General features: G+C 55.1%; 1 protein-coding gene across 5 annotated transcripts; it reads right to left on the bottom strand.

The window, feature by feature from the left end:
* Positions 1–11699: 11699 nt before the first annotated feature.
* On the bottom strand, positions 11700–62034 carry ankzf1 (ankyrin repeat and zinc finger peptidyl tRNA hydrolase 1). 5 transcript variants are annotated; one of them, XM_067981195.1, is made up of 15 exons: positions 61890–62034; positions 56356–56465; positions 48420–48516; positions 45634–45854; positions 39846–39958; positions 38971–39124; positions 33004–33226; positions 30659–30757; positions 23174–23338; positions 22174–22320; positions 20096–20564; positions 17592–17703; positions 16448–16615; positions 15020–15087; positions 11700–12201 (listed from the first exon to the last, which is right to left on the bottom strand). In XM_067981195.1, exons 1-15 carry the CDS (start codon positions 61990–61992, stop codon positions 12087–12089), a joined length of 2364 nt encoding a protein of 787 aa, XP_067837296.1. In that variant the 5' UTR covers positions 61993–62034; the 3' UTR covers positions 11700–12086. The 5 variants fall into 5 exon arrangements, with proteins under 5 accessions (XP_067837296.1, XP_067837298.1, XP_067837294.1 ...); XM_067981197.1 differs by lacking the exon at positions 61890–62034 and adding an exon at positions 60475–60684; XM_067981193.1 differs by lacking the exon at positions 61890–62034 and adding an exon at positions 58157–58244.
* Between the last annotated feature and the right edge of the window lie 8586 nt (positions 62035–70620).

The following is a 70620-nucleotide window of genomic DNA, read 5'->3' as shown; positions in this document are numbered from 1 at the left end:
GGGGGAGGGAGATGTGGGGGGAGGGGGGGGGGTGGGAGTGGGAGGGGGGTGGGGGAGGGGGGGAGGGAGGGGGGGGGTGGGAGTGGGAGGGGAGGGGGACATCACATCAGAGCCCGATCACCTGGCCCAGATCTGATCCCACAGGGTCACTGGGCAGTGAGCAGGAGCAGATACCTCCCGAACGCTGGGCGTGCTGCAGTGAATCAGAGCCCCCGTTGTGACCCCCACGCCCGGGGATGACCCCAGTCTGATTCCCCAGGGCACTTGGTTCCTGTGCTGGGGTGTAGGGAGTGGAGACAGCCGTCATAGACCCTGGGGTCCTGGATTATTACTGCCCCTGGAATGATCCCTGTTCGAAGTGTGCTGCTGATGTAATTGTACACCAATCACAGAGAGAAATGGTATCTTGAGCTCTCCCTTGTATTGAACAAGTTTCAGTAAATCAAAGCTACTTTATTAAACCACACAAACCACCAGACTCCCATTTCTCCAGCATCTTTCACAACCTCAGCACTGCCCAAAGTGCTTTATGTAAAATGAAGTTTTTTTATTCGTTCATGGGATGTGGGCGTCGCTGGCGAGGCCGGCATTTATTGCCCTTGAGAAGGTGGTGGTGAGCCGCCTTCTTGAGCCGCTGCAGTCCGTGTAGGAAATGGAATTACTGTTGTAATGTAGGAAATGTGGCAGCCAATTTGGGCACAGCAAGATCCCACAAACAGCAATGTGATAATGACCAAATAATCTGTTTTATTGATGTTGGTTGAGGGATAAATATTAACCCAGAACACTGGGAAGAACTCCCCTGCTCTTCTTCAACGAGTAGCCGTGGGATCTTTCACATCCACCTGAGAAGGCAGATGGGGCCTTGGTTTACCACATTCATAGGAACAGGCCCTGGTTGGGCCAAATGGCCTGTTTCTGTGTTGAAACTTTTCGGAATAGTGGGGGGGGGGGGTGAAGGATAAGTGAGGGTGTTTATAAACACAAACAGGAAGTGAATAATGGAGGGTAGGAGCACTGGAGGGAGGAGGGTGTGACACAGAGTTTAGCCCATTTATTATGAACGGTTTTTGGAGTGAGATTGGGGTCACTGGCAGCGGTGAAACAATCGACAGAGATAAGTGGAGCAAAGGAATCGGATCTAAAGAATGAGCAGAACTCTGGGCCAGTGAGTGAGTGGGCCCCAGGCTCCGGGCCACGCACAATATCCAGGTGTGGTCTCACCAAGGCCCTGTATAACTGCAGTAAGACATCCTTGCTCCTGTACTCAAATCCTCTTGCAATGAAGGCCAACATACCAGTTGCCTTCCGAACTGCTTGCTGCACCTGCATGTTTGCTTTCAGTGACTGGTGTACAAGGACATCCAGGTCCCTTTGTACATCAACATTTCCCAATCTATCACCATTTAAATAATACTCTGCCTTTCTGTTTTTCCTTCCGAAGTGGATAACTTCACATTTATCCACGTTATACTGCATCTGCCATGTATTTTTTTAAATTCGTTCATGGGATGTGGGCGTCACTGGCGAGGCCGGCATTTATTACCCATCCCTAATTGCCCTTGAGAAGGTGGTGGTGAGCCGCCTTCTTGAACCGCTGCAGTCCGTGTGGTGAAGGTTCTCCCACAGTGCTGTTAGGAAGGGAGTTCCAGGATTTTGACCCAGCGACGATGAAGGAACGGCGATATATTTCCAAGTCGGGATGGTGTGTGACTTGGAGGGGAACGTGCAGGTGGTGTTGTTCCCATGTACCTGATGCTCTTGTCCTTCCAGGTGGTAGAGGTCGCGGGTTTGGGAGGTGCTGTCGAAGAAGCCTTGCGAGTTGCTGCAGTGCATCCTGTGGATGGTGCACACTGCAGCCACGGTGCGCCAGTGGTGAATGTTTAGGGTGGTGGATGGGGTTCCAGTCAAGCGGGCTGCTTTGTCCTGGATGGTGTCAAGCTTCTTGAGTGTTGTTGGAGCTGCACTCATCCAGGCAAGTGGAGAGTATGAGAGTATTCCATCACCCTTGTGCCTTGTAAATGGTGGAAAGGTTTTGGGGAGTCAGGAGGTGAGTCACTCGCCGCAGAATACCCAGCCTCTGACCTGCTCTTGTAGCCACAGTATTCATATGGCTGGTCCAGTTAAGTTTCTGGTCAATGGTGACCCCCAGGATGTTGATGGTGGGGGATTTGGCGATGGTAATGCCGTTGAATGTTAAGGGGAAGTGGTGAGACCGTCTCTTGTTAGAGATGGTCATTGCCTGGAGCGAATGTTACTTGCCACTTATGAGCCCAAGCCTGGATGTTGTCCAGGTCTTGCTGCATGCGGGCTCGGATTGCTTCGTTATTTGAGGGGTTGCGAGTGGAACTGAACACTGTGCAATCATCAGCGAACATCCCCATTTCTGACCTTATGATGGAGGGAAGGTCATTGATGAAGCAGCTGAGGATGGTTGGGCCTCGGACACTGCCCTGAGGAACTCCTGCAGCAATGCCCTGGGGCTGAGATGATTGGCCTCCAACAACCATTACCATCTTCCTTTGTGCTTGCTATGACTCCAGCCACTGGAGAGTTTTCCCCCTGATTCCCATTGACTTCAATTTTACTAGGGCCCCTGGGTGCCACACTTGGTCAAATGCTGCCTTGATGTCAAGGGCAGTCACTCTCACTTTACCTCTGGAATTCAGCTCTTTTGTCCATGTTTGCACCAAGGCTGTAATGAGGTCTGGAGCCGAGTGGTCCTGGTGGAACCCAAACTGAGCATCGGTGAGCAGGTTATTGGTGAGTAAGTGCCGCTTGATAGCACTGTCGACGACACCTTCCATCACTTTGCTGAGGATTGAGAGTAGACTGATGGGGCGGTAATTGGCCGGATTGGATTTGTCCTGCTTTTTGTGGACAGGACATACCTGGGCAATTTTCCACATTGTCGGGTGGATGCCAGTGTTGTAACTGTACTGGAACAGCTTGGCTAGAGGCGCAGCTAGTTCTGGAGCACAAGACTTCAGCACTACAGCTGGGATGTTGTCGGGGCCCATAGCCGTTTCTTGATATCAGGCGATGGTTGGGATATCGGGAGGAGGCCGAGATGGATCATCCACTCGGCACTTCTGGCTGAAGATGGTTGCAAACGCTTCAGCCTTGTCTTTTGCACTGAGGGTAGCAAGGGCACAAAATGTACTCTGGGTGGGGTACTTCAATGTCCATCACCAAGAGTGGCTCGGTAGCACCACTACTGACCGAGCTGGCCGAGTCCTGAAGGACATAGCTGCCAGACTGGGCCTGCGGCAGGTGGTGAGCGAACCAACACGAGGGAAAAACTTACTTGACCTCGTCCTCACCAATCTACCTGTCGCAAATGCATCTGTCCATGACAGTATTGGTAGGAGTGACCACCTCACAGTCCTCGGGAGATGAAATTACGTCTTCGCTCTGAGGACACCATCCAACGTGTTGTGCGGCACTACCACCGTGCTAAATGGGATAGATTCAGAACAGATCTAGCAGCTCAAAACTGGGCATCCATGAGGCGCTGTGGGCCATCAGCAGCAGCAGAATTGTATTCCAGCACAATCTGTAACCTCATGGCCCGGCATATTCCTCACTCTAACATTACCAACAAGCCAGGGGATCAACCCTGGTTCAATGAGGAGTGCAGAAGAGCATGCCAGGAGCAGCACCAGGTGTACTGAAAAATGAGGTGCCAACCTGGTGAAGCTACAACTCAGGACTACATGCATGCTAAACAGCGGAAGCAACATGCTATAGACAGAGCTAAGCGATTCCACAACCAACGGATCAGATCAAAGCTCTGCAGTCCTGCCACATCCAGTCGTGAATGGTGGTGGACAATTAAACAACTAACGGGAGGAGGAGGCTCTGCAAACATCCCCATTCTCAATGATGGCGGAGTCCAGCACGTGAGTGCAAAAGACAAGGCTGAAGCGTTTGCAACCATCTTCAGCCAGAAGTGCCGAGTGGATGATCCATCTCGGCCTCCTCCAGATATCCCCACCATCACGGAAGCCAGTCTTCGGCCAATTTGATTCACTCCACGTGATATCAAGAAATGGCTGAGTGCACTGGATACAGCAAAGGCTATGGGCCCCGACAACATCCCAGCTGTCGTGCTGAAGACTTGTGCTCCAGAACTAGCTGCGCCTCTAGCCAAGCTGTTCCAGTACAGTTACAACACTGGCATCTACCCGACAATGTGGAAAATTGCCCAGGTATGTCCTGTCCACAAAAAGCAGGACAAATCCAATCCGGCCAATTACCGCCCCATCAGTCTACACTCAATCATCAGCAAAGTGATGGAAGGTGTCGTCGACAGTGCTATCAAGCGGCACTTACCAATAACCTGCTCACCGATGCTCAGTTTGGATTCCGCCAGGACCACTCGGCTCCAGACCTCATTACAGCCTTGGTCCAAACATGGACACAAGAGCTGAATTCCAGAGGTGAGGTGAGAGTGACTGCCCTTGACATCAAGGCAGCATTTGACCGAGTGTGGCACCAAGGAGCCCTAGTAAAATTGAAGTCAATGGGAATCAGGGGGAAAACTCTCCAGTGGCTGGAGTCATACCTAGCACAAAGGAAGATGGTAGTGGTTGTTGGAGGCCAATCATCTCAGCCCCAGGGCATTGCTGCAGGAGTTCCTCAGGGCAGTGTCCTCGGCCCAACCATCTTCAGCTGCTTCATCAATGACCTTCCCTCCATCATAAGGTCAGAAATGGGGATGTTCGCTGATGACTGCACAGTGTTCAGTTCCATTCGCAACCCCTCAGATAATGAAGCAGTCCGAGCCTGCATGCAGCAAGACCTGGACAACATCCAGGCTTGGGCTCATAAGTGGCAAGTAACATTCGCGCCAGACAAGTGCCAGGCAATGACCATCTCCAACAAGAGAGTCTAACCACCTCCCCTTGACATTCAACGGCATTACCATCGCCGAATCCCCCACCATCAACATCCTGGGGGTCACCATTGACCAGAAACTTAACTGGACCAGCCATATAAATACTGTGGCTACGAGAGCAGGTCAGAGGCTGGGTATTCTGCGGCGAGTGACTCACCTCCTGACTCCGAAAAGCCTTTCCACCATCTACAAGGCACAAGTCAGGAGTGTGATGGAATACTCTCCACTTGCCTGGATGAGTGCAGCTCCAACAACACTCAAGAAGCTCGACACCATCCAAGATAAAGCAGCCCGCTTGATTGGCACCCCATCCACCACCCGAAACATTCACTCCCTTCACCACCGGCACACTGTGGCTGCAGTGTGCACCATCCACAGGATGCACTGCAGCAACTCGCCAAGGCTTCTTCGACAGCACCTCCCAAACCCGCGACCTCTACCACCTAGAAGGACAAGGGCAGCAGGCGCATGGGAACACCACCACCTGCACGTTCCCCTCCAAGTCACACACCATCCCGACTTGGAAATATATTGCCGTTCCTTCATTGTCGCTGGGTCAAAATCCTGGAACTCCCTTCCTAACAGCACTGTGGGAGAACCGTCACCACACGGACTGCAGCGGTTCAAGAAGGCGGCTCACCACCACCTTCTCGAGGGCAATTAGGGATGGGCAATAAATGCCAGCCTTGCCAGCGACGCCCACATCCCGTGAACGAATAATAAAAAAAAACCTGCTGGACTCCGCCATCATTGAGGATGCAGATGTTTACAGAGCCTCCTCCTCCCGTTACTTGTTTAATTGTCCACCACCATTCATGACTGGATGTGGCAGGACTGCAGAGCTTTGATCTGATCCGTTGGTTGTGGGATCGCTTAGCTCTGTCGATAGCATGTTGCTTCCGCTGTTTAGCATGCATGTAATCCTGAGTTGTAGCTTCACCAGGTTGGCATCTCATTTTTAGGTACACCTGGTGCTGCTCCTGGCATGCTCTTCTGCACTCCTCTTTGAACCAGGGTTGATCCCCTGACTTGTTGGTAATGGTAGAGTGAGGAATATGCCGGGCCATGAGGTTACAGATTGTGCTGGAATACAATTCTGCTGCTGCTGATGGCCCACAGCACCTCATGGATGCCCAGTTTTGAGCTGCTGGATACAAGCTCAATTGCTAAATTTAAATCCGAGATCGATAGCAGATCAGCCACGATCTTATCAAATGGCAGAGCAGGCACGAGGGGCTGAATGGCCTCCTCCTGTTCCTAGATCTGTTCTGAATCTATCCCATTTAGCACGGTGGTAGTGCCACACAACACGTTGGATGATGTCCTCAGTGCGAAGATGGGACTTCATCTCCACGAGGACTGTGCGGTGGTCATTCCTACCACTACTGTCATGGACAGATGCATCTACGACAGGTAGATTGGTGAGGACGAGGTCAAGTAAGTTTTTCCCCTGTGTTGGTTCACTCACCACCTGCTGCAGGCCCAGTCTAGCAGCTATGCCCACTCACTCAACTTGTCTAAATCGCCTTGAAGCCTCTTTGCATCCTCCTCACAACTCACAATCCCACCTAGTTTTGTGTTGTCAGCAAACTTGGAAATATTACATTTGGTTCCCTCATTGACATCATTGATATATATTGTGAATAGCTGGGGCCCAAGCACTGATCCCTGCGGTACCCCACTAGTCACTGCCTGCCACCCGAAAAAGACCTATTTATTCCTACTCAGTTTCCTGTCTGCTAACCAATTTTCAATCATAGTCACGGAAAGAGTCCAGCTCACTCACTCACTCTGTCATAGTCCAAGCTCACACTCACTCTGTCCCTCGCAAGGAGATACTCATAGTCCAGCTCACCCGCGCTCTCTCTCAAGGAGAGAGTCATAGTCCAGCTCCATAAGCGATAGGAGCAGGATTAGGCCATTCGGCCCTCGAGCCTGCTCCCCCATTTAATGAGATCATGGCTGATCTGATTTTTACCTCAACTCCACTTTCCCGCCCTTTCCCCATATCCTTTGACTCCCTCACTGATCAAAAATTTGTCTAACTCAGCCTTGAATGTATTCAATGACTCAGCCTCCACAGCTTTTCGGGGTAAAGCATTCCAAAGATTCACAACCCTCTGGGAGAAGAAATTCCCCCTCATTTCCGTCTTAAACGGGCAACCCCGTATTCTGAGACTATGCCCCCAAGTTTTAGATTCCCCCATGAGGGGTAACATCCTCTCAGCATCTACCCTATCGAGTCCCCTCAGAATCTTGTATGTTTCAATAAGATCTCCTCTCATTCTTCTAAACTCCAGTGTGTATAGACCCAACCTGTTCAATCTTTCCTCATAAGACAACCCTTCCATACCCGGAATCAACCTAGTGAACCTTCTCTGAACTGCCTCCAATGCAAGTATGTCCTTCCTTAAATAAGGGCACCAGAACTGTACGCAGTACTCCAGGTGTGGTCTCACCAGCACCCTGTACAGTTGTAGCATGGCTTCCCTGCTTTTATACTCCATCCCCCGAGAAATAAAGGCCAATATTCCATTTGCCTTCTGGATTACCTGCTGCACCTGTATGTTGATTTTTTGTGTTTCATGTACGAGGACACCCAGATCCCTCTGTACCGCAGCATTTTGTAGTATTTCTCCATTCAAATAATATTTTGCTTTTTTATTTTTCCTCCCAAAGTGGATGACTTCACATTTTTCCACATTATATTCCATCTGACAAATTTTTGCCCATTCGCTTAACCTGTCAATATCCCTTTGCAGACACTTTGTGTCCTCATCACAACTTGCTTTTCCACCTATCTTTGTATCATCAACAAATTTGGCCACAAGACACTCTATTCCTTCATCCAAGTCATTGATATAGATTGTAAATAGTTGAGGCCCCAGCACTGAGCCCTGCGGCACCCCACTAGTTACAGATTGCCATTTTGAAAATGACCCTTTTATCCCGACTCTGTTCTCTGTTAGTTAGCCAATCCTCTATCCGTGCCAGTATATTACCCCCAACACCATGAGCTCTCTCTCTCTCTCAAGGAGAGTCATAGTCCAGCTCACTCTCACAAGAAGTCATAGTCCAGCTCTCTCTCACACAAGGAGAGTCAGAGTCCAGCTCACACACTCTCTCTCACACACAAGGAGTGTCACAGTCCAGCTCACTCTCTCACAAGAAGAGAGTCATAGTGCAGCTCACTCTCTCTCTCTCACAAGGAGTGTCACAGTCCAGCTCACTCACTCACTCTCACAAGGAGTGTCACAGTCCAGCTCACTCACTCTTACAAGGAGTGTGATAATCGAGCTCACACTCTCTCTCACACAAGGAGAGTCATAGTCCAGCTCACTCTCTCTCGTCATCGATGACACGTTGACAGGCCCTGCGAATACACAGGATCTGCTCAGACGAGGAGGAATGCGATGGACACCTACAGACGCTGAAAGACGCCCTCGTAAGAATGGGATATCACGCTCGACTCGTCGATCGACAGTTCCAACGGGCCACAGCGAAAAATCGCATAGACCTCCTCAGAAGACAAACACGGGACGCAACCAACAGAGTACCCTTCGTCGTCCAGTACTTCCCTGGAACGGAGAAACTACGCCATGTTCTCCGCAGCCTTCAACATGTCATCGATGACGACGAACACCTCGCTAAGGCCATCCCCACACCTCCACTACTCGCCTTCAAACAGCCACCCAACCTCAAACAGACCATCGTTCGCAGCAAATTACCCAGCTTTCAGGAAAACAGCGTCCATGACACCACACAACCCTGCCACGGCAACCTCTGCAAGACATGCCAGATCATCGACACAGATACCACCATCACACGAGAGGACACCACCCACCAGCTACATGGTTCATACTCCTGTGACTCGGCCAACGTTGTCTACCTCATACTTTGCAGGAAAGGATGCCCCGGAGCATGGTACATTGGCGAGACCATGCAGACACTGCGACAACGGATGAACGGACACCGCGCAACAATCACCAGACAGGAGGGTTCCCTCCCAGTTGGGGAACACTTCAGCAGTCAAGGACATTCAGCCACCGATCTTCGGGTAAGCATTCTCCAAGGCAGCCTTCGAGACACACGACAACGCAAAATCGTCGAGCAGAAATTGATAGCCAAGTTCCGCACCCATGAGGACGACCTCAACCGGGATCTTGGGTTCATGTCACGTTACAGGTAACCCCACCAGCGAAAAAAGAATGATCTGTTTTTAATACAACTGGTCATTCTCTTTCTCTTCCTTTCGGATGTTTCTCTCTCTCTGTCTTTGGGTTCTGACCGTTTGTATATTCAGTAGTCCTGTATGTAATGTCTCTCTGTCTGAACACTATTTGACTCCTTTGATTGCCTTGACAACAGGCAGTTGGAAAGATTATCTGTAATCACCGGGCATTGTTCTCTGACTATATATGCAGTAACCTTCATGGAATCCCACACTCACCTGACGAAGGAGAAAGCCTCCGAAAGCTTGTGATTTTCAAATAAAACTGTTGGACTATAACCTGGTGTTGTAAGATTCCTTACATTTGTCCACCCCAGTCCATCACCGGCATCTCCACATCTCTCTCTCACAAGGAGTGTCACAGTTCAGCTCACTCTCTCTCTCACAAGGAGTGTCACTGTCCAGCTCACACTCTCCCTCTCACAAGGCATGTCACAGTCCAGCTCACACTCTCTCACAAGGAGTGTCACAGTCCAGCTCTCACACTCTCACAAGGAGTGTCACAGTCCAGCTCACTCTCACAAGGAGTGTCACAGTCCAGCTCACTCTCTCTCACAAGGAGTGTCACAGTCCAGCTCACACACTCTCTCTCACAAGGAGTGTCACAGTCCAGCTTACACTCTCACAAGGAGTGTCACAGTCCAGCTCACACTCTCTCACAAGGTGTGTCACAGTCCAGCTCACACTCTCCCTCTCACAAGGCATGTCACAGTCCAGCTCACACACTCTCACAAGGTGTGTCACAGTCCAGCTCACACTCTCTCTCTCACAAGGAGTGTCACAGTCCAGCTCACTCACTCTCTCTCACAAGGAGTGTCACAGTCCAGCTCACTCACTCTCACAAGGAGTGTCACAGTCCAGCTCACAGACTCTCTCTCTCACAAGGAGTGTCACAGTCCAGCTCACTCTCTCACAAGGAGTGTCACAGTCCAGCTCACTCTCTCACAAGGAGTGTCACAGTCCAGCTCACTCTCTCACAAGGAGTGTCACAGTCCAGCTCACTCTCTCTCTCTCTCACAAGGAGTGTCACAGTCCAGCTCACTCTCTCACAAGGAGTGTCACAGTCCAGCTCACTCTCTCTCTCTCTCACACAAGGAGTGTCACAGTCCAGCTCACTCTCTCTCTCACAAGGAGTGTCACAGTCCAGCTCACTCTCTCACAAGGAGTGTCACAGTCCAGCTCACTCTCTCACAAGGAGTGTCACAGTCCAGCTCACACTCTCTCACAAGGAGTGTCACAGTCCAGCTCACACTCTCTCACAAGGAGTGTCACAGTCCAGCTCACTCTCTCACAAGGAGTGTCACAGTCCAGCTCACACTCTCTCACAAGGAGTGTCACAGTCCAGCTCACTCTCTCACAAGGAGTGTCACAGTCCAGCTCACTCTCTCACAAGGAGTGTCACAGTCCAGCTCACTCTCTCACAAGGAGTGTCACAGTCCAGCTCACTCTCTCTCTCTCTCTCACAAGGAGTGTCACAGTCCAGCTCACTCTCTCACAAGGAGTGTCACAGTCCAGCTCACTCTCTCACAAGGAGTGTCACAGTCCAGCTCACTCTCTCACAAGGAGTGTCACAGTCCAGCTCACTCTCTCTCTCTCTCACAAGGAGTGTCACAGTCCAGCTCACTCTCTCACAAGGAGTGTCACAGTCCAGCTCACTCTCTCTCTCTCTCACACAAGGAGTGTCACAGTCCAGCTCACTCTCTCTCTCACAAGGAGTGTCACAGTCCAGCTCACTCTCTCACAAGGAGTGTCACAGTCCAGCTCACTCTCTCACAAGGAGTGTCACAGTCCAGCTCACTCTCTCACAAGGAGTGTCACAGTCCAGCTCACACTCTCTCACAAGGAGTGTCACAGTCCAGCTCACTCTCTCACAAGGAGTGTCACAGTCCAGCTCACACTCTCTCACAAGGAGTGTCACAGTCCAGCTCACTCTCTCACAAGGAGTGTCACAGTCCAGCTCACTCTCTCACAAGGAGTGTCACAGTCCAGCTCACTCTCTCTCTCACACAAGGAGTGTCACAGTCCAGCTCACTCTCTCACAAGGAGTGTCACAGTCCAGCTCACTCTCTCTCTCTCTCTCACAAGGAGTGTCACAGTCCAGCTCACTCTCTCTCTCACACAAGGAGTGTCACAGTCCAGCTCACTCTCTCTCACAAGGAGTGTCACAGTCCAGCTCACACTCTCTCTCTCTCACAAGGAGTCATAGTCCAGCTCACTCACTCACAAGGAGTGTCACAGTCCAGCTCACTCTCTCACAAGGAGAGTCACAGTCCAGCTCACACTCTCTCACAAGGAGTGTCACAGTCCAGCTCACACTCTCTCTCACAAGGAGTCATAGTCCAGCTCACTCTCTCTCTCTCTCTCTCACACACAAGGAGTGTCATCGTCCAGCTCACTGTGTCTGTCTCTCTCACAACGAGAAAGTCATAGTCCAGCTCACACTATCTCTCTCACACACCAGGAGAGAGTCATAATCCAGCTCTCTCTCAACGAGAGTGTCATAGTCCAGCTCACTCTGTGTGAGAGAGTGTGTTTTACTTCAGGGAACACAAACACATGGCTCCAATCCAGCATTCATCTCTGGCTTTTATTAAATAGTGACTTCCTGTGAACAAACGCCCTGTAAACATCGTATTATCAGGCACTGCGACACAAGCAGAACCGACTCCCAGCAACACAGTCAGGAGACACTGGGTATCTCTTCCTCTGATTCACCCACTGACCCTGGGGTCTGTCGATAAGCAGTGTGATTGGCTGCTGTCCAAGTGAGGGTCTGGCTGTCTATGTGAAGGAGCCGCACTGAACCTCGGGGGGCAGGAGGGGGCAATGTTAAGACTCCAGATGCAGCATTTCCCCCTTGGTCCCTCCCCCAAACAGCTCAATGACCGAGGGCTCTGTCAGGCACAGAGGGCGACAGGCTGTCTCACCAGTGATCAGTCTCCATCCCATTCCCCCTCACAGCCTCTGCTGTTTCTTGTGCTCCTGAAGGCATCGCGTGGTGCAAAAAGTGTAATCCAGGTACTCGAAGGGGACACGGCCCAGCAGAGACTGTCCACACATCCAGCAGCGCCTGTCGGGAGAATGGGGCAACGATGCAGTCACTGCCATAGAGAGGAAGGACCCAACACAGAGTAAATACCTGGGATTGAGTTACAGACTGGAATCTAATCGAGGGGTTCAGGGGTTTATATATAGAATCAAGGGGTTCGGGGGGGGGGGGGGGTGGGGGGTTTATATATGAAATATTTGAGTACAGGAGCAAGGATGTCTTACTGCAGTTATACAGGGCCTTGGTGAGACCACACCTGGAGTATTGTGTGCAGATTCGGTCTCCTTACCTAAGAAAGGATATACTTGCCATAGAGGGAGTGCAGCGAAGGTTCACCAGACTGATTCCTGGGATGGCAGGACTGTCGTATGAGGAGAGATTGGGTCGACTCGGCCTGTATTCACTCGAGTTTAGAAGAATGAGAGGGGATCTCATCGAAACATATAAAATTCTGACAGGGCTCGACAGACTGGATGTTTCCCCTGGCTGGGGGGGTCCAGAACGAGGGGTCACAGTCTCAGGATACGGGGTCGGACATTTAGGACTGAGATGAGGAGAAATTTCTTCACTCAGAGGGTGGTGAACCTGTGGAATTCTCTACCACAGAAGGCTGTGGAGGCCAAGTCACTGAATATATTTAAGAAGGAGCTGGATAGATTTCTAGACACAAAAGGCATCAAGGGGTATGGGGAGAGAGCGGGAATATGGTATTGAGATACAGGATCAGCCATGATCATATTGAATGGTGGAGCAGGCTCGAAGGGCTGAATGGCCTACTCCTGCTCCTATTTTCTATGTTTCTATCGAGGGGCTCGGGGAGGTTTATTTATAGAATCGAGGGGCTCAGGGAGGTTTATTTATAGAATCGAGGGGCTCAGGGAGGTTTATTTATAGAATCGAGCGGCTCGGGAAGGTTTATTTATAGAATCGAGCGGCTCGGGGAGGTTTATTTATAGAATCGAGCGGCTCGGGGAGGTTTATTTATAGAATCGAGCGGCTCGGGGAGGTTTATTTATAGAATCGAGCGGCTCGGGGAGGTTTATTTATAGAATCGAGGGGCTCAGGGAGGTTTATTTATAGAATCGAGCGGCTCGGGAAGGTTTATTTATAGAATCGAGCGGCTCGGGGAGGTTTATTTATAGAATCGAGCGGCTCGGGGAGGTTTATTTATAGAATCGAGCGGCTCGGGGAGGTTTATTTATAGAATCGAGGGGCTCAGGGAGGTTTATTTATAGAATCGAGGGGCTCAGGGAGGTTTATTTATAGAATCGAGCGGCTCGGGAAGGTTTATTTATAGAATCGAGCGGCTCGGGGAGGTTTATTTATAGAATCGAGCGGCTCGGGGAGGTTTATTTATAGAATCGAGCGGCTCGGGGAGGTTTACTTATAGAATCGAGGGGCTCGGGGAGGTTTATTTATAGAATCGAGGGGCTCAGGGAGGTTTATTTATAGAATCGAGCGGCTCGGGAAGGTTTATTTATAGAATCGAGCGGCTCGGGAAGGTTTATTTATAGAATCGAGCGGCTCGAGGAGGTTTATTTATAGAATCGAGCGGCTCGGGGAGGTTTATTTATAGAATCGAGCGGCTCGGGGAGGTTTATTTATAGAATCGAGCGGCTCGAGGAGGTTTATTTATAGAATCGAGCGGCTCGAGGAGGTTTATTTATAGAATCGAGCGGCTCGGGGAGGTTTATTTATAGAATCGAGCGGCTCGGGGAGGTTTATTTATAGAATCGAGCGGCTCGGGGAGGTTTATTTATAGAATCGAGCGGCTCGGGGAGGTTTATTTATAGAATCGAGCGGCTCGGGGAGGTTTATTTATAGAATCGAGCGGCTCGGGGAGGTTTATTTATAGAATCGAGCGGCTCGGGGAGGTTTATTTATAGAATCGAGCGGCTCGGGGAGGTTTATTTATAGAATCGAGCGGCTCGGGGAGGTTTATTTATAGAATCGAGCGGCTCGGGGAGGTTTATTTATAGAATCGAGCGGCTCGGGGAGGTTTATTTATAGAATCGAGCGGCTCGGGGAGGTTTATTTATAGAATCGAGCGGCTCGGGGAGGTTTATTTATAGAATCGAGCGGCTCGGGGAGGTTTATTTATAGAATCGAGCGGCTCGGGGAGGTTTATTTATAGAATCGAGCGGCTCGGGGAGGTTTATTTATAGAATCGAGCGGCTCGGGGAGGTTTATTTATAGAATCGAGCGGCTCGGGGAGGTTTATTTATAGAATCGAGCGGCTCGGGGAGGTTTATTTATGGAATCGAGCGGCTCGGGGAGGTTTATTTATAGAATCGAGCGGCTCGGGGAGGTTTATTTATAGAATCGAGCGGCTCGGGGAGGTTTATTTATAGAATCGAGCGGCTCGGGGAGGTTTATTTATAGAATCGAGCGGCTCGGGGATGTATATTTATGATGTGGAGATGCCGGTGATGGACTGGGGTTGACAATTGTAAACAATTTTACAACACCAAGTTATAGTCCAGCAATTTTATTTTAAATTCACAAGCTTTCGGAGGCTTCCTCCTTCGTCAGGTGAACGATGTGAAAATGATGTCAGGTGAACGATGTCAGGTGAACGATTTTTCACATTGTTCACCTGACGAAGGAGGAAGCCTCCGAAAGCTTGTGAATTTAAAATAAAATTGCTGGACTATAACTTGGTGTTGTAAAATTGTTTACAAAGGTATATTTATGGAATCGAGTGGCTCGAGGAGGTTTATTTATAGAATCGAGCGGCTCGGGGAGGTTTATTTATGGAATCGAGTGGCTCGAGGAGGTTTATTTATAGAATCGAGCGGCTCGGGGAGGTTTATTTATGGAATCGAGTGGCTCTCTCTACCTGTGATGATGGACCGTTCCACTGTGGACCAACTGCTGGGCAAAGCGTTTCTCTGCAGCCAGAGCCCGCTGGAAAAAGGAGCACAGTGACACTGTAGATCATTCAACGTCCTGACATTGTTAATCCTCCGCCCCCTCCTTGTGTTTTGCCCCTCTGTGGGGTGGGGGCGCCCCTGCCACCCCTCCCAAAGGTGCTGACTCTCGCTAGGGTCAGGGATCCACGGATACAGCTCCCCTCTGGTACCTCAACCAGGATCCTGGACAATGTCTTCAGACAATTTGATCTGGAGGGATCAGAGCCAGGCACCTTCCGGTCCTCTCCATCAGAGCACAAATAAGAGAAGGGGCGGTGATCTCCCGCTCCGTGTGTCTCGGTCCCACACCGGGCGGTGATCTCCCGCTCCGTGTCTCTCGGTCCCACACCGGGCGGTGATCTCCCGCTCCGTGTCTCTCGGTCCCACACCGGGCGGTGATCTCCCGCTCCGTGTCTCTCGGTCCCACACCGGGCGGTGATCTCCCGCTCCGTGGGGCTCAGTCCCACACCGGGCGGTGATCTCCCGCTCCGTGTCTCTCGATCCCACACCGGGCGGTGATCTCCCGCTCCGTGTCTCTCGATCCCACACCGGGCGGTGATCTTCCGCTCCGTGTCTCTCGATCCCACACCGGGCGGTGATCTCCCGCTCCGTGTCTCTCGGTCCCACACCGGGCGGTGATCTCCCGCTCCGTGTCTCCCGGTCCCACACCGGGCGGTGATCTCCCGCTCCGTGTCTCCCGGTCCCACACCGGGCGGTGATCTCCCGCTCCGTGTCTCCCGGTCCCACACCGGGCGGTGATCTCCCGCTCCGTGTCTCCCGGTCCCACACCGGGCGGTGATCTCCCGCTCCGTGTCTCCCGGTCCCACACCGGGCGGTGATCTCCCGCTCCGTGTCTCTCGGTCCCACACCGGGCGGTGATCTCCCGCTCCGTGTCTCTCGGTCCCACACCGGGCGGTGATCTCCCGCTCCGTGTCTCTCGGTCCCACACCGGGCGGTGATCTCCCGCTCCGTGTCTCTCGGTCCCACACCGGGCGGTGATCTCCCGCTCCGTGTCTGTCGGTCCCACACCGGGCGGTGATCTCCCGCTCCGTGTCTCTCGGTCCCACACCGGGCGGTGATCTCCCGCTCCGTGTCTCTCGGTCCCACACCGGGCGGTGATCTCCCGCTCCGTGTCTCTCGGTCCCACACCGGGCGGTGATCTCCCGCTCCGTGTCTCTCAGTCCCACACCGGGCGGTGCTGTTCCCGGTCAGCTTAGGATCGCGTGGGATACAGGATGGGAAACAAAGGAAGGGCAAAATCCCTAATACTAGGATCAAGGTGGTGGGTCGCGCTTTCAAAAATAAAGCAGCGCTTGAAATTTTCGGCAGCAGTCTGCACGTGTCTCTGTTCCTACCTTCTCTCTCTCACTCATCGCTGCGTATCTTTTCTTCTCCATCTCCTCCTCTTCCTTTCTCTTTTTTTCTTCCTTCTGTTCTTTCTCCCTCAGTTTCTTTGCTGCTTTCTGAGCTCGTTTCTTCTCTGCTTTTTTCGACTCAATTTCAGAGGTCAAAGGAGCAGGAAACTGCAGAACACAAAGGATCCCTGGTAGCACACGGAGTGTAACACGTCCATAAAATAATACCACACCGTTAACGGGTATAATATCCCCATATAATAACACCCCGTTACTGGGTATAATATCCTGATATAATAACACACCGTTACTGGGTATAATATCCCCATATAATAACACCCCGTTACTGGGTATAATATCCTGATATAATAACACACCGTTACTGGGTATAATATCCTGATATAATAACACCCCGTTACTGGGTATAATATCCCAATATAATAACACACCGTTACTGGGTATAATATCCCAATATAATAACACACCGTTACTGGGTATAATATCCCAATATAATAACACCCCGTTACTGGGTATAATATCCTGATATAACACACTGTTACTGGGTATAATATCCTGATATAATAACACCCCGTTACTGGGTATAATATCCCAATATAATAACACACCGTTACTGGGTATAATATCCCAATATAATAACACACCGTTACTGGGTATAATATCCCAATATAATAACACCCCGTTACTGGGTATAATATCCCAATATAATAACACCCCGTTACTGGGTATAATATCCTGATATAACACACTGTTACTGGGTATAATATCCTGATATAATAACACCCCGTTACTGGGTATAATATCCCAATATAATAACACACCGTTACTGGGTATAATATCCCAATATAATAACACACCGTTACTGGGTATAATATCCCAATATAATAACACCCCGTTACTGGGTATAATATCCCAATATAATAACACACCGTTACTGGGTATAATATCCTGATATAATAACACACTGTTACTGGGTATAATATCCTGATATAATAACACACCGTTACTGGGTATAATATCCCAATATAATAACACACCGTTACTGGGTATAATATCCTGATATAATAACACCCCATAACTGGGTATAATATCCCTGTAATTGATCATCTTGATGCTTTGCTTCTACCTGTGCTTTTCCGTAGTCGTATCTCCCTGGGTGGTCTGCCATGTATCTGCGAAATTCGTTCCTCGTATCTTTGTCAGCGGAAACTGCGTAAGCTGACTGGCCCCGTTTATCCCTGCAAAATACACACATAAACAAGGACCCCCAGAAACAACCACTGGTTAACAGAGTCCCCCAGAAACAACAGTCATTAACAGAGACCCCCAGAAAGAACCACTGGTTAACAGAGACCCCCAGAAACAACAGTGGTAAACAGAGACCCCCAGAAACAACTACTGGTTAACAGAGACCCCCAGAAACAACAGTCATTAACAGAGACCCCCAGAAAGAACCACTGGTTAACAGAGACCCCCAGAAACAACAGTCATAAACACAGACCCCCAGAGACAACACTGGTAAACAGAGACCCCCCCAGAGATAACACTGGTAAACAGAGACCCCCCCCAGAGATAACACTGGTAAACAGAGACCCCCAGAGACAACAGTCGTAAACAGAGACCCCCAGAGACAACAGTCGTAAACAGAGACCGCCAGAAGCAACAGTCGTAAACAGAGCCCCCCAGAAGCAACAGTCGTAAACAGAGACCCCCAGAGACAACACTGGTAAACAGAGACCCCCAGAAGCAACAGTTGTAAGCAGAGACCCCCAGAGACAACAGTCGTAAACAGAGACTCCCAGAGACAACAGTCGTAAACAGAGACTCCCAGAGACAACAGTCGTAAACAGAGACCCCCAGAAACAACAGTCGTAAACAGAGACCCCCAGAAACAACAGTCGTAAACAGAGACCCCCAGAAACAACAGTCGTAAACAGAGACCCCCAGAAACAGGACATGAAGCTGGATGTCAGTTCCCTGGATCAATTGTATTCATGTTACAACAACAGCAAACAGTCTTCACTCCAGGGCAAGATGCCACAAAGAGCAACATGACAAATGATTTGAAAAGTGCCGTGAGCTCAGAACCGAGAACGGGGCCTCGGTTTAATTTTTCATCTGCAGCGCTGACCCTCAGACAGTGCGGCGCTCCCTCGGCGCTGACCCTCAGACAGTGCGGCGCTCCCTCGGCGCTGACCCTCAGACAGTGCGGCGCTCCCTCGGCGCTGACCCTCAGACAGAGCGGCGTTCCCTCGGCGCTGACCTTCAGACAGTGCGGCGCTCCCTCGGCGCTGACCCTCAGACAGTGCGGCGTTCCCTCGGCGCTGACCTTCCGACAGTGCGGCGCTCCCTCGGTGCTGACCCTCACAGTGCGGCGCTCCCTCGGTGCTGACCTTCCGACAGTGCGGCGCTCCCTCGGCGCTGACCCTCAGACAGTGCGGCGCTCCCTCGGCGCTGACCCTCAGACAGTGCGGCGCTCCCTCGGTGCTGACCCTCACAGTGCGGCGCTCCCTCGTGCTGACCTTCCGACAGTGCGGTGCTCCCTCGGCGCTGACCCTCAGACAGTGCGGCGCTCCCTCGGCGCTGCACTGGAGTACCAGCCTGGATTATGGGGCTCAAGTCTCTGGAGTGGGGCTTGGACCCATGACCTCCTGACTCAGAGGCGAGAGTTTGAGCGGAGCTGATGCACAGCAGACACCCTGAGCAATTTGCCGAGGTAAGTATCTGGTCTCTCACACGAAGGAAGGAGAGTGGGGCACCAAGGGGGAGGTGTCTCCAGTGAAACCCCTGCCCCAGGAGTCAGCGAGTTCGGAAGAGTGTGAGAATTGGAAGCGGGACCTTGTATGCTGCAATGATAAACATTTGGACGACTCATGCGGTGCCCGGCGCCGGTGACTTTCATTATGGAATCATACAGGAGGCCATTCGGCCCATCGTGCCTGTGCCGGCTCTTTGAAAGAGCTATCCAATTAGTCCCACTCCCCTGCTCTTTCCCCATAGGCCTGCAAATGTTCTCCCTTCAAGTATTTATCCAATTCCCTTTTGAAAGTTATTATTGAATCTGCTTCCACCGCCCTTTCAGGCAGCGCATTCCAGATCAGAGCAACTCGCTGCGTAAAAAAATGTTTCCTCATCTCCCCTCTGCCTCTTTTGCCGATCACCTTAAATCTGTGTCCTCTGGTTACCGACCCTCCTGTTACTGGAAACAGTTTCTCCTTATTTACTCTATCAAAACCATTCATGATTTTGAACACCTCGATCAAATCTCCCCTTCACCTTCTCTGTTCTGAGAACAATCCCAGCTTCTCCACATAACTGAAGTCCCTCATAGAAAAGAAAATAGGAGCAGGAGTAGGTCATTTGAGCCTGCTCCGCCATTCAACATGATCATGGCTGATCCTCTATCTCAATACCATATTCCCGCTCTCTCCTCATATCCCTTGATGCCTTTTGTGTCTAGAAATCTACCTAGCTCCTTCTCATCTGTGGAATCATTCTAGTGAATCTCTGCTGCACCCTCTCTAAGGCCTTGACATCCTTCCTAAAGTGTGGTGCCCAGAATTGAACACAATACTCCAGCTGGGGCCTAACCAGTGTTTGATAAAGGTTTAGCTCGGTGGGTGGTCTCACCTGATGACGGGGTCACAGCCGGAATCCATCAGGAGACGGAGGACTGTACGCTGGCCAGCAGCCGCTGCCACATGGAGCAGGGTGAACCCTGCCTCATCCAGCGGTTCACTCAACATGGTCGCTGTAGCCAATCCAGGCAGCGAATCATCATCCCCAGGGGGTCCTGTACCCACACTGTCCTCCCCCGGGGATCCTGAGCTGAGACGATGCAGTTTGTCTGGTGTGTGACGCTCCGTGCCCGACTGGCTCTCTACGTCATGTCTCGTTAGACCGTGGGTCTCCGTTCCTCGCTCCTGGTGGGTTTGCGTTACGCTCTCTGCCGCCTGACGCGAAGAGTTAGTCTCGCCGGAGAGGTCCAGCTCCGTGACGCGAGTCGGGAGCACGTGGCGCAGTAACTCCCGCAGCTGCTCCACATTGCCAGTCTGACATCCGGTGTACAGCTCGTTCCTCACTCGATACCACTCCCTCTCTGCAAAATACAAAGCTTTTCATCTCATTCCAATGCTCTCCTGGCCGGCCTCCCATCTTCCACCCTCCATAAACTTCAGCTCATCCAAAACTCTGCTGCCCCGTATCCGAACTCGCACCAACTCCTGTTCTCCCATCACCCCCCTGTGCTCGCTGACCGACAATGGCTCCTGGTCCAGGAACACCTCAATTTTAAAATCCTCATCTGTGTTTTTAAATCCCTCCATTGCCCTCACCCCTCCCTATCTCTGTAACCTCATTCAGCCCTACAACCCTCCGAGATCTCTGCGCTCCTCCAATTCCGGCCTCTTGCGCATTCCCGATTCCCATCGCTCCACCATTGGCGGCCGTGCCTTCAGCTGCCTGGGCCCTGAGCTCTGGAATTCCCTCCCTAAACCTCTCTCCCTCCCTCTCCTCCTTTAAGATGCTCTTTAAAACCCACCTCTTTGACCAAGCTTTTGGTCACCTGTCCTAATATCTCCTTATTTGGCTCGGTGTTAAATTGTTTCTGATAATCGCTCCTGTGAAGCGTCTTGGGAGGTTTCACAACGTAAAGGTGCGAAATAATTGCAGATTGTTCTTGTTTTCACTTGGGTCCCTCTGCCTCCTGCTTCCAACTTCTCCCCATATCCCTCAATCCCACCTACCCACCTTCTACCCCCCGGCCCCCGACCCCGCCGTCTCCCCCCCCCCCGTCCCCCGCCGTCTCCCCCCCCCTTCCCCTCCGTCTCCCCACCCCCCCCGTCCCCCGCCGTCTCCCCCCCCCTTCCCCTGCCGTCTCCCCCCCCCTTCCCCTCCGTCTCCCCACCCCCCCCCGTCCCCTCCGTCTCCCCTTCCCCCGACCCCGACGTCTCCCTTCCCCCGACGTCTCCCCCCCCACCCCCCGTCTCCCCACAATCCTCAATTCCATGTCTCTCTTGAACACATCTAATTGCCATTTGACCCCCCATTCACATTGTGCCCTGCAGTGTCACTGAGATTATTTCTCAGTTGAATTGCGCTTTGGATAAGAATCTCCCCCTCCAACTCCTCTCTTACTCTCAATCTCCTCATTTTAAACCTTTGTTCCCGTGATTTCACCACAGGGAACTCTTAGACTGGATGCACTCTGTCCAGTCCCTCCCTGGCCTTGGGGATTTTAATCTTAGTTTTTCTTCTGGTATGGGGAGTAGGTGGGATTGAGGGATATGGGGAGTAGGTGGGATTGAGGGATATGGGGAGTAGGTGGGATTGAGGGATATGGGGAGTAGGTGGGATTGAGGGATATGGGGAGTAGGTGGGATTGAGGGATATGGGGAGTAGGTGGGATTGAGGGATTGAGGAATATGGGGAGTAGGTGGGATTGAGGGATATGGGGAGTAGGTGGGTAGGTGGGATTGAGGGATATGGGGAGTAGGTGGGTAGGTGGGATTGAGGGATATGGGGAGTAGGTGGGTAGGTGGGATTGAGGGATATGGGGAGTAGGTGGGTAGGTGGGATTGAGGGATATGGGGAGTAGGTGGGTAGGTGGGACTAATCTGTGAAAAGGGAGGGGCCTGTTGGCTCAGGACTTCCAGCTCCGTGTGGGGCATTTACTGAAAGAGGATGGTGCAGATTTCTTTTCAGGATACCTTCAAGTGGGCAGGCAGGGCTCGCTCGGTTATTTCTTGGCTGTTTCTTTGTCTGGTCCTTTGCTTTAGTTGAAAACTGCTCGGTCTCAGGAACAGCAGTTTGCGAACTCTCGGTCTGTGTCATCTCATCATCAGGAGTGTTCGGTGCTGCACAAACAAAACATGCTCAGAATCGCAAGATACAGAGTAAAGCTCCCTCTACACTGTCCCATCAAACACTCCCAGGGCAGGTACAGCACGGGTTAGATACAGAGTAAAGCTCCCTCTACACTGTCCCATCAAACACTCCCAGGGCAGGTACAGCACGGGTTAGATACAGAGTAAAGCTCCCTCTACACTGTCCCATCAAACACTCCCAGGGCAGGTACAGCACGGGTTAGATACAGAGTAAAGCTCCCTCTACACTGTCCCATCAAACACTCCCAGGGCAGGTACAGCACGGGTTAGATACAGAGTAAAGCTCCCTCTACACTGTCCCATCAAACACTCCCAGGGCAGGTACAGCACGGGTTAGATACAGAGTAAAGCTCCCTCCACACTGTCCCATCAAACACTCCCAGGGCAGGTACAGCACGGGTTAGATACAGAGTAAAGCTCCCTCCACACTGTCCCATCAAACACTCCCAGGGCAGGTACAGCACGGGTTAGATACAGAGTAAAGCTCCCTCTACACTGTCCCATCAAACACTCCCAGGGCAGGTACAGCACGGGTTAGATACAGAGTAAAGCTCCCTCTACACTGTCCCATCAAACACTCCCAGGGCAGGTACAGCACGGGTTAGATACAGAGTAAAGCTCCCTCCACACTGTCCCATCAAACACTCCCAGGGCAGGTACAGCACGGGTTAGATACAGAGTAAAGCTCCCTCCACACTGTCCCATCAAACACTCCCAGGGCAGGTACAGCACGGGTTAGATACAGAGTAAAGCTCCCTCTACACTGTCCCATCAAACACTCCCAGGGCAGGTACAGCACGGGTTAGATACAGAGTTATCTTACCTCCCGTCCGCTTTGTCTCCTCCCTACAATCCATCTTCTTTTTCTTTTTCCTTTTCTTTTTTGGTGACACTTCGAATTCCCGGAGGTCCAACGTTCCCAGAGTTTCTTCCACCAATTCCAGGGAACATGGTAAATCAGCAGCATCTACAGTAAGTTCGTCACGATCTGTAGGTCAAGAATACAAAGGTGACAGTTACACACACTAGGGAGTACAGCCTGTGTACCCGGAGAGAGTACAGCCCCTGTACTCAGTGTAAAGATATTTCGCTCCCCCCGGGGCCGCCCCTCCGACCGAGCAGCGCTCCCCCCCCGGGCCGCCCCACCGACCGAGCAGCGCTCCCCCCCCGGGGCCGCCCCTCCGACCGAGCAGCGCTCCCCCCCCGGGGCCGCCCCTCCGACCGAGCAGCGCTCCCCCCCTGGGGCCGCCCCTCCGACCGAGCAGCGCTCCCCCCCTGGGGCCGCCCCTCCGACCGAGCAGCGCTCCCCCCCCGGGGCCGCCCCTCCGACCGAGCAACGCTCTTTCAGTACTGCACTGGGAGTGTCAGCCTGGATTTTGCGCTAAGTCTCTGGAATGAGGATCGAACACACGACCTTCAGACACGAGGGGCTTGTCACGAAATCCCCAACCATAAGAAATAATATTTCCCTATTCACTATCAAAGTGATTTGTAATTTTGAAATCCTCTATTGAATATCCTCTTAACCTTCTCCGCTCCAGTACCTCAAGATTAGACAGAATGAACAGCACAGAATCAGGCCAATCGGCCCAACGAGTCAATGCCGGTGTTTATGCTCCACACGAGCCTCCTCCCTATTTCATCTCACACCATTAGTCTTTTTTTTCTTATTCTCGGGATGTGGGTGTTGCTGGCGAGGCCGGCATTTATTGCCCATTCCCTAATTGCCCTTGAGAAGGTGGTGGTGAGCCGCCTTCTTGAACCGCTGCAGTCCGTGTGGTGAAGGTTCTCCCACAGTGCTGTTAGGAAGGGAGTTCCAGGATTTTGACCCAGCGACGATGAAGGAACGGCGATATATTTCCAAGTCGGGATGGTGTGTGACTTGGAGGGGAACGTGCAGGTGGTGTTGTTCCCATGTGCCTGCTGCTCTTGTCCTTCTAGGTGGTAGAGGTCGCGGGTTTGGGAGGTGCTGTCGAAGAAGCCTTGGTGAGTTGCTGCAGTGCATCCTGTGGATGGTACACACTGCAGCCACGGTGCGCCGGTGGTGAAGGGAGTGAATGTTTAGGGTGGTGGATGGGGTGCCAATCAAGTGGGCTGCATTGTCCTGGATGGTGTCGAGCTTCTTGAGTGTTGTTTGAGCTGCACTCATCCAGGCAAGTGGAGAGTATTCCATCACACTCCTGACTTGTGCCTTGTAGATGGTGGAAAGGCTTTGGGGAGTCAGGAGGTGAGTCACCCGCTGCAGAATACCCAGCCTCTGACCTGCTCTTGTACTCTCAGTATTTATGTGGTTGGTCCAGTTAAGTTTTTGGTCAATGGTGACCCCCAGGATGTTGATGGTGGGGGATTTGGCAATGGTAATGCCGTTGAATGTCAGGGGGAGGTGGTTAGACACTCTTGTTGGAGATGGTCATTGCCTGGCACTTGTCTGGCGCAAATGTTACTTGCCACTTATCAGCCCAAGCCTGGATGTTGTCCAGGTCTTGCTGCATGCGGGCTCGGACTGCTTCATTATTTGAGGGGTTGCGAATGGAACTGAACACTGTGCAGTCATCAGCGAACATCCCCATTTCTGACCTTATGATGGAGGGAAGGTCACTGATGAAGCAGCTGAAGATGGTTGGGCCTAGGACACTGCCCTGAGGAACTCCTGCAGCAATGTCCTGGGGCTGAGATGATTGGCCTCCAACAACCACTACCATCTTCCTTTGTGCTGGGTATGAATCCAGCCACTGGAGAGTTTTCCCCCTGATTACCACTGACTTCAATTTTACGAGGGCTCCTTGGTGCCACACTCTTCTCATAACTGCAGTCTTCTCGTGAAGACAAATATAGGTCCCATACAGTCAGAAACGGGAGAATTTATAATGGGGAACAAGGAAATGGCAGAGAATTAAACAAATACTTTGGTTCTGTCTTCACGGAAGAGGACACAAATAACTTCCCAGAAATGCTAGGGAACCAAGGATGTAAGTGAGGAATTAAAGGAAATTAAGAACATAAGAAATAGGAGCAGGAGTAGGCCAATCGGCCCCTCGAGCCTGCTCCGCCATTCAATAAGATCATGGCTGATCTGATCCTAACCTCAAATCTAAATTCATGTCCAATTTCCTGCCCGCTCCCCGTAACCCCTAATTCCCTTTACTTCTAGGAAACTGTCTATTTCTGTTTTAAATTTATTTAATGATGTAGCTTCCACAGCTTCCTGGGGCAGCAAATTCCACAGACCTACTACCCTCTGAGTGAAGAAGTTTCTCCTCATCTCAGTTTTGAAAGAGCAGCTCCTTATTCTAAGATTATGCCCCCTCGTTCTAGTTTCACCCATCCTTGGGAACATCCTTACCGCATCCACCCGATCAAGACCCTTCACAATCTTATATGTTTCAATAAGATCGCCTCTCATTCTTCTGAACTCCAATGAGTAGAGTCCCAATCTACTCAACCTCTCCTCATATGGCCGCCCCCTCATCCCCGGGATTAACCGAGTGAACCTTTTTTGTACTGCCTCGAGAGCAAGTATGTCTTTTCTTAAGTATGGATACCAAAACTGTATGCAGTATTCGAGGTGCGTTCTCACCAATACCTTATATAACTGCAGCAATACCTCCCTGTTTTGATATTCTATCCCCCCGAGCAATTAAAGCCAACATTCCGTTGGCCTTCTTGATCACCTGCTGCACCTGCATACTAACTTTTTGATTTTCTTGCACTAGGACCCCCAGATCCCTTTGTACTGCAGTACTTTCCAGTTTCTTGCCATTAAGATAATAACTTGCTCTCTGATTTTTCCTGCCAAAGTGCATAACCTCACATTTTCCAATATTGTATTGCATCTGCCAAATCTCCGCCCACTCACCCAGCCTGTCTATATCCCCTTGTAGGTTTTTTATGTCCTCCTCACTCTCTACTTTCCCTCCCATCTTTGTATCATCTGCAAACTTTGATATGTTACACTCGGTCCCCTCCTCCAAATCGTTAATATAGATTGTAAAGAGTTGGGGACCCAGCACCGACCCCTGTGGAACACCACTGGCTACTGGTTGCCAGTCTGAGAATGAACCATTTATCCCAACTCTCTGCTTCCTGTTAGATAACCAATCCTTCACCCATGCCAGAATATTACCCCCAATCCAGTGATTCTTTATCTTGAGCAATAATCTTTTATGTGGCACCTTGTCGAATGCCTTCTAGTATTAGTAAAAATAGTGCTGGAGAAATGAATGAGTCTGAAAGCCGATAAATCCCCAGGGCCTGATAATCTGCATCCCAGAGTATTAAAAGAGGTAGCCATGGAAATAGTGGATGCATTAGTTGTCATCTTCCAAAATTCTATAGATTATGGAACAGTTCCTGCAGATTGGAGGGTGGCAAATGTAACCCCACTATTTAAAAAAGGAGGGAGAGAAAACAGGGAACTACGGACTGGTTAGCCTAACATCAGTAGTAGGGAAAATGCTAGAGTCTATTATAAAGGATTTGATAACAGGACACTTAGAAAATATCAACAAGATTAGGCAAAGTCAACATGGATTTATGAAAGGGAAATCATGTTTGACAAACATACTGGAGATTTTTTGATGATTTTGGGGAAAGAGAGCGCTGTTCTGTTGGGACAGACTACACCTGAACCATGCAGGGACCAGAGTTCTAGCGCATCGAATAACTAGGGAGGTAGATAGGGCTTTAAACTAAATAATTGGGGGAGGGTCCCGGTGGAGAGAAATCTAGAATGCGAAAGAGAAAAGACAAAGAAGCAGTGCAGGAAAGTGATTGGGGCATGGATAACCAGATTGTGTCAGGAAAGGACAGAGCGTACAAACAAAAGACAACAAATAGGGCCTGAGTAAGGAAAAATGATAATAAGACAAATAGGGCCATAGTACAGAAAAATGTTAAGATGTCTAAAAATGTTAAAAAGACAAGTCTAAAGGCACTGTATCTGAATGCACAAAGCATTCATAATAAGGTAGACGAATTAACAGCGCAAATAAATGTAAACGGATATGATATAATTGCGATTACAGAGACATGGCTGCAGGGTGACCAAGGCTGGGGGCTGAATATCCAAGGGTCTTCGATATTTAGGAAGGACAAGCAAAAAGGAAAAGGAGGTGGGGTGGTGTTGTTAGTAAAGGATGAAATCAGAGCAATAGTGAGAAAGGATATTGGCTCAGAAAATCAAGATGTAGAATCAGTGTGGGTGGAGTTAAGAAGCACCAAGGGGCAGAAAACACTGGTGGGATTTGTCTATAGGCCTCCAAATAGTCGTGGTAATGTAGGGGATGGGATCAAACAGGAAATTAGAGATGCATGTAACAAGGATACCACAGTAATCATGGGTGGCTTTAATCTACATATAGACTGGCCAAACCAAATTAGCAATAATACTGCAGAGGATGAATTCCTGGAGAGTGTACGAGATGGTTTTTTAGACCAGTACGTTGAGGAGCCAACCAGGGAACAGGCTATCCTGGATTGGGTATCGTGTAATGAGAAGGGGTTAATTAATAATCTTGTGCGGGGTCCTTTAGGGAAGAGTGACCATAACATGATAGAATTCTTCATTAAGATGGAAAGTGAAGTAGTCCAATCCAAAACTAGGGTCCTAAATCTAAACAAAGGAAACTATGAAGGTATGAGGAGTGAGTTGGCTATGATGGATTGGGAAGCTTCATTAAAAGGCATGACGGTGGATAGGCAATGGCTGACATTTAAGGAACGAATGCATGAATTGCAACAATTATACATTCCTTTCTGGCAGAAAAACACAAAAGGAAAAGCGGCCCAACCATGGCTTACAAAAGAAATTAAGGATAGTATTAGATCCAAAGAGGAGTCACATAAAGTTGCCAGAAAAAGTAGCAAGCCTGAGGATTGGGAGCAGTTTAGAATTCAGCAGAAAAGGACCAAGAGATTGATTAAGAGGGGAAAAATAGAGTATGAGAGTAAACCTGCAAGGAACATAAAAGTGGACTGTAAAAGCTTCTACAACAATGTAAAAAGAAAAAGATTAGTGAAGACAAATGTAGGTCCCTTACAGTCAGAAACGGGAGAATTTATAATGGGGAACAGGGAAATGGCAGAGCAATTAAACAAATACTTTGGTTCTGTCTTCACGGAAGAGGACACAAATAACTTCCCAGAAATACTAGGGAACCAAGGGACTAGTGAGAAGGAGGAATTAAAGGCAATTAGTATTAGTAAAAAAATAGTGCTGGAGAAATTAATGGGACTGAAAGCTGATAAATCCCCAGGGCCTGAGAATCTGCATCCCAGAGTATTTAAAGAGGTAGCCATGGAAATAGTGGATGCATTAGTTGTCATCTTCCAAAATTCTATAGATTATGGAACAGTTCCTGCAGATTGGAGGGTGGCAAATGTAATCCCACTATTTAAAATAAGGAGAGAGAAAACAGGGAACTCCAGACCGGTTAGCCTAACATCAGTAGTAGGGAAAATGCTAGAGTCCATTATAAAGGATGTGATAACAGGACACTTAGAAAATATCAACAGGATTAGACAAAGTCAACATGGATTTATGAAAGGGAAATCATGTTTGACAAACCTACTGGAGTTTTTTGAGGATGTAATTGGTAGAACAGATAAGGGAGAACCAGTGGATGTGGTTTATTTGGATTTTCAGAAGGCCTTTGATAAAGTCCCACAGAAGAGGTTAGTGTACAAAATTGAAGCACATGGGATTGGGGGGAATATACTGACATGGATTGAAAATTGGTTAACAGACAGGAAACAGAGAGTAGGAATAAATGGGTCTTTTTCAGGTTGGCAGACAGTGACTAGTGGCGTACCGCAGGGATCAGTGCTTGGGCCCCAGCTATTCACAATATATATCAATGATTTGGATGAGGGAACCAAATGCAATATTTCCAAGTTTGCTGATGACACAAAACTAGGTGGGATCGTGAGTTGTGAGGAGGATGCAAAGAGGTTTCAAGGCAATTTAGACAAGTTGAGTGAGTGGGCAAATACATGGCAGATGCAGTATAATGTGGATAAATGTGAAGTTATCCACTTCGGAAGGAAAAACAGAAAGGCAGAGTATTATTTAAATGGTGATAGATTGGGAAATCTTGATGTTCAAAGGGACCTGGGTGTCCTTGTATAGCATTCACTGAAAGCAAACATGCAGGTGCAGCAAGCAGTTAGGAAGGCAAATGGTATGTTGGCCTTCATTGCAAGAGGATTTGAGTACAGGAGCAAGGATGTCTTACTGCAGTTATACAGGGCCTTGGTGAGACCACACCTGGATATTGTGTGCAGTTTTGGTCTCCTTACCTAAGAAAGGATATACTTGCCATAGAGGGAGTGCAGCGAAGGTTCACCAGACTGATTCCTGGGATGGCAGGACTGTCGTATGAGGAGAGATTGGGTCGACTCGGCCTGTATTCACTCGAGTTTAGAAGAATGAGAGGGGATCTCATTGAAACATATAAAATTCTGACAGGGCTAGACAGACTGGATGCAGGGAGGATGTTTCTCCTGGCTGGGGGGTCCAGAACGAGGGGTCACAGTCTCAGGATACGGGGTCGGACATTTAGGACTGAGATGAGGAGAAATTTCTTCACTGAGGGTGGTGAACCTGTGGAATTCTCTACCACAGAAGGCTGTGGAGGCCAAGTCACTGAATATATTTAAGAAGGAGCTAGATAGATTTCTAGACACAAAAGGCATCAAGGGGTATGGGGAGAGAACGGGAATATGGTATTGAGATACAGGATCAGCCATGATCTTATTGAATGGTGGAGCAGGCTCGAAGGGCCGAATGGCCTACTCCTGCTCCTATTTTTTATGTTTCCCATCCCTGGCATCATCCTGGTACATTTACGCGGTACTCTCTCTATGACTTCAATGTGCTTTCGGGGCCAAAAACTGCACACAGTGTCCATCTGTGGTCTAACCGGTGTTTTATGTAAACTTATCTTTACTTCTTTACTCTTGTGCACCAGCCCATATTTATAAAACTCAAGATGTTGTCTTTATCTACCTGCACTTTCGAGGAGTTATATATTTCAACCCCGGGGTGTCTCTTCATCCACACCTCTCAGTGTCTTTCCATCGAGCGTTCACTCCCGTTCCTTGGGATTCCTCGCAGAATCTATCACCTCACACTCACCCACATTAATCCGTACCTGCCTCCTGTCTGCCCAATCCACCAACCTGTGTCTGGGGTTTGGAACTTGTTTCCAGTCCTCACTGTTTGCCAAACCCTCCACACTTGTGTCATTAGAAAACGTTGAATTTGATACCTCGGCAAATACATGAAGTACATTAAACTCCTGCTTCTCACCATCGCTCACGGAACCCGAGTCCTCTTCCGCAGCTTTCAGCTTCACCTTCCAATCTCTCCTCTCGGGGCTGTGGATAGTGGCGATATCCATGTCCTTCACTACAAGGAACAAAAGTGAACTGTAGTTATTTGTGAGGCTCACCGTATCTCCCCACGGTGGAGAGCGTTCCCCGGGCCGAGCCCGGTTACACAGGGCTCACCGTATCTCCCCATGGTGGAGAGCGTTCCCCGGGCTGTGCCCGGTTACACAGGGCTCACCGTATCTCCCCACGGTGGAGAGCGTTCCCCGGGCCGAGCCCGGTTACACAGGGCTCACCGTATCTCCCCACGGTGGAGAGCGTTCCCCGGGCCGTGCCCGGTTACACAGGGCTCACCGTATCTCCCCACGGTGGAGAGCGTTCCCCGGGCCGAGCCCGGTTACACAGGGCTCACCGTATCTCCCCACGGTGGAGAGCGTTCCCCGGGCCGTGCCCGGTTACACAGGGCTCACCGTATCTCCCCACGGTGGAGAGCGTTCCCCGGGCCGTGCCCGGTTACACAGGGCTCACCGTATCTCCCCACGGTGGAGAGCGTTCCCCGGGCCGTGCCCGGTTACACAGGGCTCACCGTATCTCCCCACGGTGGAGAGCGTTCCCCGGGCCGTGCCCGGTTACACAGGGCTCACCGTATCTCCCCACGGTGGAGAGCGTTCCCCGGGCCGTGCCCGGTTACACAGGGCTCACTGTATCTCCCCACGGTGGAGAGCGTTCCCCGGGCCGAGCCCGGTTACACAGGGCTCACCGTATCTCCCCACGGTGGAGAGCGTTCCCCGGGCCGAGCCCGGTTACACAGGGCTCACCGTATCTCCCCACGGTGGAGAGCGTTCCCCGGGCCGAGCCCGGTTACACAGGGCTCACCGTATCTCCCCACGGTGGAGAGCGTTCCCCGGGCCGAGCCCGGTTACACAGGGCTCACCGTATCTCCCCACGGTGGAGAGCGTTCCCTGGGCCGTGCCTGGTTACACAGGGCTCACCGTATCTCCCCACGGTGGAGAGCGTTCCCTGGGCCGTGCCTGGTTACACAGGGCTCACCGTATCTCCCCACGGTGGAGAGCGTTCCCCGGGCTGTGCCCGGTTACACAGGGCTCACCGTATCTCCCCACGGTGGAGAGCGTTCCCCGGGCCGTGCCCGGTTACACAGGGCTCACTGTATCTCCCCACGGTGGAGAGCGTTCCCCGGGCCGAGCCCGGTTACACAGGGCTCACCGTATCTCCCCACGGTGGAGAGCGTTCCCCGGGCCGAGCCCGGTTACACAGGGCTCACCGTATCTCCCCACGGTGGAGAGCGTTCCCCGGGCCGAGCCCGGTTACACAGGGCTCACCGTATCTCCCCACGGTGGAGAGCGTTCCCCGGGCCGAGCCCGGTTACACAGGGCTCACCGTATCTCCCCACGGTGGAGAGCGTTCCCTGGGCCGTGCCTGGTTACACAGGGCTCACCGTATCTCCCCACGGTGGAGAGCGTTCCCTGGGCCGTGCCTGGTTACACAGGGCTCACCGTATCTCCCCACGGTGGAGAGCGTTCCCCGGGCTGTGCCCGGTTACACAGGGCTCACCGTATCTCCCCACGGTGGAGAGCGTTCCCTGGGCCGAGCCCGGTTACACAGGGCTCACCGTATCTCCCCATGGTGGAGAGCGTTCCCCGGGCCGAGCCCGGTTACACAGGGCTCACCGTATCTCCCCACGGTGGAGAGCGTTCCCTGGGCCGTGCCCAGTTACACAGGGCTCACCGTATCTCCCCACGGTGGAGAGCGTTCCCCGGGCCGAGCCCGGTTACACAGGGCTCACCGTATCTCCCCATGGTGGAGAGCGTTCCCCGGGCCGAGCCCGGTTACACAGGGCTCACCGTATCTCCCCACGGTGGAGAGCGTTCCCCGGGCCGAGCCCGGTTACACAGGGCTCACCGTATCTCCCCACGGTGGAGAGCGTTCCCTGGGCCGTGCCCAGTTACACAGGGCTCACCGTATCTCCCCACGGTGGAGAGCGTTCCCCGGGCCGAGCCCGGTTACACAGGGCTCACCGTATCTCCCCACGGTGGAGAGCCTTCCCTGGGCCGTGCCCAGTTACACAGGGCTCACCGTATCTCCCCACGGTGGAGAGCGTTCCCCGGGCCGAGCCCGGTTACACAGGGCTCACCGTATCTCCCCACGGTGGACAGCGTTCCCCGGGCCGAGCCCGGTTACACAGGGCTCACCGTATCTCCCCGCGGTGGACAGCGTTCCCCGGGCCGTGTCGTTACACAGGGCTCACCGTATCTCCCCCACGGTGGAGAGGGTTACCCAGGCCGTGCCTGGTTACGGTGTGTTTACCGTAGATCTCCATGGTGGAGAGGGTTCCATGGACCCGTTTCACTTCTTTGAACGTGGCTCTCCTGGTGGGGAAGGGAATGGTCCTCAGGCGTTCGTCACTCTGGTTCAGGGATGGTGGTTTCCCGCTGAAGAAGATGCTCTTGTTGTAACTGGGAGCTCGGAGGAAGATGGCGCTGGCCAATTGCAGTGACTCAGACCAGCTCTCCAATAAATCCTGAACTTCCTGCAGCCACAAAACCCGCAAAACAAAGCAAAAGGTTTATAATAAAAAATCACTGTTACAACCCGACTCATAGAATACAGTACAGAAGGCCATACGGCCCCTCGAGCCTGCTCCACCATTCAATCAGATCATGGCTGGTCTTCGACCTCAACTAGGAGTACAGGTTCTTAGCTCCTTGAAAGTGGAGTCACAGGTGGATAGGGTGGTCATAGAGTCATAGAGTTATACAGCACGGATAGAGGCCCTTCGGCCCATCGTGTCCGCGCCGGCCATCAAGCCCTGTCTACTCTAATCCCATATTCCAGCATTTGGTCCGTAGCCTTGTATGCTATGGCATTTCAAGTGCTCATCCAAATGCTTCTTGAATGTTGTGAGGGTTCCTGCCTCCACAACCCTTTCAGGCAGTGAGTTCCAGACTCCAACCACCCTCTGGGTGAAAAAGTTCTTTCTCAAATCCCCTCTAAACCTCCCGCCTTTTACCTTGAATCTATGTCCCCTTGTTATAGAACCCTCAACGAAGGGAAAAAGCTCCTTAGTATCCATCCTATCTGTGCCCCTCATAATTTTGTACACCTCAATCATGTCCCCCCTCAGCCTCCTCTGCTCCAAGGAAAACAAACCCAATCTTCCCAGTCTCTCTTCATAGCTGAAGCACTCCAGCCCTGGTAACATCCTGGTGAATCTCCTCTGCACCCTCTCCAAAGCGATCACATCCTTCCTGTAGTGTGGCGACCAGAACTGCACACAGTACTCCAGCTGTGGTCTAACCAGTGTTTTATACAGCTCCATCATAACCTCCTTGCTCTTATATTCTATGCCTCGGCTAATAAAGGCAAGTATCCCATATGCCTTCTTTACCACCTTATCTACCTGTTCCGCCACCTTCAGGGATCTGTGAACTTGCACACCAAGATCCCTCTGACCCTCTGTCTTGCCTAGGGTCCTCCCATTCATTGTGTATTCCCTTGCCTTGTTAGTCCCTCCAAAGTGCATCACCTCGCACTTTTCCGGGTTAAATTCCATTTGCCACTGTTCCGCCCATCTGACCAACCCATCTATATCGTCCTGCAGACTGAGGCTATCCTCCTCGCTATTTACCACCCTACCAATTTTTGTATCATCAGTGAACTTACTGATCATACCTTTTACATTCATATCCAAGTCATTAATGTAGACCACAAACAGCAAGGGACCCAGCACCGATCCCTGTGGTACCCCACTGGCCACAGGCTTCCAGTCACAAAAACAACCTTCGACCATCACCCTCTGCCTTCTGCCACTAAGCCAGTTTTGTATCCAAAGTGCCAAGGCACCCTGGATTCCATGGGCTCGTACCTTCTTGACCAGTCTCCTGTGCGGGACTTTATCGAAGGCCTTACTGAAATCCATGTATACCACATCCACTGCGTTACCCTCATCCACACGCCTAGTCACCCCCTCAAAAAATTCAATCAAATTAGTCAGACATGATCTTCCCTTGACAAAGCCATGTTGACTATCCCTGATTAATCCTTGCTTCTCCAAGTGGAGACTAATTTTGTCCTTCAGAATTTTTTCCAATAATTTTCCTACCACTGATGTTAGGCTCACTGGCCTGTAGTTCCCCGGTTTTTCCCTACTCCCCTTCTTGAATAACGGTACTACATTAGCGGTTCTCCAGTCCTCTGGCACATCCCCTGTGGCCAGAGAGGTTCTGAATATATGTGTTAGAGCCCCCGCAATCTCCTCCTTTGCCTCACACAGTAGCCTGGGATACATTTCGTATCCTGGGGATTTATCCATTTTTAGGCCTGCTAAAACCGCCAATACCTCCTCCCGCTCGATGTTAATATGTTCGAGTATATCACAGTCCCCCTGCCATATTTCTATGTCGACATCGTCCTTCTCCATAGTGAAAACAGATGCAAAAAATTCATTTAGAACCCCTCCTACATCTGCCGGCTCCACACACAGATTGCCATTTTTGTCCCTAATGGGCCCTATTTTTTCCCTAGTCATCCTCTTACCCTTAATATACTTATAAAACATCTTAGGATTTTCCTTTATTTTGCTCGCCAGTGTTATTTCATGGCCCCTCCTTGATCTCCTAATTTCTTTTTTAAGTATCCCCCTGCACTTTTTGTACTCCTCTAGGGCTTCCTCCGTCTTTAGCCTTTTGTATCTGCCAAAAGCCCTCCTTTTTTTCCTAATCCATTCTCGTATATCCCCTGACATCCAAGGTTCCCTGGAGTTCTTGGAACCACCCTTGAGCTTTACGGGAACATGTTGCCATTGTATGGTCTCAATCTCCCTCCTGAAAGACTCCCATTGCTCCGATGCGGATGGTGAAGGCGGCATTCGGCATGCTTGGTTTCATTGGTCAGAACATTGAATGCAGGAGTTGGGATGTCTTGTTGAAGTTGTACAGGGCATTGGTGAGGCCACACTTGGAATACTGTGTACAGTTCTGGTCACCCTATTATAGAAAGGATATTATTAAACTAGAAAGAGTGCAGAAAAGATTTACTAGGATGCTACCGGGACTTGATGGTTTGACTTATAGGGAGAGGTTAGACAGACTGGGACTTTTTTCCCTGGAGAGTAGGAGGTTTAGGGGTGATCTTATAGAAGTCTATAAAATAATGAGGGGCATAGATAAGGTAGATAGTCAAAATCTTTTCCCAAAGGTAGGGGAGTCTATAACGAGGGGGCATAGATTTAAGGTGAGAGGGGAGAGATACAAAAGGGTCCAGAGGGGCAATTTTTTCACTCAAAGGGTGGTGAGTGTCTGGAACGAGCTGCCAGAGGCAGTAGTAGAGGCGGGTACAATTTTGTCTTTTAAAAAGCATTTGGACAGTTACATGGGTAAGATGGGTATAGAGGGATATGGGCCAAGTGCAGGCAATTGGGACTAGCTTAGTGGTATAAACTGGGCGACATGGACATGTTGGGCCGACATGGACATGTTGTAACTTCTATGATAACTCCACTTTCCCGCCCGATCCCCATATCCCTTGATTCCCCTCGAGTCCCAAAATCTATCGATCTCAGCCTTGAATATATTCAATGACTCAGCATCCAGAACCCTCTGGTGTAGAGAATTCTAAAGATTGACAACCCTCTGCATGAAGAAATTCCTCATCTCAGTCTTGAATGGCCGACCCCTTATCCTGCGATTATGCCCCCTAATTCTAGACTCTCCAGAAAGGGGAAACAATCTCTCAGCATCTACCCAGTCCCTCATCCCTGGAACCATTCCAGTAAATCTCCTCTGCACCCTCTCTAAGGCCTTTACATCCTTCCTAAAGTGCGGTGCCCAGAATTGAACACAATACTCCAGTTGGGGCCTTACAAGTGTTTTAAAAAGGCTCATCATAACTTCCTTGCTTTTGTACTCTATGCCTCTATTTATAAAGCCCAGGATCCCGTAAGCTTTTTTAACCACTTTCTCAACTTGTCCTGCCATCTTCAATGATTTGTGTACCTACACCCGCAGGTGTCTCTGTTCCTGCACCCCCTTTATAATTGTACCATTTAGTTCATATTGCCTCTCCTCATTCTTCCGACCAAAATACCCGAGGGTGAAATGGTGTCGGCCGTGGCTCTGTGGGTATCTCTCTTGCTTGAGTCAGAAGGTTCTGGATGCAAGCCTCACTCCAGAGACTTGAGCTCATAATCCTCTGCAATGCAGCACCGAGGGAGCGCCGCGCCGTCGGAGGCTCAGCACCGGGGGAGCGCCGCGCCGTCGGAGGCTCAGCACCGGGGGAGCGCCGCGCCGTCGGAGGCTCAGCACCGGGGGAGCGCCGCGCCGTCGGAGGCTCAGCACCGGGGGAGCGCCGCGCCGTCGGAGGCTCAGCACCGGGGGAGCGCCGCGCCGTCGGAGGCTCAGCACCGGGGGAGCGCCGCGCCGTCGGAGGCTCAGCACCGGGGGAGCGCCGCGCCGTCGGAGGCTCAGCACCGGGGGAGCGCCGCGCCGTCGGAGGCTCAGCACCGGGGGAGCGCCGCGCCGTCGGAGGCTCAGCACCGGGGGAGCGCCGCGCCGTCGGAGGCTCAGCACCGGGGGAGCGCCGCGCCGTCGGAGGCTCAGCACCGGGGGAGCGCCGCGCCGTCGGAGGCTCAGCACCGGGGGAGCGCCGCGCCGTCGGAGGCTCAGCACCGGGGGAGCGCCGCGCCGTCGGAGGCTCAGCACCGGGGGAGCGCCGCGCCGTCGGAGGCTCAGCACCGGGGGAGCGCCGCGCCGTCGGAGGCTCAGCACCGGGGGAGCGCCGCGCCGTCGGAGGCTCAGCACCGGGGGAGCGCCGCGCCGTCGGAGGCTCAGCACCGGGGGAGCGCCGCGCCGTCGGAGGCTCAGCACCGGGGGAGCGCCGCGCCGTCGGAGGCTCAGCACCGGGGGAGCGCCGCGCCGTCGGAGGCTCAGCACCGGGGGAGCGCCGCACCGTCGGAGGCTCAGCACCGGGGGAGCGCCGCACCGTCGGAGGCTCAGCACACCGGGGGAGCGCCGCACCGTCGGAGGCTCAGCACCGGGGGAGCGCCGCACCGTCGGAGGCTCAGCACACCGGGGGAGCGCCGCACCGTCGGAGGCTCAGCACCGGGGGAGCGCCGCACCGTCGGAGGCTCAGCACCGAGGGAGCGCCGCACCGTCGGAGGCTCAGCACCGAGGGAGCGCCGCACCGTCGGAGGCGCCGCACCGTCGGAGGCGCCGCACCGTCGGAGGCGCCGCACCGTCGGAGGCGCCGCACCGAGGGAGCGCCGCACCGTCGGAGGCTCAGCACCGAGGGAGCGCCGCACCGTCGGAGGCTCAGCACCGAGGGAGCGCCGCACCGTCGGAGGCTCAGCACCGAGGGAGCGCCGCACCGTCGGAGGCTCAGCACCGAGGGAGCGCCGCACCGTCGGAGGCTCAGCACCGAGGGAGCGCCGCACCGTCGGAGGCTCAGCACCGAGGGAGCGCCGCACCGTCGGAGGCTCAGCACCGAGGGAGCGCCGCACCGTCGGAGGCTCAGCACCGAGGGAGCGCCGCACCGTCGGAGGCTCAGCACCGAGGGAGCGCCGCACCGTCGGAGGCTCAGCACCGAGGGAGCGCCGCACCGTCGGAGGCTCAGCACCGAGGGAGCGCCGCACCGTCGGAGGCTCAGCACCGAGGGAGCGCCGCACCGTCGGAGGCTCAGCACCGAGGGAGCGCCGCACCGTCGGAGGCTCAGCACCGAGGGAGCGCCGCACCGTCGGAGGCTCAGCACCGAGGGAGCGCCGCACCGTCGGAGGCTCAGCACCGAGGGAGCGCCGCACCGTCGGAGGCTCAGCACCGAGGGAGCGCCGCACCGTCGGAGGCTCAGCACCGAGGGAGCGCCGCACCGTCGGAGGCTCAGCACCGAGGGAGCGCCGCACCGTCGGAGGCTCAGCACCGAGGGAGCGCCGCACCGTCGGAGGCTCAGCACCGAGGGAGCGCCGCACCGTCGGAGGCTCAGCACCGAGGGAGCGCCGCACCGTCGGAGGCTCAGCACCGTCGGAGGCTCAGCACCATTTGTGGGATCTTGTTGTGTTTCCTACAACAATGACTACAGTTCAAAAAGTGCTTAGTTGACCGTGAAGCTCTTTGGGATGTCCCGCAGGGGTGGGGGGAGGCGGTATATAAATACAGCGGGCAATACTGTGTTGATCGCGAGACCCCTCTGGCCGTGCTGTTCTGATGAGAGTCGTGGTGTGTGTGTAACACAAACATTCAGAGCCGATACCAGCAATCGGGCCGAAGGTGATAACAAACCAGACACCTTGACGAGAGCGGCTTCGTTGTAGCGTCTGAGGGAGGCTCCGGCTGACTTGGGGGCTCGGCTGCGGTTCTGCCCGTCCCGGGCACCCTGGGCGACTCCACACTTCGCCCTCACTGTGTATCGATGAAACGTCTTGTGGAGCACAGCTTCACTCCTGAGGGAAAGAGCGATCATAGGGAGTAATCACAGGAACAAAAATATACCACAATACTGTCCCATCAAACACTCCCGGGGCAGGTACAGGGTTAGATACAGAGTAAAGCTCCCTCTACACTGTCCCATCAAACACTCCCAGGGCAGGTACAGCACAGGTTAGATACAGAGTAAAGCTCCCTCTACACTGACCCATCAAACACTCCCAGGGCAGGTACAGCACAGGTTAGATACAGAGTAAAGCTCCCTCTACACTGTCCCATCAAACACTCCCAGGGCAGGTACAGCACGGGTTAGATACAGAGTAAAGCTCCCTCTACACTGTCCCATCAAACACTCCCAGGGCAGGTACAGTGTTAGATACAGAGTAAAGCTCCCTCTACACTGTCCCATCAAACACTCCCGGGGCAGGTACAGCACAGGTTAGATACAGAGTAAAGCTCCCTGTACATGTGCTGGGTACCCTCCTGGAGGAACCCTCAATCACAGACACTGATCCTGTCCCATCACTGTGGGGGGAATCACAGGGCTCTGGTGCCGTATTTGCTGAGAGCTCTTGTTGAGCAGAGCACTGTGTGGGATTCTGTCCCTTGACAAACAGTTTGTTACAGGGCTGAACATTATTAAATCTCTGCCGCCCCTGTGGGCACAGCCCCCCACCTCCCTGATGAACGACAGACCCCCCCCACAGGAAGACCACCTTAACATGACCCTGTACTTGCCCTCGAAACACTGCTCCAGCAAAATGACCGCCGCCCGCCATCAGAATGACCCAGATGGTTTGAGGGCCGAGGTGGAGTAGCGATGACAGGAGTCTCTCCTCACTCACGGGGTCCTGTGGGAACAGAGGTGATTACAAGGGCACTTGGCAGAAGCCCCAACACTTTACACAATGGGGGGGGCTCAACCACAGAAAGAATTAGTCCCTGAACCCCCACCCCACCCCCCCCAGTGACCTGAGGTGTGCCCGCAGCCCGAGTGCCCCGACACGGCCCGTGTACCCAATGAAATCCGATAAACCCCGTGCGCCCAGATAACCCCGGCAACCGACAGGGGCGGACTGAGAGGATCGAGAAAACATTCCAGACCGGAAGCCCTCAAGCTGCGCAGACTAAGTGTGACTGTCGACGGGGACTGGGGGGCTCAGGAGGGGGTCGACAGGGGGCTTGTTGGGGGGGGGTGGGGGGCAAAACCCGGGGGCCGACAGGGGACTCGGGGGTCTGATGGGGGACTCGGTCCCAAACCGGGCGGTGCTCTCCTGCTCTGTGGGGTTCTGCGACGCACCACATGGTGGATTTACCTACTGAGCCATTGGCAGGAGCTTGTTGGAAATGTCTCACCTTCCCTCTCAGTGCCTGATGATTGTCACTGGCCTATCGGGTACACTGTGTTAACTTGTGTATCTCCCAGTTACAGGTCAGACCAGTTCAGATTCATGTGGGTCGTATAGAGGAGACTCTTAACCCCTGCCAACCTGGCCCAGACCCCTACCCCGGCTCCTCCCTTTCAAATTCACACTCAGCTAAAGCAGAAGCCTGTGTCCTTCAACTGGTTAATAATTCATCCTGCTCGAGGAGCAAACTGACTGTCCCCTGGCGGGGGGGGCTGGGTCACTGACTGTCCCTGGGGGGTGCGGGGGGAGAGGCTGGGTCACTGACTGTCCCCAGGGGGTGCGGGGGAGGGGCTGGGTCACTGACTGTCCCCGGGGGGTGCGGGGGAGGGGCTGGGTCACTGACTGTCCCCGGGGGGTGCGGGGGAGGGGCTGGGTCACTGACTGTCCCCGGGGGGTGCGGGGGAGGGGCTGGGTCACTGACTGTCCCTGTCAGTGCAGAGATCTCGGAGGGTTGTAGGGCTGGAGGAGGTTACAGAGAGAGGGAGGGGCGAGGCCACAAAGGGATTTGAACGACAGTTAGTGCTTCCCCCTCTCACTGCCGCTGAGCTTCATGTACCCTGCTTGGCACAATGCACTCCCCCAGCAGCTGAATTCACCAGTGTAATCTTGTCCTGTTGGTTATTTGAGGATCTCTACACTCCTCCAATTAGGAACATAGGAACAGGAGTAGGCCATTCAGCCCCTCGTGCCTGCTCCGCCATTTGATAAGATCATGGCTGATCTGTGATCCAACTCCATATACCTGCCTTTGGCCCATATCCCTTAATACCTTTGATTGCCAAAAAGCTATCTATCTCAGATTGAAATTTAGCAATTGAGCTAGTATCAATTGCCATTTGCGGAAGAGAGTTCCAAACTTCTACCACCCTTTGTGTGTAGAAATGTTTTCTAATCTCACTCCTGAAAGGTCTGGCTCTAATTTTTAGACTGTGCCCCCTACTCCAAGAATCCCCAACCAGGGGAAATAGTTTCTCTCTATCCACCCTATCCGTTCCCCTTAATATCTTATAAACTTCGATCAGATCACCCCTTAACCTTCTAAACTCCAGTGAATACAACCCCAATTTGTGTAATCTCTCCTCGTAACTTCAATGACACTTCAATGATCTATGTAACTGAACCCCTAAGTCCCTTTGGACATCCACTGTTTTTAACTTTTTACCATTTAGAAAGTACCCTGTTCTATCCTTTTTTGATCCAAAGTGGATGACCTCACATTTGTCTACATTGAATTCCATTTGCCACAGTTTTGCCCATTCACCTAATCTATCAATATCGCTTTGTAATTTTATGTTTTCATCTACACTGCTTACAATGCCACCAATCTTTGTGTCATCAGCAAACTTAGATATGAGACTTTCTATGCCTTCATCTAAGTCGTTAATAAATATTGTGAATAATTGAGGCCCCAAGACAGATCCCTGCGGGACCTACCCATTATCCCTACTCTCTGTCGCCTTTCGCTCAGCCAATTTCCTAACCAAGTCCGTACTTTTCCCTCGATTCCATGGGCTTCTATCTTAGCTAACAGTCTCTTATGTGGGACCTTATCAAATGCCTTCTGGAAGTTCATATAAATAACATCCATTGACATTCCCCTGTCCACTACTTTAGTCACCTCTTCAAAAAATTCAATCAGGTTTGTCAGGCACGACCTACCTTTCACAAATCCATGCTGGGTCTCTCTGATTAACTGAAAATTCTCAAGGTGTTCAGTCACCCTATCCTTAATTATAGACTCCAGCAATTTCCCCACAACAGATGTTAGGCTAACTGGTCTATAATTCCCTGGTTTCCCTCTTGTCCATCCCCGATTTCCATCGCTCCACCATTGGCGGCCGTGCCTTCAGCTGCCTAGGCCCTAAGCTCTGGAATTCCCTCCCTAAACCTCTCCACCTCTCTCTCCTCCTTTAAGACGCTCCTTAAAACCTCCCTCTTTGACCAAGCTTTTGGTCACCTGTCCTAACATCTCCTTATGTGGCTCGTTGTCAAATTTTTTTTGATAATCGCTCCTGTGAAGCACCATGGGATGTTTTACTACCTTAAAGGCGTGAAATAAATGCAACGTGTTCTAGTATCCAGAGACTTCAGCCCATAATCCAGGTTTACACACTGCTGAGGGAGCGCTGCACTGTTAGAGGGGCAGTACTGAGGGAGCGCCGCACTGTCGGAGGGGCAGTACTGAGGGAGCGCCGCACTGTCGGAGGGGCAGTACTGAGGGAGCGCCGCACTGTCGGAGGGGCAGTACTGAGGGAGCGCCGCACTGTCGGAGGGGCAGTACTGAGGGAGCGCCGCACTGTCGGAGGGGCAGTACTGAGGGAGCGCCGCACTGTCGGAGGGGCAGTACTGAGGGAGCGCCGCACTGTCGGAGGGGCAGTACTGAGGGAGCGCCGCACTGTCGGAGGGGCAGTACTGAGGGAGCGCCGCACTGTCGGAGGGGCAGTACTGAGGGAGCGCCGCACTGTCGGAGGGGCAGTACTGAGGGAGCGCCGCACTGTCGGAGGGGCAGTACTGAGGGAGCGCCGCACTGTCGGAGGGGCAGTACTGAGGGAGCGCCGCACTGTCGGAGGGGCAGTACTGAGGGAGCGCCGCACTGTCGGAGGGGCAGTACTGAGGGAGCGCCGCACTGTCGGAGGGGCAGTACTGAGGGAGCGCCGCACTGTCGGAGGGGCAGTACTGAGGGAGCGCCGCACTGTCGGAGGGGCAGTACTGAGGGAGCGCCGCACTGTCGGAGGGGCAGTACTGAGGGAGCGCCGCACTGTCGGAGGGGCAGTACTGAGGGAGCGCCGCACTGTCGGAGGGGCAGTACTGAGGGAGCGCCGCACTGTCGGAGGGGCAGTACTGAGGGAGCGCCGCACTGTCGGAGGGGCAGTACTGAGGGAGCGCCGCACTGTCGGAGGGGCAGTACTGAGGGAGCGCCGCACTGTCGGAGGGGCAGTACTGAGGGAGCGCCGCACTGTCGGAGGGGCAGTACTGAGGGAGCGCCGCACTGTCGGAGGGGCAGTACTGAGGGAGCGCCGCACTGTCGGAGGGGCAGTACTGAGGGAGCGCCGCACTGTCGGAGGGGCAGTACTGAGGGAGCGCCGCACTGTCGGAGGGGCAGTACTGAGGGAGCGCCGCACTGTCGGAGGGGCAGTACTGAGGGAGCGCCGCACTGTCGGAGGGGCAGTACTGAGGGAGCGCCGCACTGTCGGAGGGGCAGTACTGAGGGAGCGCCGCACTGTCGGAGGGGCAGTACTGAGGGAGCGCCGCACTGTCGGAGGGGCAGTACTGAGGGAGCGCCGCACTGTCGGAGGGGCAGTACTGAGGGAGCGCCGCACTGTCGGAGGGGCAGTACTGAGGGAGCGCCGCACTGTCGGAGGGGCAGTACTGAGGGAGCGCCGCACTGTCGGAGGGGCAGTACTGAGGGAGCGCCGCACTGTCGGAGGGGCAGTACTGAGGGAGCGCCGCACTGTCGGAGGGGCAGTACTGAGGGAGCGCCGCACTGTCGGAGGGGCAGTACTGAGGGAGCGCCGCACTGTCGGAGGGGCAGTACTGAGGGAGCGCCGCACTGTCGGAGGGGCAGTACTGAGGGAGCGCCGCACTGTCGGAGGGGCAGTACTGAGGGAGCGCCGCACTGTCGGAGGGGCAGTACTGAGGGAGCGCCGCACTGTCGGAGGGGCAGTACTGAGGGAGCGCCGCACTGTCGGAGGGGCAGTACTGAGGGAGCGCCGCACTGTCGGAGGGGCAGTACTGAGGGAGCGCCGCACTGTCGGAGGGGCAGTACTGAGGGAGCGCCGCACTGTCGGAGGGGCAGTACTGAGGGAGCGCCGCACTGTCGGAGGGGCAGTACTGAGGGAGCGCCGCACTGTCGGAGGGGCAGTACTGAGGGAGCGCCGCACTGTCGGAGGGGCAGTACTGAGGGAGCGCCGCACTGTCGGAGGGGCAGTACTGAGGGAGCGCCGCACTGTCGGAGGGGCAGTACTGAGGGAGCGCCGCACTGTCGGAGGGGCAGTACTGAGGGAGCGCCGCACTGTCGGAGGGGCAGTACTGAGGGAGCGCCGCACTGTCGGAGGGGCAGTACTGAGGGAGTGCTGCACTGTCGGAGGGGCAGTACTGAGGGAGTGCCGCATTGTCGGAGGGGGAGTCTTTCAGATGAATCGTTAAATCGAGGCCCTGTCTGCCCTCTCAGGTGGATGTAATAGATCCCAAGGCCACTATTTCGAAGAAGAGCAGGGGAGTTCTCCCTGGTGTCCTGGCCAATGTTTATGCCACAACCAACATCACGAAAAACAGATTATCTGGTCATGATCACATTGCTGTTAGTGAGATCTTGCTGTGTGCAAATTGGCTGCCGTGTTTCCTACATAAAACAGTGACCACACTTCAAAAAGATCTTCATTGGGGAGGGGGGACCGGGGGGGGACCGAGGAAACGGGGGGGGGGGGGTTGGAGGAGGGAGGGACCGGGGAGGAGGGGGACCAGGGAGATGTGGAGGGGGAGGGGGCAGGGGGACCGGGGAGACGGGGGCAGGGGGACCGGGGCAGGGGGACCGGGGCAGGGGGACCGGGGCAGGGGGACCGGGGCAGGGGGACCGGGGCAGGGGGACCGGGGCAGGGGGACCGGGGCAGGGGGACCGGGGCAGGGGGACCGGGGCAGGGGGACCGGGGCAGGGGGACCGGGGCAGGGGGGACCGGGGAGACGGGGGCAGGGGGACCGGGGAGACGGGGGCAGGGGGACCGGGGAGACGGGGGCAGGGGGACCGGGGAGACGGGGGCAGGGGGACCGGGGAGACGGGGGCAGGGGGACCGGGGAGACGGGGGCAGGGGGACCGGGGAGACGGGGGCAGGGGGACCGGGGAGACGGGGGCAGGGGGACCGGGGAGACGGGGGCAGGGGGACCGGGGAGACGGGGGCAGGGGGACCGGGGAGACGGGGGCAGGGGGACCGGGGAGACGGGGGCAGGGGGACCGGGGAGACGGGGGCAGGGGGACCGGGGCAGGGGGACCGGGGAGACGGGGGCAGGGGGACCGGGGAGACGGGGGCAGGGGGACCGGGGAGACGGGGGCAGGGGGACCGGGGAGACGGGGGCAGGGGGACCGGGGAGACGGGGGCAGGGGGACCGGGGAAGCTCCTTACCTGCTTACCCTGCAGGACACAGCGATAGACTGCGAGATACTCGCCCTCCGAGGTCTGGAAGAGGACTCGATGACTCAGCCGACCTCGAGGCTTCTCCTCTGTGGGAGGTTCCTCATCCTCGGGATGGAGAATATTCTGGATGCTGCGACAGTGCAGCCGCTCGGGCTCAGTGTCAGAATCAGTCTCTTCGGAATCAGAGCCGGAAATACTGGATACCTCACCTGAGAAAAATCAACACATTACAGGAGAAGAGGAACCACTGGCTCCCTCTACACTGTCCCATCAAACACTCCCAGGGCAGGTACAGGGTTAGATACAGAGTAAAGCTCCCTCTACACTGTCTTTTTTTATTCCTTCATGGGATGTGGGCGTCGCTGGCGAGGCCGGCATTTATTGCCCATCCCTAATTGCCCTTGAGAAGGTGGTGGTGAGCCGCCTTCTTGAACCGCTGCAGTCCGTGTGGTGAAGGTTCTCCCACAGTGCTGTTAGGAAGGGAGTTCCAGGATTTTGACCCAATGACGATGAAGGAACGGTGATATATTTCCAAGTCGGGATGGTGAGAGGGGAATGTGCAGGTGGTGTTGTTCCCATGTGCCTGCTGCTCTTGTCCTTCTAGGTGGTAGAGGTCGCGGGTTTGGGAGGTGCTGTCGAAGAAGCCTTGGCGAGTTGCTGCAGTGCCTCCAGTGGATGGTACACACTGGAGCCACAGTGCACCGGTGGTGAAGGGAGTGAATGTTTAGGGTGGTGGATGGGGTGCCAATCAAGCGGGCTGCTTTGTCCTGGACGGTGTCGAGCTTCTTGAGTATTCTTGGAGCTGCACTCATCCAGGCAAGTGGAGAGTATTCCATCACACTCCTGCCTTGTGCCTTGTCGATGGTGGAAAGGCTTTGGGGAGTCAGGAGGTGAGTCACTCGCCGCAGAATACCCAGCCTCTGACCTGCTCTTGCAACCACAAGTATTTATGTGGCTGGTCCAGTTAAGTTTCTGGTCAATGGAGATCCCCAGGATGTTGTTGGTGGGGGATTTGGCGATGGTAATGCCATTGAATGTCAAGGGGAAGTGGTTAGACTCTCTCTTGTTGGAGATGGTCATTGCCTGGCACTTGTTTGGCACGAATGTTACTTGCCACTTATGAGCCCAAGCCTGGATGTTGTCCAGGTCTTGCTGCATGCGGGCTTGGACTGCTTCATTATTTGAGGGGTTGTGAATGGAACTGAACACTGTGCAATCATCAGCGAACATCCCCATTTCTGACCTTATGATGGAGGGAAGGTCATTGATGAAGCAGCTGAAGATGGTTGGGCCTAGGATACTGCCCTGAGGAACTCCTGCAGCAATGTCCTGGGGCTCAGATGATTGGCCTCCAACAACCACTACCATCTTCCTTTGTGCTAGGTATGACTCCAGCCACTGGAAAGTTTTCCCCGATTCCCATTTCAATTTTACTCGGGCTCCTTGGTGCCACATTCGGTAAAATGCTGCCTTGATGTCAAGGGCAGTCACTCTCACCTCACCTCTGCAATTCAGCTCTTTTATCTATGTTTGGACCAAGGCTGTGATGAGGTCTGGAGCAGAGTGGTCCTGGCGGAACCTGAGGTCTGGAGCAGAGTGGTCCTGGCGGAACCCAAACTGAGCATCGGTGAGCAGGTTATTGGTGAGTAAGTGCCGCTTGATAGTACTGTCGACGACACCTTCCATCACTTTGCTGATGATTGAGAGTAGACTGATGGGGTGGTAATTGGCCGGATTGGTTTTGTCCAGCTTTTTGTGGACAGGACGTACCTGGGCAATTTTCCACATTGTCGGGTAGATGCCAGTGTTGTAGCTGTACTAGAACAGTTTGGCTAGAGGCGTGGCTAGTTCTGGAGCACATGTCTTCAGCACCACAGCCGGGATATTGTCGGGGCTCATAGCCTTTGCTGTATCCAGTGCACTCAACCCTTTCTTGATATCACGTGGAGTGAATCGAATTGGCTGAAGACTGGCTTCTGTGATGGTGGGGATATCGGGAGGAGGCCGAGATGGATCATCCACTCGGCACTTCTGGCTGAAGATGGTTGCAAATGCTTCAGCCTTGTCTTTTGCACTCACGTGCTGGACTCTACAATCATTGAGGGCGGGGATGTTCACGGAGCTTCCTCTTCCCGTTAGTTGTTTAATTGTCCACCACCATTCACGGCTGGATGTGGCAGGACTGCAGAGCTTTGATCTGATCCGTTGGTTGTGGAATCGCTGAGCTCTGTCTATAGCATGTTGCTTCCGCTGTTTAGCATGCATGTAGTCCTGAGTTGTAGCTTCACCAGGTTGGCACCTCATTTTCAGGTACGCCTGGTGCTGCTCCTGGCATGCTCTTCTACATTCCTCATTGAACAGGGTTGATCCCCTGGCTTGTTGGTAATGGTAGAGTGAGGAATATGCGGGCCATGAGGTTAAAGATTATGCTGGAATACAATTCTGCTGCTGCTGATGGCCCACAGAGTCTCATGGATGCCCAGTTTTGAGCTGCTAGATCTGTTCTGAATCTATCCCATTTAGCACGGTGATAGTGCCACACAACACGAGTGTCCCAGGGCAGGTACAGCACGGTTAGATACAGAGTAAAGCTCCATCTACATGTGCTGGGCACTCTCTGGTAGGAACCCTCAATCGCAGACACTGACCCTGTCCCATCATTGGGGAGACCCACATAACTCTGGTGCTGTATTTGCTGAGAGACTCTTCCCCAGGGGCCCAATGCCATTCCCCGGGGTTTCTGAACAAATCAATTGAAATCAGGGATCACGCACCTGCTATATTCTCAAAGTTCTCCACAGTGATTGGCTGGGCACCCAGGAGCCTTTGCCTCAGGTTAAACCTGTGCCAGTCCAGCTTGTAATGCTCGGTCTAGAGGGAGGGAGCGAGGGAGGGGGGGGGGGAGGGAGCGATGGGGGGGGGGAGGGGTGCGATGGGGGGGGGGGAGGGAGCGATGGGGAGGGGGGAGGGAGCGATGGGGAGGGGGGAGGGAGCGATGGGGGGGGGGGGGGGAGGGAGCGATGGGGGGGGGGGGGGGGAGGGAGCGATGGGGGGGGGGGGGAGGGAGCGATGGGGGGGGGGGGAGGAGCGATGGGGGGGGGGGGGAGGGAGCGATGGGGGGGGGGGGAAGGTAGCGATGGGGGGGGGGAGGGAGCGATGGGGGGGGGGGGGAGGGAGCGATGGGGAGGGGGGAGGGAGCGATGGGGGGGGGAGGGAGCGATGGGGGGGAGGGGAGGGAGCGATGGGGGGGGGGGGGAGGGAGCGATGGGGGGGGGGAGGGAGCGATGGTGGGGGGGGGGAGGGAGCGATGGGGTGGGGGAGGAGGGAGCGATGGGGTGGGGGAGGGAGCGATGGTGGGGGGGGAGGGAGCGATGGGGGGGGGGGGGAGGGAGCGATGGGGGGGGGGGAGGGAGCGATGGGGGGGGGGGGAGGGAGCGATGGGGGGGGGGAGGGAGCGATGGGGGGGGGGAGGGAGCGATGGGGGGGGGGGAGGGAGCGATGGGGGGGGGGGAGGGAGCGATGGGGGGGGGGGAGGGAGCGATGGGGGGGGGAGGGAGCGATGGGGGGGGGAGGGAGCGATGGGGGGGGGAGGGAGCGATGGGGGGGGGGGGAGGGAGCGATGGGGGGGGGGGAGGGAGCGATGGGGGGGGGGGAGGGAGCGATGGGGGGGGGGAGGGAGCGATGGGGGGGGGAGGGAGCGATGGGGGGGGGGGAGGGAGCGATGGGGGGGGGAGGGAGCGATGGGGGGGGGAGGGAGCGATGGGGGGGGGAGGGAGCGATGGGGGGGGGAGGGAGCGATGGGGGGGGGGAGGGAGCGATGGGGGGGGGGGAGGGAGCGATGGGGGGGGGAGGAGCGATGGGGGGGGGAGGGAGCGATGGGGGGGGGGGAGGAGGGAGCGATGGGGGGGGGGGAGGAGGGAGCGATGGGGGGGGGGGAGGGAGCGATGGGGGGGGGAGGGGAGCGATGGGGGGGGGGAGGGAGCGATGGGGGGGGGGAGGGAGCGATGGGGGGGGGGAGGGAGCGATGGGGGGGGGGGGGGGGAGCGAGGGGGGGGGAGGGAGCGAGGGGGGGGGAGGGAGCGAGGGGGGGGGAGGGAGCGATGGGGGGGGGGAGGAGCGATGGGGGGGGAGGGAGCGATGGGGGGGGGAGGGAGCGATGGGGGGGGGAGGAGCGATGGGGGGGGGGAGGGAGCGATGGGGGGGGGGGGGAGGGAGCGATGGGGGGGGGGGAGGGAGCGATGGGGGGGGAGGGAGCGATGGGGGGGGGGAGGGAGCGATGGGGGGGGGGGAGGGAGCGAGGGGGGGAGGGAGCGAGGGGGGGGGAGGCAGCGAGGGGGGGGGAGGCAGCGAGGGGGGGGGAGGCAGCGAGGGGGGGGGAGGCAGCGAGGGGGGGGGGAGGGAGCGAGGGGGGGGGGAGGGAGCGAGGGGGTGGTGGGAGCGAGGGGGGGGGAGGGAGCGAAGGGGGGGGAGGGAGCGAGGGGGGGGGAGGGAGCGAGGGGGGGGGAGGGAGCGAGGGGGGGGGAGGGAGGCGAGGGGGGGGGAGGGAGCGAGGGGGGGGGAGGGAGCGAGGGGGGGGGAGGGAGCGAGGGGGGGGGGAGGGAGCGAGGGGGGGGGAGGGAGCGAGGGGGGGGGAGGGAGCGAGGGGGGGTGGGGGAGGGAGTAGGAGAGAGAGGGAGAGAGATGTGTTAAGTTTAGAGGAAAGCTGTGAACACCACACACCTCCTCCCTTCCTGTTCCTGTCTGTGCTGAAATGAAAGCTCCCCATCCCAGCTCCCTGATAATGGGGAACCCTGAGGGGGAGGTATCCTTTCCAATAGACCCCGAGTGCATTGCCCCTGAACGAAGAACAGGACACCCTCCCCAGTGTACCCCGGGGGTCACACGGCCCGTTCCCCAGTGTAACCCGGGGTTCACACGGCCCGTTCCCCAGTGTAACCCCGGGGGTCACACGGCCCGTTCCCCAGTGTAACCCCGGGGTTCACACGGCCCGTTCCCCAGTCTAACCCTGGGGTTTCACACGGCCCGTTCCCCAGTGTAACCCTGGGGGTTCACACGGCCCGTTCCCCAGTGTAACCCCGGGGTTCACACGGCCCGTTCCCCAGTGTAACCCCGGGGTTCACACGGCCCGTTCCCCAGTGTAACCCTGGGGTTCACATGGCCCGTTCCCCAGTGTAACCCCGGGGTTCACACGGCCCATTCCCCAGTGTAACCCCGGGGGTCACACGGCCCGTTCCCCAGTGTAACCCCGGGGGTCACACGGCCCGTTCCCCAGTGTAACCCGGGGTTCACACGGCCCGTTCCCCAGTCTAACCCTGGGGTTCACACGGCCCGTTCCCCAGTGTAACCCTGGGGTTCACACGGCCCGTTCCCCAGTGTAACCCCGGGGTTCACACGGCCCGTTCCCCAGTGTAACCCCGGGGGTCACACGGCCCGTTCCCCAGTGTAACCCCGGGGTTCACACGCCAGTGCCCCAGTGTTAACCCCGGGGGTCACACGGCCCGTTCCCCAGTGTAACCCCGGGGGTCACACGGCCCGTTCCCCAGTGTAACCCCGGGGTTCACACGGCCCGTTCCCCAGTCTAACCCTGGGGTTCACACGGCCCGTTCCCCAGTGTAACCCTGGGGTTCACACGGCCCGTTCCCCAGTGTAACCCCGGGGGTCACACGGCCCGTTCCCCAGTGTAACCCCGGGGTTCACACGGCCAGTGCCCCAGTGTAACCCCGGGGGTCACACGGGCCCGTTCCCCAGTGTAACCCCGGGGGTCACACGGCCCGTTCCCCAGTGTAACCCCGGGGTTCACACGGCCCGTTCCCCAGTCTAACCCTGGGGTTCACACGGCCCGTTCCCCAGTGTAACCCCGGGGGTCACACGGCCCGTTCCCCAGTGTAACCCCGGGGGTCACACGGCCCGTTCCCCAGTGTAACCCTGGGGTTCACACGGCCCGTTCCCCAGTGTAACCCCGGGGGTCACACGGCCCGTTCCCCAGTGTAACCCCGGGGGTCACACGGCCCGTTCCCCAGTGTAACCCTGGGGTTCACACGGCCCGTTCCCCAGTGTAACCCCGGGGGTCACACGGCCCGTTCCCCAGTGTAACCCCGGGGGTCACACGGCCCGTTCCCCAGTGTAACCCTGGGGTTCACACGGCCCGTTCCCCAGTGTAACCCCGGGGTTCACACGGCCCGTTCCCCAGTGTAACCCCGGGGTTCACACGGCCCGTTCCCCAGTCTAACCCTGGGGTTCACACGGCCCGTTCCCAGTGTAACCCCGGGGGTCACACGGCCCGTTCCCCGGTGTAACCCCGGGGGTCACACGGCCCGTTCCCCGGTGTAACCCCGGGGTTCACACGGCCCGTTACCCAGTGTAACCCTGTGGTTCACACATGGTCCATAGGAACAGGAGTAGGCCATTCAGCCCTCGTGCCTGCTCCACCATTTGATAAGATCATGGCTGATCTGTGATCTAACTCCATATACCTGCCTTTGGCCCATATCCCTTAATACCTTTGGTTGGCAAAAAGCTATCTATCTCACATTTAAATTTAGCAATTGAGCTAGCAGCCATAATAAGCCATAAGAGATAGGAGCAGGAGTCAGCCATTCAGCCCCTCGAGCCTGCTTTGCCATTCAATGAGATCGTGGCTGATCTGATTTTTACCGCCCTTTCCCATATCCTTTGACTCCCTCGCTGATCAAAATGTGTCTAACTCGCCTTGAATGTATTCAATGACTCGGCCTCCACAGCTTTTTTGGGTAAAGAATTCCAAAGATTCACAACCCTCTGGGAGAAGAAATTCCTCTTAGTTTCTGTCTTAACGGGCGACCCCTTATTCTGAGACTATGCCCCCTAGTTTTAGATTCCCCCATGAGGGGTAACATCCTCTCAGCATCTACACTATCGAGTCCCCCCAGAATCTTGTATGTTTCAATAAGATCTCCTCTCATTCTTCGAAACTCCAATGAGTATAGACCCAACCTGTTCAATCTTTCCTCATAAGACAACCCTTCCATACCCGGAATCAACCAAGTGAACCTTCTCTGAACTGCCTCCAATGCAAGTATGTCCTTCCTTAAATAAGGGCACCAGAACTGTCCGCAGTACTCCAGGTGTGGTCTCACCAGCACCCTGTACAGTTGTAGCATGACTTCCCTGCTTTTATACTCCATCCCCCGAGAAATAAAGGCCAATATTCCGTTTGCCTTCCGGATTACCTGCTGCACCTGCATGTAGACTTTTTGTGTTTCATGTACGAGGACACCCAGATCCCTCTGTACCGCAGCATTTTGTAGTATTTCTCCATTCAAATAATATTTTGCTTTTTTATTTTTCCTCCCAAAGTGGATGACTTCACATTTTCCCACATTCCATCTGTCGAATTTTTGCCCATTCGCTTAACCTGTCAATATCCCTTTGCAGACACTTTGTGTCCTCATCACAACTTGCTTTTCCACCTATCTTTGTATCATCAGCAAATTTGACCACGATACACTCTGTTCCTTCATCCAAGTCATTGATATATATTGTAAATAGTTGAGTTCCCAGCACTGAGCCCTGCGGCACCCCACTAGTTACAGATTGCCATTTTGAAAATGACCCTTTTATCCCGACTCTTTGTTTTCTGTTAGTTATCCAATCCTCTATCCGTGCCAGTATATTACCCCCAACACCATGAGCTCTTATCTTATGCAGTAAGCTTTTATGTGGCATCTTATCGAATGCCTTTTGGAAATCCAAATATACTGCATCCATTGGTTCCCCTTTATCCACCCTGCCCGTTACTTCCTCAAAGAACTCGAATAAATTTGTCAGACACGATTTCCCCTTCATAAAACCATGTTGGCTCTCCTTGATTTGGTTTTCCAATCCGCTGGGATCTTTCCAGAATCTAGTGAATTCTGGAAGATTACAACCAATGCATCCACTATCTCTGTAGCCACTTCCTTTAAGACCCTCGGATGCAAGCCATCAGGTCCAGGGGACTTGTCAGCCTTTAGACCCATTAGTTTACCTAGTACTTTTTCTCTAGTGATAGTGATTGTTTTTAGTTCCTCCCTCCCCTTTGCCCCTTGATTTTCTGCTATTATTGGTATATTATTCGTGTCTTCTACTGTGAAGACAGATACAAAATATCTGTTCAATTCCTCTGCCATTTCCTTGTTTTCCATTATTATGTCCCCAGTCTCATCCTCTACGGGACCAATGTTTACTTTAGCTACCCTCTTCCTTTTTATATACTTGTAGAAGCTTTTACTGTCAGCTTTTATATTTCTTGCTAGTTTACTCTCAATTTATTTTCTCCCTCTTTATTATTCTTTTAGTCATCCTTTGCTGGTTTTTAAAGTTTTCCCAATCTTCGGGCTTACCAGTAATCTTTGCCATGTTGTATGCTTTTTCTTTTAACCTTTATTTCCTTCTTTCCAATTGCCGTTTGCGGAAGAGAGTTCCAAACTTCTACCACCCTTTGTGTGTAGAAATGTTTTCTAATCTCACTCCTGAAAGGTCTGGCTCTAATTTTTAGACTGTGCCCGCTTCTCCTAGAATCCCCAACCAGCGGAAATAGTTTCTCTCTATCCACCCTATCCGTTCCCCTTAATATCTTATAAACTTCGATCAGATCACCCCTTAACCTTCGAAACTCGAGAGAACACAACCCCAATTTGTGTAATCTCTCCTCGTAACTTAACCCTTGAAGTCCGGGTATCATTCTAGTAAACCTACGCTGCACTCCATCCAAAGCCAATATGTCCTTCCGAAGGTGCGGTGCCCAGAACTGCTCACAGTACTCCAGGTGCGGTCTAACCAGGGTTTTGTATCGCTGCAGCATAACTTCTGCCCTGTTGTTCTCTCGTCCTCCAGATATAAAGGCCAACATTCCATTTGCCACAGTTTTGCCCATTCACCTAATCTATCAATATCGCTTTGTAATTTTATGTTTTCATCTGCACTGCTTACAATGCCACCAATCTTTGTGTCATAGACAAACTTAGATATGAGACTTTCTATGCCTTCATCTAAGTCGTTAATAAATATTGTGAATAATTGAGGCCCCAAGACAGATCCCTGCGGGACTCCACTAGTCACATCCTGCCAATGTGAGTACCTACCCATTATCCCTACTCTCTGTCGCCTTTCGCTCAGCCAACTTCCTAAACAAGTCCGTACTTTTCCCTCGATTCCATGGGCTTCTATCTTAGCTAACAGTATCTTATGTGGGACCTTAACAAATGCCTTCTGGAAGTTCATATAAATAACATCCATTGACATTCCCCTGTCCACTACTTTAGTCACCTCTTCAAAAAATTCAATCAGGTTTGTCAGGCACGACCTACCTTACCCGTTCCCCAGTGTAACCCCGGGGTTCACACGGCCCGTTCCCCAGTCTAATCCCGGGGTTCACACGGCCCGTTCCCCAGTGTAACCCCGGGGTTCACACGGCCCGTTCCCCAGTGTAACCCCGGGGTTCACATGGCCCGTTCCCCAGTGTAATCCCGGGGTTCACACGGCCCGTTCCCCAGTGTAATCCCGGGGTTCACACAGCCCGTTCCCCAGTGTAATCCCGGGGTTCACACGGCCCGTTCCCCAGTCTAACCCTGGGAATCACACGGCCCGTTCCCCAGTGTAACCCTGGGGTTCACACGGCCCGTCCCCCAGTGTAACCCTGGGGTTCACACGGCCCGTGCCCCAGTGTAACCCTGGGGTTCACACGGCCCGTCCCCCAGTGTAACCCTGGGGTTCACACGGCCCGTGCCCCAGTGTAACCCCGGGGTTCACACGGCCCGTGCCCCAGTGTAACCCCGGGGTTCACACGGCCAGTGCCCCAGTGTAACCCCGGGGTTCACATGGCCCGTTCCCCAGTGTAACCCCGGGGTTCACATGGCCCGTTCCCCAGTGTAACCCCGGGGTTCACATGGCCCGTTTCCCAGTCTAATCCCGGGGTTCACATGGCCCGTTCCCCAGTGTAACCTCGGGGTTCACATGGCCCGTTCCCCAGTGTAACCCTGGGGTTCACACGGCCCGTTCCCCAGTGTAACCCCGGGGTTCACATGGCCCGTTCCCCAGTCTAACCCTGGGGTTCACACGGCCTGTTCCCCAGTCTAACCCTGGGGTTCACACGGCCCGTTCCCCAGTGTAACCCTCGGAATCACACGGCCCGTTCCCCAGAGCAAACCCTGGGGTTCACACGGCCCGTTCCCCAGTGTAACCCTGGGGTTCACACGGCCCGTTCCCCAGTGTAACCCTGGGGTTCACACGGCCCGTTCCCCAGTGTAACCCTGGGGTTCACACGGCCCGTTCCCCAGTGTAACCCCGGGGTTCACACGGCCCATTCCCCAGTGTAACCCCGGGGGTCACACGGCCCGTTCCCCAGTGTAACCCTGGGGTTCACACGGCCCGTTCCCCAGTGTAACCCCGGGGTTCACACGGCCCATTCCCCAGTGTAACCCCGGGGTTCACACGGCCCGTTCCCCAGTGTAACCCCGGGGTTCACACGGCCCGTTCCCCAGTGTAACCCCGGGGTTCACACGGCCCGTTCCCCAGTCTAACCCTGGGGTTCACACGGCCCGTTCCCCAGTCTAACCCTGGGGTTCACACGGCCCGTTCCCCAGTGTAACCCCGGGGTTCACACGGCCCGTTCCCCAGTGTAACCCTGGGGTTCACACGGCCTGTTCCCCAGTCTAATCCCGGGGTTCACATGGCCCGTTCCCCGAACTTTACCTGATCCTCCCTGTTCTCAAAGCTGCAGTGACAGGCTGAGCAGTACATCCTGTCGGAGATTTCAGGGAGAGCCTGGCCTTGTCTGGTCCAATCCTTGCCCACACTGTCGTCTGCACAGGAAGTGAATCATTGGTTAGTCCTTTAAAATACAACTTACCTATATATATTACATCGAAACTACAGCTCAGAGACAGGCCATTCGGCCCAACTAGTCTATGCTGGTATTTATGTTCCACACAAGTCTCCCCCCTACTTCATCTCACCCTATCACCATATCCTTCTATTCCTTTCTCCCTCATGTGTTTGTCCAGCTTCCCCTTAAATCCATCTACACTATTCACCTCAACTACTCCTTGTGGGAGTGAGTTCCACATTCTCACCACTCTCTGGGTGAAGAAGTTTCTCCTGAATTCCCTATTGGATTTATTAGTGACTATCTTATATTTATGGCCCCTAGTTCTTGTCACCCCAACAAGTGGAAACATCTTCTCTACGTCTACCCTATCGAACCCTTTCATAATCGTAAGGACCTCTATCAGGTCACCCCTCAGTCTTCTCTTTTCAGGAGAAAAGAGCCCCAGCCTGTTCAACCTTTCCTGATAGGTCTAATCTCTCACTTCTGGTATCATGTGCATAAATCGTTGAAGGTGACAGGGCAGGTTGAGAAAGTGGTTAAAAAAGCATACGGGATCCTGGGCTTTATAAATAGAAGCATAGAGTACAAAAGTATGGAAGTCATGATGAACCTTTATAAAACACTGGTTCGGCCACAACTGGAGTATTGTGTCCAGTTCTGGGCACCGCACTTTAAGAACGATGTGAAGGCCTTAGAGAGGGTGCAGAAGAGATTTACTAGAATAATTTCAGGGATGAGGGACTTTAGTTACGTGGATAGACTGGAGAAGCTTCTCCTTGGAACAGAGAAGGTTGAGAGGAGATTTGATAGAAGTATTCATAGAATCATAGAAAATAGGAGCAAGAGTAGGCCATTCGGCCCCTCGGGCCTGCTCCACCATTCAAAATGATCATGGCTGATCGTCTAACTCAGTACCCTGTTCCCGCTTTTTCCCCATATCCCTTGATCCCTTTAGCATTATGAAATATATCTATCTCCTTCTTGAATATATTTAATGACTTGGCCTCCACTGCCTTCTGTGGTAGAGAATTCCACAGGTTCACCACCCTCTAAGTGAAGAAATTTCTCCTCATCTCGGTTCTAAATGGCATACCCCGTATCCTGAGACTATGACCCCTGGTTCTGGACTCCCCAGCCATTGGGAACATCCTCCCTGCATCTAGTCTGTCTAGTCCTGTTAGAATTTTATATGTTTCGATGAGATCACCTCTCATTCTTCTAAACTCGAGTGAATATCGGCCGAGTCGACCCAATCTCTCCTCATACGTCAATCCTGCCATCCCAGGAATCAGTCTGGTAAACCTTTGATGCGCTCCCTCCAATGGCAAGGACATCCTTCCTCAGATAAGGAGACCAAAACTGCACACAATACTCCAGGTGTGGTCTCACCAAGGCCCTGTATAACTGCAGTAAGACATCCCTGCTCCTGTACTCAAATCCTCTTGCAATAAAGGCCAACATACCATTCACCTTCCTAACTGCTTGCTGCACCTGAATGCTCGCTTTCAGCGACTGGTGTACAAGGACACCCAGGTCTCGTTGCACCTCCCCTTTTCCCAATCTATCACCATTCAGATAATAATGTCTTTCTGTTTTTACAACCAAAGTGGATAACCTCACATTTATCCACGTTATACTGCATTTGCCATGTTCTTGTCCACTCACCCAACTTGTCTGAATCACATTGGAGCCTCTTTGCATCCTCCTCACAGCTCACATTCCACCCCAGCTTTGTGTCGTCTGCAAACTTGGAAATGTTACATTCAGTTCCCTCATCCAAATCGTTGATATATATTGTGAATAGCTGGGGCCCAAGCACTGATCCCTGCGGTACCCCACTAGTCACTGCCTGCCACCTGGAAAGAGACCCGTTTTTACCTGCTCTCTGTTTCCTGTCTGTCAACCAATTCTCAATCCATGTCAGTATATTCCCCCCAATCCCATGTGCTTTAATTTTGCACACTAACCTCTTGTGTGGGACCTTATCAAAAGCCTTCTGAAAATCCAAGTACACCACATCCACTGGTTCTCCCCTATCTATTATACCAGTTTCATCCTCAAAAAACTCCAGTAGGCTTGTTAAGCATGATTTCCTTTTCATAAACCCATGCTGACTTTGTCCAATCTCGTTAATGCCCTCCAAGTGTTCTGTTATCACATCTTTTATAATAGACTCTAGCATTTTCCCCACTACTGATGTTAGGCTAACTGGTCTGTACTTCCCTGTTTTTTCTCTCCCTCCTTTTTTAAATAGTGGGGTTACATTTGCCACCCTCCAATCTGTAGGAACTGTTCCAGAGTCTATTCAAAATCCTGAAGGGTCCAGACAGGGATCGAGAGAAACTGTTCCCATTGGTGGAAGGGTCAAGAACCAGAGGACATAGATTTAAGGTGATTGGCAAAAGCACCAAAGGTGACATGAGGAAAAGCTTTTTTTTAACGCAGTGAGTGGTTAGGATCTGGAATGCACTGCCCGAGGGGGTGGTGGAGGCAGATTCAATCATGGCCTTCAAAAGGGAACTGGATAAATACGTGAAAGAAAAAAATTTGCTGGGCTACGGGGAAAAGGAATCGAGGGAAAAGTACAGACTTGGTTAGGAAGTTGGCTGAGCGAAAGGCGATAGAGAGTAGGGATAATGGGTAAGTATTCACATTAGCAGGATGTGACTAGTGGAGTCCAGCAGGGATCTGTCTTGGGGCCTCAATTATTCACAATATTTATTGACGACTTAGATGAAGGCATAGAAAGTCTCATATCTAAGTTTGCCGATGACACAAAGATTGGTGGCATTGTAAGCAGTGTAGATGAAAACATAAAATTACAAAGCGATATTGATAGATTAGGTGAATGGGCAAAACTGTGGCAAATGGAATTCAATGTAGACAAATGTGAGGTCATCCACTTTGGATCAAAAAAGGATAGAACAGGGTACTTTCTAAATGGTAAAAAGTTAAAAGCAGTGGATGTCCAAAGGGACTTAGGGGTTCAGGTACATAGATCATTGAAGTGTCATGAACAGGTGCAGAAAATAATCAAGGAGGCTAATGGAATGCTGGCCTTTATATCTAGAGGACTAGAGTACAAGGGGGCAGAAGTTATGCTGCAGCTATACAAAACCCTGGTTAGACCGCACCTGGAGTACTGTGAGCAGTTCTGGGCACCGCACCTTCGGAAGGACATATTGGCTTGGAGGGAGTGCAGCGTAGGTTTACTAGAATGATACCTCATCCCAGCCAGTTCTCTATGTATGAATATACAAATGGAGGGGGAAAATATGTTAAAGTTAGTCATAATTTGTAGGGTGATCTAAGTTTATAAGATATTAAGGGGAACAGATAGGGTGGATAGAGAGAAACTATTTCCGCTGGTTGGGGATTCTAGGAGTAGGGGGCACAGTCTAAAAATTAGAGCCAGACCTTTCAGGAGCGAGGTTAGAAAACATATCTAGACACAAAGGGTGGTAGAAGTTTGGAACTCTCTTCCGCAAACGGCAATTGATACTAGCTCAATTGCTAAATTTAAATGTAAGATAGATAGCTTTTTGGCAACCAAAGGTATTAAGGGATATGGGCCAAAGGCAGGTATATGGAGTTAGATCACAGATCAGCCATGATCTTATCAAATGGCGGAGCAGGCACGAGGGGCTGAATGGCCTACTCCTGTTCCTATGAGTGGGACTAGCTGGATTGCTCTTGCATAGAGCTGGCACGGTCTTGTTGGGCCGAATGGCCTCCTTCCGTGCTGTAACCTTTCTATGATTCTATGATCCCAGCAACGATCCGTGTGGAACATCACTTCCCACCTTTTGCCAGTCTCAGTAACTACCTTTAACCCCTACTCTCTGTTTTCTGTTTTGTAACCAGCTTGCTATCCATTTTGCTCTCTGTCCTGACTCATGCTCGGACATCAGTCATGAGTCTATAATGCGGTAACTTATCGAAGGCCTTTTGAAAATCCCAATATATTACATCTACTACATTACCCTTGTCTACTCTTTCTGTTAATTCTTCAAATTAGGGCCTTTAATGTAGTGAAACGTCCCAAAGCGCTTCACAGGGGCGATTATCAAACAAAATTTGACACCGAGCCACATAAGGAGATATTAGGACAGGCGACCAAAAGCTCGGTCAAAGAGGGAGGTTTTAAGGAGGGTCTTAAAGGAGGAGAGAGAGGCGGAGAGGTTTAGGGAGGGAATTCCAGAGCTCAGGGCCCAGGCAGCTGAAGGCACGGCCGCCAATGGTGGAAATCGGGGATGGGCAAGAGGCCAGAATTGGAGGAGCGCAGAGATTGGGGGGGGGTGGGGGTCACACAGAGAGAGGGGGTGGGGGGGTCACAGAGAGAGAGAGGGTGGGGGGGGTGTCACAGAGAGAGAGAGGGGGTGGGGGGGGTCACAGAGAGAGAGAGGGGGTGGGGGGGGTCACAGAGAGAGAGAGGGTGGGGGGGGGTCACAGAGAGAGAGAGGGTGGGGGGGGGGTCACAGAGAGAGAGAGGGTGGGGGGGGGTCACAGAGAGAGAGAGGGTGGGGGGGGGGTCACAGAGAGAGAGAGGGTGGGGGGGGGTCACAGAGAGAGAGAGGGTGGTGGGGGTCACAGAGAGAGAGAGGGTGGGGGGGGGTCACAGAGAGAGAGAGGGAGGGGGGGTCACAGAGAGAGAGAGAGAGGGTGGTGGGGGTCACAGAGAGAGAGGGGGTGGGGGGGGGTCACAGAGAGAGAGAGGGTGGTGGGGGTCACAGAGAGAGAGAGGGTGGGGGGGGTGTCACAGAGAGAGAGAGGGTGGGGGGGGTCACAGAGAGAGAGAGGGTGGGGGGGGTCACAGAGAGAGAGAGGGTGGGGGGGGTCACAGAGAGAGAGAGGGTGGGGGGGGGTCACAGAGAGAGAGAGGGTGGGGGGGGGTCACAGAGAGAGAGAGGGTGGGGGGGTCACAGAGAGAGAGAGGGTGGGGGGGGTCACAGAGAGAGAGGGTGGGGGGGGTCACAGAGAGAGAGAGGGTGGGGGGGGTCACAGAGAGAGAGAGGGTGGGGGGGGGGGTCACAGAGAGAGAGGGTGGGGGGGGGTCACAGAGAGAGAGAGGGTGGGGGGGGGTCACAGAGAGAGAGAGGGTGGGGGGGGTCACAGAGAGAGAGGGTGGGGGGGGTCACAGAGAGAGGGTGGGGGGGGTCACAGAGAGAGAGGGTGGGGGGGGGGTCACAGAGAGAGAGAGGGTGGGGGGGGGGTCACAGAGAGAGAGAGGGTGGGGGGGGGGGTCACAGAGAGAGAGAGGGTGGGGGGGGGGGTCACAGAGAGAGAGAGGGTGGGGGGGGGGGTCACAGAGAGAGAGGGTGGGAGAGCGAGGGGAGGCGCGGGGGGAGTCACGGGGGGGGGGCGCGGGGGGGAGTCACGGGGGGCCCTCCCTCGGTACCTGGCGGGCCCGGCTCTCCCGGCCCCAGGCCCTCCGCCTCCTCCAGCAGCCGCGCCCCATCACGCGGGCTCCAGGCCTCGAACACCGAGCGGACTCCCCGCATCCCGCCTGCCGACACTGCGCAGGCGCATTGGCGTCACTTCCGCCCCGCACACGTTACCGCCTCCACTTCCGCCCCGCTGCATTATTTCCGGTTCCTGTTGTTTGTCATTCGGTGTCCGCGATTCCCGGAGTGGTCTGAGGTACGGGGATTGTCCGGAGTGGCCCGGGGTCCGGGGATTGTCCGGAGTGGCCCGGGGTCCGGGGATTGTCCGGAGTGGCCCGGGGTCCGGGGATTGTCCGGAGTGGCCCGGGGTCCGGGGATTGTCCGGAGTGGCCCGGGGTCCGGGGATTGTCCGGAGTGGCCCGGGGTCCGGGGATTGTCCGGAGTGGCCCGGGGTCGGGGGATTGTCCGGAGTGGCCCGGGGCCCGGGGATTGTCCGGAGTGGCCCGGGGTCCGGGGATTGTCCGGAGTGGCCCGGGGCCCGGGGATTGTCCGGAGTGGCCGGGGTCGGGGGATTGTCCGGAGTGGCCCGGGGCCCGGGGATTGTCCGGAGTGGCCCGGGGCCCGGGGATTGTCCGGAGTGGCCCGGGGCCCGGGGATTGTCCGGAGTGGCGGCTCCAGCAGGGCGACAGAGATGTGGAGGAGGGAGGGGGAGATTACAGGGGAAGGGGGTCATGGTCGGGGGAAGGAGTCGCTCCAACAGGAAGCTCAGGTTCCAGACTTGTCGTGGAATCGAGTCTCACTTTAGGGATTTGAGCACAAATTCCCGGCCAACACTCCCAGTGCGGTACTGAGGGAGCGCCGCACTGTCGGAGGGTCAGTACTGAGGGAGCGCCGCACTGTCGGAGGGTCAGTACTGAGGGAGGGCCGCACTGTCGGAGGGTCAGTACTGAGGGAGCGCCGCACTGTCGGAGGGTCAGTACTGAGGGAGCGCCGCACTGTCGGAGGGTCAGTACTGAGGGAGCGCCGCACTGTCGGAGGGTCAGTACTGAGGGAGCGCCGCACTGTCGGAGGGTCAGTACTGAGGGAGCGCCGCACTGTCGGAGGGTCAGTACTGAGGGAGCGCCGCACTGTCGGAGGGTCAGTACTGAGGGAGCGCCGCACTGTCGGAGGGTCAGTACTGAGGGACTGCTGCACTGTCGGAGGGTCAGTACTGAGGGAATGCCGCACTGTCGGAGGGTCAGTACTGAGGGAGCGCCGCACTGTCGGAGGGTCAGTACTGAGGGAATGCTGCACTGTCGGAGGGTCAGTACTGAGGGAGCGCCGCACTGTCGGAGGGTCAGTACTGAGGGAGCGCCGCACTGTCGGAGGGTCAGTACTGAGGGAATGCTGCACTGTCGGAGGGTCAGTACTGAGGGAGCGCTGCACTGTCGGAGGGTCAGTACTGAGGGAATGCTGCACTGTCGGAGGGTCAGTACTGAGGGAATGCTGCACTGTCGGAGGGTCAGTACTGAGGGAATGCTGCACTGTCGGAGGGTCAGTACTGAGGGAGCGCTGCACTGTCGGAGGGTCAGTACTGAGGGAATGCTGCACTGTCGGAGGGTCAGTACTGAGGGAATGCTGCACTGTCGGAGGGTCAGTACTGAGGGAATGCTGCACTGTCGGAGGGTCAGTACTGAGGGAGCGCCGCACTGTCGGAGGGTCAGTACTGAGGGAGTGATGCACTGTCGGAGGGTCAGTACTGAGGGAGCGCTGCACTGTCGGAGGGTCAGTACTGAGGGAGCGCCGCACTGTTGGAGGGTCAGTACTGAGGGAGCGCCGCACTGTCGGAGGGTCAGTACTGAGGGAGCGCCGCACTGTCGGAGGGTCAGTACTGAGGGAGCGCCGCACTGTCGGAGGGTCAGTACTGAGGGAGCGCCGCACTGTCGGAGGGTCAGTACTGAGGGAGCGCTGCACTGTCGGAGGGTCAGTACTGAGGGAGCGCCGCACTGTCGGAGGGTCAGTACTGAGGGAGCGCCGCACTGTCGGAGGGTCAGTACTGAGGGAGCGCCGCACTGTCGGAGGGTCAGTACTGAGGGAGCGCCGCACTGTCGGAGGGTCAGTACTGAGGGAGCGCCGCACTGTCGGAGGGTCAGTACTGAGGGAGCGCCGCACTGTCGGAGGGTCAGTACTGAGGGAGCGCTGCACTGTCGGAGGGTCAGTACTGAGGGGAGCGCCGCACTGTCGGAGGGTCAGTACTGAGGGAATGCAGCACTGTCGGAGGGTCAGTACTGAGGGAGCGCCGCACTGTCGGAGGGTCAGTACTGAGGGAGCGCCGCACTGTCGGAGGGTCAGTACTGAGGGAGCGCCGCACTGTCGGAGGGTCAGTACTGAGGGACTGCTGCACTGTCGGAGGGTCAGTACTGAGGGAATGCTGCACTGTCGGAGGGTCAGTACTGAGGGAGCGCCGCACTGTCGGAGGGTCAGTACTGAGGGAATGCTGCACTGTCGGAGGGTCAGTACTGAGGGAGCGCCGCACTGTCGGAGGGTCAGTACTGAGGGAATGCTGCACTGTCGGAGGGTCAGTACTGAGGGAGCGCTGCACTGTCGGAGGGTCAGTACTGAGGGAATGCTGCACTGTCGGAGGGTCAGTACTGAGGGAATGCTGCACTGTCGGAGGGTCAGTACTGAGGGAATGCTGCACTGTCGGAGGGTCAGTACTGAGGGAGCGCCGCACTGTCGGGAGGGTCAGTACTGAGGGAGCGCCGCACTGTCGGAGGGTCAGTACTGAGGGAGCGCCGCACTGTCGGAGGGTCAGTACTGAGGGAGCGCCGCACTGTCGGAGGGTCAGTACTGAGCGAATGCTGCACTGTCGGAGGGTCAGTACTGAGGGAGCGCCGCACTGTCGGAGGGTCAGTACTGAGGGAGCGCCGCACTGTCGGAGGGTCAGTACTGAGGGAGCGCTGCACTGTCGGAGGGTCAGTACTGAGGGAGCGCACTGTCGGAGGTCAGTACTGAGGGAGCGCCTGCACTGTCGGAGGGTCAGTACTGAGGGAGCGCTGCACTGTCGGAGGGTCAGTACTGAGGGAGCGCCGCACTGTCGGAGGGTCAGTACTGAGGGAGCGCCGCACTGTCGGAGGGTCAGTACTGAGGGAATGCTGCACTGTCGGAGGGTCAGTACTGAGGGAGCGCCGCACTGTCGGAGGGTCAGTACTGAGGGAGCGCCGCACTGTCGGAGGGTCAGTACTGAGGGAATGCTGCACTGTCGGAGGGTCAGTACTGAGGGAGCGCCGCACTGTCGGAGGGTCAGTACTGAGGGAATGCTGCACTGTCGGAGGGTCAGTACTGAGGGAATGCTGCACTGTCGGAGGGTCAGTACTGAGGGAGCGCCGCACTGTCGGAGGGTCAGTACTGAGGGAGCGCCGCACTGTCGGAGGGTCAGTACTGAGGAGCGCCGCACTGTCGGAGGGTCAGTACTGAGGGAGCGCCGCACTGTCGGAGGGTCAGTACTGAGGGAGCGCCGCACTGTCGGAGGGTCAGTACTGAGGGAGCGCCGCACTGTCGGAGGGTCAGTACTGAGGGACTGCTGCACTGTCGGAGGGTCAGTACTGAGGGAATGCTGCACTGTCGGAGGGTCAGTACTGAGGGAGCGCCGCACTGTCGGAGGGTCAGTACTGAGGGAATGCTGCACTGTCGGAGGGTCAGTACTGAGGGAGCGCCGCACTGTCGGAGGGTCAGTACTGAGGGAGCGCGCACTGTCGGAGGGTCAGTACTGAGGGAATGCTGCACTGTCGGAGGGTCAGTACTGAGGGAGCGCTGCACTGTCGGAGGGTCAGTACTGAGGGAATGCTGCACTGTCGGAGGGTCAGTACTGAGGGAATGCTGCACTGTCGGAGGGTCAGTACTGAGGGAATGCTGCACTGTCGGAGGGTCAGTACTGAGGGAGCGCCGCACTGTCGGAGGGTCAGTACTGAGGGAGTGATGCACTGTCGGAGGGTCAGTACTGAGGGAGCGCCTGCACTGTCGGAGGGTCAGTACTGAGGGAGCGCCGCACTGTTCGGAGGGTCAGTACTGAGGGAGCGCCGCACTGTCGGAGGGTCAGTACTGAGGGAGCGCCGCACTGTCGGAGGGTCAGTACTGAGGGAGCGCCGCACTGTCGGAGGGTCAGTACTGAGGGAGCGCCGCACTGTCGGAGGGTCAGTACTGAGGGAGCGCCTGCACTGTCGGAGGGTCAGTACTGAGGGAGCGCCGCACTGTCGGAGGGTCAGTACTGAGGGAGCGCCGCACTGTCGGAGGGTCAGTACTGAGGGAGCGCCGCACTGTCGGAGGGTCAGTACTGAGGGAGCGCCGCACTGTCGGAGGGTCAGTACTGAGGGAGCGCCGCACTGTCGGAGGGTCAGTACTGAGGGAGCGCCGCACTGTCGGAGGGTCAGTACTGAGGGAGCGCCGCACTGTCGAGGAGGGTCAGTACTGAGGGAGCGCCGCACTGTCGGAGGGTCAGTACTGAGGGAGCGCCGCACTGTCGGAGGGTCAGTACTGAGGGAGCGCCGCACTGTCGGAGGGTCAGTACTGAGGGAGCGCCGCACTGTCGGAGGGTCAGTACTGAGGGAGCGCCGCGCACTGTCGGAGGGTCAGTACTGAGGGAGCGCCGCACTGTCGGAGGGTCAGTACTGAGGGAGCGCCGCACTGTCGGAGGGTCAGTACTGAGGGAGCGCCGCACTGTCGGAGGGTCAGTACTGAGGGAGCGCCGCACTGTCGGAGGGTCAGTACTGAGGGAGCGCCGCACTGTCGGAGGGTCAGTACTGAGGGAGCGCCGCACTGTCGGAGGGTCAGTACTGAGGGAGCGCCGCAACTGTCGGAGGGTCAGTACTGAGGCGAGCGCTGCACTGTCGGAGGGTCAGTACTGAGGGAGCGCCGCACTGTCGGAGGGTCAGTACTGAGGGAGCGCGCACTGTCGGAGGGTCAGTACTGAGGGAGCGCCTGCACTGTCGGAGGGTCAGTACTGAGGGAGCGCCGCACTGTCGGAGGGTCAGTACTGAGGGAGCGCTGCACTGTCGGAGGGTCAGTACTGAGGGAGCGCCGCACTGTCGGAGGGTCAGTACTGAGGGAGCGCCGCACTGTCGGAGGGTCAGTACTGAGGGAATGCTCGCACTGTCGGAGGGTCAGTACTGAGGGAGCGCCGCACTGTCGGAGGGTCAGTACTGAGGGAGCGCCGCACTGTCGGAGGGTCAGTACTGAGGGAATGCTGCACTGTCGGAGGGTCAGTACTGAGGGAGCGCCGCACTGTCGGAGGGTCAGTACTGAGGGAATGCTGCACTGTCGGAGGGTCAGTACTGAGGGAATGCTGCACTGTCGGAGGGTCAGTACTGAGGGAGCGCCGCACTGTCGGGAGGGTCAGTACTGAGGGAGCGCCTGCACTGTCGGAGGGTCAGTACTGAGGGAGCGCCGCACTGTCGGAGGGTCAGTACTGAGGGAGCGCCGCACTGTCGGAGGGTCAGTACTGAGGGAGCGCCGCACTGTCGAGGGTCAGTACTGAGGGAGCGCCGCACTGTCGGAGGGTCAGTACTGAGGGACTGCTGCACTGTCGGAGGGTCAGTACTGAGGGAATGCTGCACTGTCGGAGGGTCAGTACTGAGGGAGCGCCGCACTGTCGGAGGGTCAGTACTGAGGGAATGCTGCACTGTCGGAGGGTCAGTACTGAGGGAGCGCCGCACTGTCGGAGGGTCAGTACTGAGGGAGCGCCGCACTGTCGGAGGGTCAGTACTGAGGGAATGCTGCACTGTCGGAGGGTCAGTACTGAGGGAGCGCCTGCACTGTCGGAGGGTCAGTACTGAGGGAATGCTGCACTGTCGGAGGGTCAGTACTGAGGGAGCTGCACTGTCGGAGGGTCAGTACTGAGGGAGCGCCTGCACTGTCGGAGGGTCAGTACTGAGGGAGCGCCGCACTGTCGGAGGGTCAGTACTGAGGGAGCGCTGCACTGTCGGAGGGTCAGTACTGAGGGAGCGCCTGCACTGTCGGAGGGTCAGTACTGAGGGAGCGCCGCACTGTCGGAGGGTCAGTACTGAGGGAGCGCCGCACTGTCGGAGGGTCAGTACTGAGGGAGCGCCGCACTGTCGGAGGGTCAGTACTGAGGGAGCGCCGCACTGTCGGAGGGTCAGTACTGAGGGAGCGCCGCACTGTCGGAGGGTCAGTACTGAGGGAGCGCCTGCACTGTCGGAGGGTCAGTACTGAGGGAGCGCCGCACTGTCGGAGGGTCAGTACTGAGGGAGCGCCGCACTGTCGGAGGGTCAGTACTGAGGGAGCGCAGCACTGTCGGAGGGTCAGTACTGAGGGAGCGCCGCACTGTCGGAGGGTCAGTACTGAGGGAGCGCTGCACTGTCGGAGGGTCAGTACTGAGGGAGCGCCGCACTGTCGGAGGGTCAGTACTGAGGGAGAGCTGCACTGTCGGAGGGTCAGTACTGAGGGAGCGCCGCACTGTCGGAGGGTCAGTACTGAGGGATGCCGCACTGTCGGAGGGTCAGTACTGAGGGAGCGCCCACTGTCGGAGGGTCAGTACTGAGGGAGCGCCGCACTGTCGGAGGGTCAGTACTGAGGGAGCGCTGCACTGTCGGAGGGTCAGTACTGAGGGAGCTGCTGCACTGTCGGAGGGTCAGTACTGAGGGAATGCTGCACTGTCGGAGGGTCAGTACTGAGGGAGCGCCGCACTGTCGGAGGGTCAGTACTGAGGGAATGCTGCACTGTCGGAGGGTCAGTACTGAGGGAGCGCCGCACTGTCGGAGGGTCAGTACTGAGGGAATGCTGCACTGTCGGAGGGTCAGTACTGAGGGAGCGCCTGCACTGTCGGAGGGTCAGTACTGAGGGAAGCGCCTGCACTGTCGGAGGGTCAGTACTGAGGGAGCGCCTGCACTGTCGGAGGGTCAGTACTGAGGGAGCGCCTGCACTGTCGGAGGGTCAGTACTGAGGGAGCGCCGCACTGTCGGAGGGTCAGTACTGAGGGAGCGCCGCACTGTCGGAGGGTCAGTACTGAGGGAGCGCCGCACTGTCGGAGGGTCAGTACTGAGGGAGCGCCGCACTGTCGGAGGGTCAGTACTGAGGGATCGCCTGCACTGTCGGAGGGTCAGTACTGAGGGAGCGCCGCACTGTCGGAGGGTCAGTACTGAGGGAGCGCCGCACTGTCGGAGGGTCAGTACTGAGGGAGCGCTGCACTGTCGGAGGGTCAGTACTGAGGGAGCGCCGCACTGTCGGAGGGTCAGTACTGAGGGAGCGCCGCACTGTCGGAGGGTCAGTACTGAGGGAGCGCCGCACTGTCGGAGGGTCAGTACTGAGGGAGCGCCGCACTGTCGGAGGGTCAGTACTGAGGGAGCGCCGCACTGTCGGAGGGTCAGTACTGAGGGAGCGCCGCACTGTCGGAGGGTCAGTACTGAGGGAATGCCTGCACTGTCGGAGGGTCAGTACTGAGGGAGCGCCGCACTGTCGGAGGGTCAGTACTGAGGGAGCGCCTGCACTGTCGGAGGGTCAGTACTGAGGGAGCGCTGCACTGTCGGAGGGTCAGTACTGAGGGAGCGCCGCACTGTCGGAGGGTCAGTACTGAGGGAGCGCCGCACTGTCGGAGGGTCAGTACTGAGGGAGCGCCGCACTGTCGGAGGGTCAGTACTGAGGGAGCGCCGCACTGTCGGAGGGTCAGTACTGAGGGAGCGCCGCACTGTCGGAGGGTCAGTACTGAGGGAGCGCCGCACTGTCGGAGGGTCAGTACTGAGGGAGCGCCGCACTGTCGGAGGGTCAGTACTGAGGGAGCGCCGCACTGTCGGAGGGTCAGTACTGAGGGAGCGCCGCACTGTCGGAGGGTCAGTACTGAGGGAGCGCGCACTGTCGGAGGGTCAGTACTGAGGGAGCGCGCACTGTCGGAGGGTCAGTACTGAGGGAGCGCCGCACTGTCGGAGGGTCAGTACTGAGGGAGCGCCTCGCACTGTCGGAGGGTCAGTACTGAGGGAGCGCCGCACTGTCGGAGGGTCAGTACTGAGGGAGCGCCGCACTGTCGGAGGGTCAGTACTGAGGGAATGCTGCACTGTCGGAGGGTCAGTACTGAGGGAATGCCGCACTGTCGGAGGGTCAGTACTGAGGGAGCGCCGCACTGTCGGAGGGTCAGTACTGAGGGAATGCTGCACTGTCGGAGGGTCAGTACTGAGGGAGCGCCTGCACTGTCGGAGGGTCAGTACTGAGGGAGCGCTGCACTGTCGGAGGGTCAGTACTGAGGGAATGCTGCACTGTCGGAGGGTCAGTACTGAGGGAGCGCTGCACTGTCGGAGGGTCAGTACTGAGGGAATGCTGCACTGTCGGAGGGTCAGTACTGAGGGAAGCGCTGCACTGTCGGAGGGTCAGTACTGAGGGAATGCTGCACTGTCGGAGGGTCAGTACTGAGGGAGCGCCTGCACTGTCGGAGGGTCAGTACTGAGGGATCGCCTGCACTGTCGGAGGGTCAGTACTGAGGGAGCGCCGCACTGTCGGAGGGTCAGTACTGAGGGACTGCTGCACTGTCGGAGGGTCAGTACTGAGGGAGCGCCGCACTGTCGGAGGGTCAGTACTGAGGGAGCGCCTGCACTGTCGGAGGGTCAGTACTGAGGGAGCGCCGCACTGTCGGAGGGTCAGTACTGAGGGAGCGCCGCACTGTCGGAGGGTCAGTACTGAGGGAGCGCCGCACTGTCGGAGGGTCAGTACTGAGGGAGCGCCGCACTGTCGGAGGGTCAGTACTGAGGGAGCGCCGCACTGTCG

This window comes from Heptranchias perlo, unplaced genomic scaffold, assembly GCF_035084215.1.
Source record: "Heptranchias perlo isolate sHepPer1 unplaced genomic scaffold, sHepPer1.hap1 HAP1_SCAFFOLD_689, whole genome shotgun sequence".
NCBI lineage: Eukaryota > Metazoa > Chordata > Chondrichthyes > Hexanchiformes > Hexanchidae > Heptranchias > Heptranchias perlo.
This window is presented reverse-complemented; position numbering and strand designations above follow the sequence as displayed.

What these genes read in the sequence shown, in the direction of transcription:
- ankzf1 (XM_067981195.1), bottom strand. Translation starts at nt 61,992, where the DNA reads ATGCGGGGAGTCCGCTCGGTGTTCGAGGCCTGGAGCCCGCGTGATGGG. An exon ending in GCTGGAGCAGTGTTTCGAGG is followed by an intron (nt 39,125 to 39,845) that starts GCAAGTACAGGG and finishes TCTTTCCCTCAG; the next exon opens with GAGTGAAGCTGTGCTCCACA. An exon ending in CCCTGCCTGCCCACTTGAAG is followed by an intron (nt 20,565 to 22,173) that starts GTATCCTGAAAA and finishes TGTATTTTGCAG; the next exon opens with AGAGGGAGTGGTATCGAGTG.